This window comes from Aquila chrysaetos, chromosome 14, assembly GCF_900496995.4.
Source record: "Aquila chrysaetos chrysaetos chromosome 14, bAquChr1.4, whole genome shotgun sequence".
NCBI classification, from domain to species: domain Eukaryota; kingdom Metazoa; phylum Chordata; class Aves; order Accipitriformes; family Accipitridae; genus Aquila; species Aquila chrysaetos.
This window is the reverse complement of record NC_044017.1, coordinates 9,722,657-9,794,745: the sequence shown is the minus strand read 5'-3', so window position 1 is coordinate 9,794,745 and position 72,089 is coordinate 9,722,657. Positions and strand designations below refer to the sequence as shown.

General features: G+C 38.9%; 1 long non-coding RNA gene across 1 annotated transcript; it reads left to right on the top strand.

Annotated features, from left to right (window-relative positions):
• Positions 1–36,338: 36,338 nt before the first annotated feature.
• LOC115350651 lies at positions 36,339–50,207 on the top strand. The gene is made up of 4 exons (XR_003926542.2): positions 36,339–36,351; positions 40,423–40,427; positions 47,952–47,961; positions 49,951–50,207. It is a non-coding gene; the product is annotated as an uncharacterized LOC115350651 (long non-coding RNA).
• The last annotated feature ends 21,882 nt before the right edge of the window (positions 50,208–72,089 follow it).

Sequence of the window (72,089 nt, the reverse complement as noted above, 5' to 3'; positions counted from 1 at the left end):
CAACTATTTGCTACTACATCTGAGGTCAGCACTTCATGATCTCCTTATGAGTCGGTATTGTAAGAACTAAACCAATCATCTAAAGAGAAAAAGGTATTACCCATGAGTAAAAAACTAAAATAAAATTTTACGGTAATAACATAAATTTTGTACTGAAGTTTGAAAGTGTATTCAACCACTTAGTTTTGTGGATTTCCTCTTTGCTGCTGTTCTACACATAATTTGCACCATGGTCATAATGACTGCTTTTAACTTCATCTGTCCTTCACAATCTGCAGTGGAGCTATCTATATCTGGGCTTGTAATTTAGATAGCCCTTAAACTCAATGGCAAAAAAAGTGGTACTTGTAAGGAATGATTCACCAGACCTATTTTAGTTGTTTATGTAAATATGAAATCACAGTCATTCTAGAAGTTCCCATTTCTGCCCTTTAACCATAAAGGGAGTTCAGACAGTGAGTTGAAGTGGTGACATCTACATTTTAGACTTCTGAAGTCAGAGGGAATTAACTTCTTTACCTACAAGAATTTGGCTCTGTATTGCTGGGAGGTGAGAATAAACTTCAGTTCTATGTTGGGGAAAAAGACTCCTCTGGTTTGTATTGGGGAATGGCCACGAACGGATGTGTTGCACTCCATTCCACAGGAGAGGTCTGCATATGAGTCCATGGCAGAGGGCAGGAAAGAGAAAATAGCCTGGCTTGGGAAAAAGAATGACAATAAAAAAAAAAGTTGAGTTGTACATATACACTCAGGGAAGGGCCTTAGCGCCAAGCAGAGAAGATGGAAAAGATCCATTCTTCTGCTTCTGAAATTATTTGGACATGAGTATAATCTAGTTGCTGAGATAATTATTTATATCATTTATATCAATTATATTATTCAGAGATGATCAATGACTGTAAGTGAAAATGTGGTGATAGCTCTTTTGCAGAATATTAAGAACATTATTTTTCTTTCACAGATTGATATAAATCAGACTTTGCTTTATGTTTTTTTTTTTTTCTCTTCTAAACAGCTGTTTATCTCCTTTCTCTCATTTAATGGAAATGTTGGTGCTTCTGTATCTATATAAAGGTTTTATCCCATTTATTTTTTCTTCAGTTCATGAGTGTTTTGAGTTGCCTTCTACCTTTCCAGAAATACGTGTGCACACACACATGCACAGAGGTGCACATGCACATGTACTTTCTGCCAATTCAATATAGTGACTCCCATATAATTTTGACCAAGTTTTTTGGAAAATACTTATTTCTGTATTTTTCTGTCTACTTGGAGTGACTACTACAGTGACTGCATGTATTTACATTTATCTAGTTATTTTATTGATCATAAGTATGTAAAGAGCAATAATTTGCTATTTTTGTGCCTGTTAGATTTACAGTAATTATGTCTAATATTGACAATCTATATTTGTTATGGTTTTTTTCCCTAAAACTACCCTTGGCTTTCAAATACATAACAACAAGAAAATTTCAGTGAGACTCATCACTCAGAAGGGCCTCATATTGTATTTTCAAGTTTTCTATTTGCTAGAAGTTTTCATCTCTACTTTTTGAAATGACTAAATTTTCACCCATATTATATGAAATTACTTCTGGAAAATGATAATTTGGTAAGTTAACATGCCTGCTCAATTCACTTCAATGTTCACATTCACATAGTTGCTCAAATACATCTTATATACATTTTCCATAAAAGGGAATTTAATGAGATGTCATTAAGTTTTCAGACTTCATAATAAAATCATCTCTTTACATAATCAGAGTTTTAAAAGTGCAACAATATTGGCAGAAACCAAACCCAATTTTACGAAAATTAAGGTTTAAACTAAAAAAAAAGCAGTCTAAAATAGTTCAGAGGAAGAAATTATTCTCAAGTCATTTCTTGCTCTCAGGGTTATCCATTACAGGCTACCGAAGGCATAAAAATATACTCTGGCTTCTTTGTATTGTTCTGGTAAATATAAAGGCAATTTGGCTAAAGGGTTAAACCAAACACTGGAACAGGCTTCCTAGCGAGGTGGTCCATGCCCCAAGCCTGTCAGTGTTTAAGAGGCATTTGGACAATGCCCTTAATAACATGCTTTAACTTGGTCAGCCCTGAATTGGTCAGGCAGTTGGACTAGATGATCCTTGTAGGTCCTTTCCAACTGAAATATTCTATTCTATTCTATTCTAAAAAGATATCTGCTGTTGCATTAATTGGAATATTTTTGAAACGTTATCATTACTGACACCAGCAATGTTCTCTATGTGCTTTAATTAGAAGAAGATTTGCTTGCCTTGCAATAGCAATGCAAAATAGCCAAAAGAGCAAACTGAATGGTCTTACATCTGTTTTTAATGAAGAACTTAAAACAAAACTGAGATCCAAATAGATTCAAATTTTCAAACTAGGCCTGTCTTTATTTTCTATCAGACATCTCCCTAACTTTGACAATGTAATATGCTGCTACATAGTGAAAAACCTGTTATATTTGACTACCACAGATGTCTCTGTAGGTGTATGTGAAGAGCATCCATCATATTATCTTTGAATAATGAACAGCATTTAAGTTAACCAACTAACACTTTTTGATTTTTTTAAATTATTATTTTTATTAACATCAACACTGGATGATTATAAACTGTTAAATTATTTTAACATTCAGAAACATTCCTCATGGCACCTACCTGACGAAATAAGTATCTTCAACTATTTTCTGCAGATGGGTATATCCGGCCTATAAAACCAAAGTGATAAGGGCCCTAAACTCAACTCACCTTAACTCACCCCTGAATATTTAAATTCAGAGGGACTGCTAGCTGTAACACATCCTTTGTTGCTGCAGGAATCAAAGGAACAGAGGTTCTCTCAGGTGACCAGAACTCACATCACTCAAAACCTTAAAGCTCAAGGCAAGTACTTTGAACATGCTACATAATAAATGGCATTTATTAAGAAAATAGAATATATTTTTGTTCCAGTAACTAGTAAAATATACATACATATTCAAATTATACCAGTGTCGCGTCCCAGAGTTGGAGCGACTCAGGTTCGTGGATTTCCTTTGTCAGAATTAAGGTGAAATGACACCAGGGGAGTTCAAACAACAATCAACATTTATTCAACCTAGATAACCTTGCCCAAGTACAAGTGAACTTATCAATATGAACCTTGCAACATGTCATTAAGCCGCTGTTTGAGAAGAGAAGGGAAGTATAGAAAAATGAAATGGAAAAAGGAACATGAAACTGTGTCAGAAGGAGATCCCTCCCGTTGAGTCACAAGGTTCAGAGCAGACCCCCTTGCTTTCTGGACTCCTTCTCAGAGAGGAGCCCAGGGGCGGCTAGATCCACTCCTAGTCCCAGACTTGGTCAACGGTTTATGTTTAAAAGGATGAGGTGTAGGGACTGTGGAAAAGAGAGAAGAAAAAGAGGGAGGGAGAGAAAGAGAGAAAGAAAGAAAGAAAGAAAGAGAGAAGGAAAGGGTTTCACCAGTCCTGGGTCCAGCGTTGGTCCAGCCAGCGTAGAGATCCAGTTCCGGAGGGCGCACGCTGAGAACTCGTTCTCCCTTCTTTTATAGCGTGTTAGTCGATGGTCTCAACATGCGCAGTCCCATTCCCGGGGTTCTCTGGAATCGGTCGGAGAGCTTTGGGGCGGGGGGGTTCATCGCAGAGTTGCCTCTCTTTTCCTGCTGGCATGACTGCTTAAGATAGAAGCACAGTCCCATCCTCCGTGGGGCCTCCTCCTCCAGGCGCATATGCTGTGCTCCTTCTCCTGGTCACTTAAGATAAGGAATTGCGGCTTTGGAGAAGCGCGGTCCCACCCTCCGGGGGGCCCTCTCCTCCGGCCACATTGTCCTGTTCACAAAACTCCAGCATTTTTACAGAGGCCGTTTTCTCCACCAAAGTTCTTTAACGAATGTTTGAGACATTGACTATAATTTGTCCAACCGTCACAACCAGGTCTGGAAAAAAATCATGGCCTGCTAATCATTCAGTTGTGGTTACTATATAGAACAAATGAAAACACCTTTTTTTCTTTTTTCTCCTGCTAGGAGCCAGCTCCAGCGTGGAACCTTCGTGGGCTGCAGCTTCCTTCAGGGCATATCTACCTGCTCTGGTGTGGGGTCCTCCATGGGCTGCAGTGTGGATATCTACTCCACCATGGTCCTCCATAGGCTGCAGGGGGACAACCTGCATCACCATGGACTTCTCCAAGAGCTGAAGAGAAATCTCTGCTCTGGTGCCTGGACTACCTCCTCCCCCTCCTTCTTCTCTCTATTGGGTTTGTGTGGCAAGGTTTTGGTAGCTGGGGGGCTACAGGGGTGGCTTCTGTGAGAAGATGCTAGAAGCTTCCCCTATGTCCAATAAAGCCAATGCCAGCCAGCCCCAAGATGGACCTGACGCTGGCCAAGGCCGAGCCCATCAGTGACAGTGGTAGCACCTCTGGGATAAGATATTTGAGAAGGGGAAAAAAACTCAACAATGGCAACTTCAGCTGGAAAAAGGATATGTGAGAGAAACAACTCCACAGACCCCCAGGTCAGTGAATAAGGAGGGGCAGGAGGTGCTCCAGGCACTGGAGCAGAGATTCCCCTGCAGCCCGTGGGGAAGACCATGGTGAGGCAGGCTGTCCCCCTGCAGCCCAGGGAGGTCCACAGGGGAGCAGATCTCCACCTGCAGCCCGGGGAGGACCCCACACAGGAGCAGGTGGCTGCCCGAAGGATGCTGTGACCCCGTGGGAAGCCCATGCTGGAGCAGGCTCCTGGCAGAACACGTGGCTCCGTGGAGAGAGGAGCCCAGGCTGGAGCAGGTTTTCTGGCAGGACTTGTGACCCTGCGGGGGACCCACACTAGAACAGTCTGTGCCTGAAGGACTGCAGCCTGTGGGAAGGACTCATGTTGGAGACATTCATGGAGGACTGTCTCCCATGAGAGGGACCCCACGCTGGAGCAGGGGAAGAGTGTGAGGAGTCCTGCCCATGAGGAGGAAAGAGTGGCAGAAACAATGTATGATAAACTAACTGCAACCCCTGTTTCCTGTCCCCCTGTGCTGCTGGGCAGGTTGAAGGAAGAGAAATCGGGATTAAAGTTAAACCTGGGTAGAATGGAGAGGTGGGGATAAGGTGGTTTGAGATTTAGTTTTTATTTCTCATTATTCTACTCTGATTTGATTTGTAATAGATTAAATTCATTTTCTCCAAGTCAAGTCTGTTTTGCCTGAGATGGTGAGTGATCTTTTCCTGTCCTTATCACAACCCACAAGCCTTTTGTTATATTTTCTCTCCCCTGTCCAGCTGGGGACAAGGAGTGATAGAGTGGCTTTGGTGGGCACCTGGTGTCCAGCCAGGGTCAACCCACAACATTCTCTCACCTTGGTGTCTGCAGAGCTGTTTCTCTCACATCTTTCTCAGCCTTCTCTCTCATAGGTACTGCACAGCAGCTTTTTACCCTTTCTTAAATATGTTATCACAGAGGTGCCACCAGCATTGCTGATGGGCTCAGCTTTGGCCAGCGACGGGTCCATTTTGGAGCTGGCTTAACTTGGCTCTGTCAGACATGGGGACAGCTCCTGGTGTTTTGTCACAGAATCCACCCCTGGAGCCCCTTCCCACTACCATAACCTTGCCACATAGACCCAATACAATGTTATTCAGTGTTTAATTTATATTTAACATTTTATGGTCTAGAAATAAAATATACCTGCACTTTTCAGTATTCCACTACATGGTTCCAGACAAATTTCTATATAAAATTTTAGTTTGTTGTGTATGTCTGTGTGTGTGTTATAGATTATCATGATAATATTTCAAACCTAATCTTCTCACAGTCTTTCCCAGAGGCCTTATATAATTGGTCTACTGAAAGTGTGACAGATTAGGTTCCTGCAGAAGTAGATAAAATGGCTTCCTAGGCATATGAGCTATTGTCTAATACCATCCCTTGAATCTCCATCGGAAACTGGAACTATTCTAAAATGATTTTGCTTGCTTCAGGTTAGATTGACATCGAATGCATGTGGTCTGTGTAAGCCAAATACTTCTATAAACATAACAAAAAAGACAAAAGAGGAAATCAGTTTCCATTATTTACCTAAGGGTCCTACAGCAGAGGGTAATCATCCACATAGTGTTACCAATGTAAAACACTGGATGCTAAAGTTAAAAATTAGGAAGTAAGGTATACAAAAGGTTCTTATATGCATAAAGCTAATAAGAAAAGTGACTAAGGTAGAAATGGTCTAATTACACATTACATTTCTCTTCCAGAAGTACTAAGACTAAATCATCTGAATGGTTGAATCATCAATAATATGATAAACTCCTGGATTCCTTGGTAGCAAGATTAAGTTCTTGGCTTAGGTGGTTTAGGTACATTCTGTGCTATAAATTCTCAGATAACTTTCATTCTCGTTGTCAAACTGGTGAAAATCTACTTGAATTCTGAAGTCATCTTGACAATTACAGTGCAAGAGCTGAGAATATTAGTTTCAGTTTAAAAAAAGACTCTTATTTGAGGGAATGCATTGGTGCTCGAGCATTTAAAATACAATTTTCTCCATACTTAGAAAGGAAAAGAAAAATAAATGCTCTAAACCTTTTATTTCCAGCATGCTGTGGCCAGACAGAGCAGCAAAAAGAAATTAAGCTGCTTGTCCAGTTTCAGTGGATGCCTCTTAGGCCATTTGGTTGGAAAGAGAGCCACTTTTACAAAGAAAATAGTGATGTAAGAGTCTAATACTAGAACTGACTTTCAGGATCCTAATTTTACAGAGGCGTTGCAGTCCTGAAACAAAAGTGTAAACTCATTCAGGCAACAGAGTTTCAAACACCTCTCTCCATGATATTTCCTTTTCCCTGTTTTAGTCTCAGAACCTTAATTAAGTTAGCATTTAGCGTGCTGGTTCCTATAAATCACAATTTAACACACAACTCTTCTGTTGTATAAGCATCTACATACTGCTATTGTGAATTCCTCTCCCAGAGCTGAGTCTATTTCTTCATAATTGAAGAAGCCATGACTTTGTAAAAGCTTAAGTATATGCAAAGCTTTCCAAATATGTTTTTACAAAATTTTGCATAGTAAGCTAGACTCACTGCCTTGTTAGCACAGTTATACAATTTACTCTGATTTTAAGCTAAAGTCAGCTTTATTGTTCAGTTTTGCTGCACATATATCTAATTACATGAGATGTCTTACCAGATTTTCTGTTGATTCTTTAATATATGTCTTTGAGAAAATAAAAAGAGAAAAGGAAAAGTGGAAAATTAATTTATCAGTATTTAAATAAAGATTATGATACAATGCCAAATAAGAGATGTTCATTTAAACTGGAGAAGGCTCTGATAGTACATGAACTGTAAAGTATAGACAGCGTTAGCTAAGAAGAAAAGAAGTATTTAATTAGAGAGGAGGCAGCCACCTGGAGGTTTTCAGGGTGCTATGTTAGGACTGCCTTGATGCATATTCTAGTTTGTGATCCTAGTACAAGAAGTAGGAAGATATGAAGGCAATTTTCTAAGTCACAGTGTTAAGACACAATCTTGACACAAAGGAATAATCAAATCCACCAAAAAATGGTTAACCTGAAGTAACAAGAAACTGTTTGAAACCTAAAGGATCTAAGACAAGGTTGTACTTGTAGAATTAGTGAAAAGAATTGAGGGCTCCAAACCAAGGACTCTTGAACTAGGAATGATTGTAAAGAAGAACATAATGTTAAATGATTACTATATGAACATAAACCATCAAAATGCAAAGCTGAAAATAATAAATGACATTTTAGAAAATATTATCTATGTCCAGTTGAATTAGAGACATACTCATCTCACTCTATGAAATACTGCAGAGGCTTCATCTAGAATGTTTTATCCAGTGTTAAAAGATGTTAAGTTCAAACTGAAGGAAGAAGAAAAGACTCCTTTGACCTATCAAGGAAATACAAACCCGTAACATAATAGAAAATTAAACACAAACTTTTAAACTCAGCGTGATAAAGATCGAGTGAACTGTTTTGGGTTAGTTTTTTGGGGGTTTTTTTGGTTTTTTTCTTTATAGAAAGCTGAAAAGGTAAATATTAAGAGAAATTCCAGAAGACTTTTTTCATAAAGAACCCTGACCTTCAGACAGACTTTGATTTGATTATGAAAGGCTGGTAGAGCTATGACATACTTTCTTGTGAATGCAGTTTATGGATTTAACTGGTTAGATGGCCCTTTCCATATAGCTTTTCCTCATTAATACAAAAGACCTCTAGATGACTCATTTTTTCCCCCCTTCTTCTTACATGTAGTTTATATGCAAGCATCTCATTAAGGCTGCTCTAAACTGTCCTATTTTCTTCTTAGTGTTTATACTCTAGTAATAGTTGAGTTTGTTCTCAAATATGTCATTCTGCCTACTTAATTGTTTCAGACAGTCTTTCCTCATTATCTTCTCAGCCTTAAAAATCCAAAAGCAGTGACTGGAAAGTGTTCAAAAAACAGAACACTGTTCTTTCCATTTATCCTGCAGAGATAGTGCAACCATCAGTTATAGCTGAAAGGCAAAGTCTTGTTCAGCGAAAAGACAAATTAGGGTGAAAACAAGTATCATCAGTGAAGTAAACGCCAGTTAAACTTATAAAAGTTTATATAAATCCCTGAGGGTGTTTTAGTTGCCAATGAAATGTAGGAATCCTGTGTTCACTTGTTTGCTTTTTGTTTTTTTTTGTATCTCTCCAGATCACTAGTTATTTTGCTCCTGAAAGCAGTTAAAATGCTTTTGCTCTTTTAATTACAGCTCATGTTGTTTGACAAGTTTACGTCTCACATTTTTTTCATTTACAGAAAAAAAATCACCTTCTGTTTGGACTCAGGCCTCAATTAGATGAAGATGATAGGCACTCAAAAAAAAAAAAAAAGTTGTGGATTTTGGTTTTTGAGGTTTTTTTAATTATTATTATTCTCTATCATTAGTTGCAAGTTACATAAATTAGAATACCCAGGAGTTATAAATAAACATTTTTTTGCATCATATTTTTCACATTCTAAATTATGCTGTTTAATATCAATCTACTCAGTGACTATTTCATTTTACAGGTCATTTGTGAACACCTGAAAAGTTACAATAGCTCTTTCTAAAAACTTGTTGGGACCCCTAAGCAAAAAGTTTTCCATCTGCAGTATTGTATAAGCTAATCAAAAAAAGGTTAGAAGCTGCACTTTTTTGTAGAGGCTACTTTGTTATAGGAGGAATCTCTCACAACCTTCTTAAAGCATTCACTGGTGCTGACTACATGGTGTCCCAGCTTCAACAGAATGGATGGGAATCATCTATACATTCAAGTGCTCCTTCAAACAGTGGACTTACTTTGTTCTTCAGGCCCTCTCCCACTTCCTCCTCCCCCTTTCTTCTCTGTGGATGCTCTAGAGTACTATGAGAAATCAGGTCTCCTTTATGTTTTTTGAATGAAAGTATCTATTGGCATCTATACTGAATTGAACTCAATTCCACTTGACAGTGGTATCAGCCTTATATCCATTAGACTGTATCCTTTAGAGCAATTAACCCCAGAGGTGCCAGGTTAATGACTGAAAAATCCTACAACATTAAATCACTCCCAACATATTCCTGTCATACCCATGAGATGCAACACATATTCTTGGCTTCATCCTATGAAATATCATGCTGGTGCACTGCAAAATACCTGTAGCTCTATTTCAGAGAGACAGCCATCAGCTTTTGAACAGTTTAGCCCTGACCGATGGGCACATAAGACATACATCTTTGTCTCTGAACCAGCAAGTAACATTGGAGATTCAGCCTAGATGACTAAGGGCTAGCTGATTTTAACTTCCTTTTATTGTATATAGCTCTATTTCTATGTCAAACAACTTCACAGGGCAATTCACATCATCTTCAAGTCTTTGCAAAGGCCAAGTATCTCCTGATTCTAAATGTCTCCTAAGGCTTTTGGACTGAGATCACTGCATCATGTATGTGCAAAACTGTCCAGGGGAGATACTGTTATAGCAGCTTCAATACCACAGAATAGGGTACATCCCATATCTCATAAAAAAGGAAGAGGTAGATGGGAATGAAAGAAAATACTGTATTACAGAATAAATCTCATGGATGGCTCTTTTCTTCTGCATAGCTCCAAAGAAATGTCTAGATTTTTATTGATACTTCAGATTTGTGGTAGAGCTTTGCAACTTTTCTGTGGATGATGGAGGAAAATGGAAATTTCCAGAAAAACAAATGACTATGGGAGTAATTAATCTTGCCTACTTCTGTCTTTTGTCTATTCTAATTCTTCTACATTTTTTCTATAATCAAAAGAAAGAAATATGTACTTGCAGAGAATAGTTAGTTCAATCTAAAAAAAATGTTTAAGACAGAAAGGATGAATTAACTGGAAGAGGCAATAAATTTTCATTAAATATAGAGAGAGTTTTGATGACTATCTTAGACTACATGACTGATTTCTGAAATAAAACATCTGAAATTATGTGAAATTAATCCCATTAAAGGTTAGTTGTAATCTAGATCCCTCAGTAATTAAGGGAGAGAGATCTGTCTTCAAATGTTGATTGATTCTATCCAAGATAACTATCTAAGACAAGGAAAATCAATGGCCTCCTGGAGACTTACGTCTTTTGAGTATATATGTACTTATATAACTTGTTTACATTAGGAACATAACTTGTTTACAAGCTTAAGGACAAGAGGACTACTTCTACCTAATCTGCCTTACTTTTTGCAGCTAAACTTAGGTGAGCAGTATCACCCTACAGGCTTCAACAAAAGAAAAAACTAAAACTATTTACAGCACAACCTATACACAGACTGAGAAAGTGACTTTCCATACTATGATTGCCACTTTTTTCAGATGTTATTGTTCAGATATTTTTCTTTCATAGGCAAATTATTTAATTATTTTTTGCCTTTAATTCAGATATTTTGTTTCTGGTTACATGAGCAAAAATGTGTAGATAAGGATTCCAAGGAAATGTTGTCTAAGTAAACACAACAGTATTTATGTATTTCTTTAGAAATGCGTAGCAACCATATTGCTTTTAAACAGGAAAAATAGACTGTGACCAAAGACATTGAAATGAATAACAGTGAAATTCATACATACATTTAATATTCCACTAAATGTTATAAATTTCTTTTAAATAGCCAAAGGGAAATGCAACTATCTTTAAAACTTCTTGCAAAGAAGACTACTGCAACATATTAAAAAGTTCCTTATGTCCTAGCAATAGTTATAATTCACAGTTTAAATTGAACTTACAAATGTAGTACATTCATTACATATTCATTGATTACGTATAAAGGCAAATACAGGCCCTCATTATATTTATAATAGGTTGTATTTTCATTCAGACATGAATTCCTTACTGCTCTGTGTTTTGTGTGGTAATTTATTGCTATGCAGCTAAAACAAAAATGTTTCCAAAGGAACTTTCCACTTTCTCCAACATCCATGTCAGTATATTACACTTATACTTCATGAACTTAGCTAGAATTTCTCTTGCTGTAATTTGATACATAATTATTAACCTCGGTAGAACTGAAGAAAACTACACATTAGCATTTCAAATAAATTTGATCTGTGTTGCGCCATGAAAATACATGTATGTCGTGGTTTAAACCCAGCCAGCAACAAAACACCACAAAGCTGCTCGCTCACTCCTCCCCCTGAGCCCCTGTGGGATGGGGAGGAGAAAATCTACAGAAACGCTCGTGGGTCGAGACAAGGACAGGGAGGGATCACTCACCACTTATGGTCACGGGCAAAAGACAGACACAACTTGGGAAAGAAACAAAATCAATTTAATTTTCTATCGATCAAATCAAAACAAGGATAATGGGAAGTAAAACTCCGGCGTGGGCTCCTCTCTCCCCGGGCTGCAGGTGGGCATCTGCTCCCCCGCTCCCCTCCGTGGGCTGGGGGGGGACAGCCTGCCGCCTGGTCTCCCCACGGGCTGCAGGGGCATCCCCTCCTTCCCCCCTGCCCTCGGGATCCGCGCAGGGGTTCCTCTCACACCCCGATCCCCCGACTCCCGGCAGGTTTCCCCTCTGGAATCTGTTCTCCCAGAGGCGGGTCCGGCTCCCAGCCGGGGAAGCTTCCAGCAGGTTCCAGCAGGAGCCAGCCCTGTGGACCCTACCCTGCTACCAAAACCCCACCACACAAACCCAAAACAATGCATTACATGCAAGGTGGGATAGAAAGAGGTCTTGGGCTTCAGACTTTTCATAGCTGGTGCTGACATTTTGTACAGGTACCATTTGGACCTGATTCTGTGATACTGTTACCAGAAATGTATGGTCTTTCCAACAATTTCATAGATATTTCAGTGTAATCAGTATTAAAAAAAAAAAAACTATCATAATCTTGTTTATAATGTAAAATGTGGGCAAAATCATTGAGGCTAAACTTGAGAATTTTTTTATTTACCTTTTAACAAAAAGTATCTAAGACGGAAGTGTATGAGTGTGATTAATCTTGCAAAGGCCTTAATTTCTCCAACTAGAATTCACAAAAACATTGTTTATACGTTCATGAATAACTGAAACAGTCTATCTTGTCAGAGCTACTATCAGGTACAGGTTTAGAATTCAAAATTATTTATCCCTTGTGAATGCCTGTAAAACATTATCAGCTCACTATATGAAGGCATTTGTTGTTGAGGGATGAGCATAGCCATCGAAGTAGCTCCTTTATGATTAATTTATATTGAAATATGCTCATTTCTTATCTCAAAGGGTTATGATAAGTAAAGGACATGTTTTTCCTATATTTCTTCCCATGAACCTTCTCATGTTTCTGGTAGTTACCATCACAAATTTCAAAAGATGATTAATTTAAAGCCTTACATTTTTTGTCTGCTAAGAAATGGTTTTGTAAAAAATATCTTTAATAACACAGTCAGATTACAGTGACTGGTCTTGGAGAAGTGTATTTCTGTTATGTCTAAACTATAATTAGATCTACCTATTGCCACAAACTTTGCAGTCTTTACCTTGACATTTATGTGGTAGTATTAACATTGGTCTTGATGCTGTATAACCATGTTTCAGAGTTAAATGCTGTGTTTTGAAGCAGCCCTGCTTCTTCAGGCTAGGATTTACTGGTTCATTATCCTTGATGATCTCAGTTATAGCAATAGCACAAAGGAAGGATGATAGAAAGAGGAATCTGGAAGCTAAAACATAAATCACAAAGGGTTTTCTATAAATCAATATACATTTATGTTCCATATGACAAGTGAATAATAGTATAGATTATGTAGTGCAAAGGAAATGTATTTAAAGTATCTTTTTAATAAGCAGACAGGGTTTTTTTTTCATTAACATTATCTTCCTAATTATCTTGTGTTTCTCAAACAAGTAGATGTGGTGAGAAAAACATGGCTAACAATTGAAATACAATAGCTCATATCAACATAACTACAATAGTTCAGTACTCAAAGAAAATGCAATGAGCTATCCGTTTTTGGCATCAGTCTGTTATCTTGTGACTCAACACACAGAAAAAAGTTTCAAATAAATGGATCAGAGATTTGCCATTCATTATATTGTATACCCATTATGCTATTTATAGAGACAAAGGAGTATGGTGCAGAAAAAAAGAAGAGAGACAGAAATTAATATTTGCAAACTAAGACTGCACCAAACTTGGAACTGTTTATAGAGAAGTGAGGTCTCTGCAATCAGCAAACACCAACCTGAATCTTTATTGAGGCACGTGTACAACACAAAAAGGATACTAAAAGAACTTTCAAATTAAAATAATATTTTCAGGCATAAAACTTTTATAAAAGAGTAGTTAAAATAAATGTGAAAAGAAGGAAAAGTGTTTCTTTTTAATCCTGTAATATAAGCAAAATTAAGAAACCAAGAAATCAGTAAATAATCTTGTAACTTAAGCCTAGCTTTTAACTATGAGCAAAAATAGAGCAGTTCCACGTTACCTCTGCCAAACAAATTTGCCAAGCAGTAAGAAGGAGTTATTGTTCTGGTCTAGTTACCAGCAACAGTTACGGATTATAAACTGAGAAAACACAGCAGGGCTCAGGGAGCTCTTGTGCAGATCACTGCTATTGTCCTCTACCCTCCCTGTGTGACAAACAATTGCCCTTTGTGTCACAGGGCAGGGCAGGAGCACCCTGAGACCCCCGAGGGCACTGGCCCTCACTGCAACACCCACCACCCTAAGGCTGAGGGAGACCATTTCCATGGTTTGGGGGACCCCAGGGGCAAGTAAGGATGCATAACACCAGACAAGAGGAGTTGGTGTTAGTCACTTTTCTTGTGTAACAAATATAAGGTATTATTAATGAGATGTTTCTGTATTAATTTGACCTGTTAGTATTATTGTAACTGGATTAATGGTAATTATTTTATTTTGATTAAATTGCTGAGATTTTTAATTATGTTAACAATAAATGTTTGACTCCATATGTATATTATGTTCCCTTATGCCCATGACAAGATTTTAAATGACACATTGTCCTTTTTCTTTGGGGGAGGGGGGGAATTCAAATATATAGCAGGGAATTATTATGCATGAGTGAAGGAAAGTCATGTCAGTAGCTACACATTACCTACAATAAGAGAACTTTTCCCCCTGTGGACACTGGGACTAATGAATAAAGAATTAGAATTGACAATCATCTGGGCTATTCAGATACACTTTTTATTAGAATAAGGGTTGGTTTAAGGGAGGGCACAAGCTTTGTTGACTTCACAGTACATAGACTTTTGTGCTGGGAGCATTACCAGCATCACCTCCTAGTTACCCAAATTCACAGCTGGCGTAGTTTGAATAAAAATGAGTTAATGACAAAGCCTGGCTAGGGACAACTGTCTACTTCCTTAAACATGGATATGTTCCATTTATAAGAGCAGATCAAACTATAAGCTGAATTATTAAGCAATTGTTAGACAATTCTCTGTGGGTGTGTATGCATGGGTGTGTGTGCGTGTATATTCACCAGAGTGTTTCCCTGAAAGTGTTTCCTGAAAAGGATGATAAAAATTATGTACAATGAACAGAAATGAATAATGGTGTAAGTCCACTGGAGATCTAGTCTTGGGTTTTTCATCAAATGACTTGGTGTCATTCAATCCAGGGAAACAAAGCACAGCTCCTAAAGCTCCCTCCCATCCAGTGACTCTTTGAAAGAGTGACATCAAGTCAGGGAGGCAAATCCAAAATTGAAATGTAGTTTGCAATCTATGCTAGTGCTTCTATGGCAGAGACATACAGCCAACTATTATCATACTAAAACTTCAGTCAGAAATTGAAAATGGTGGATTCTAACAGGTAGCTGGAACCAAAATACAACAGCAATAATGATTTTCATTATAAAATATGAGGAAGAAAGTAGTTTTTAAGATCACCTAAGTGTTTATATTATTGGTTCTTGCATAACATTCAGGTAGTTATCAATGTTATGGGTAAATATGTTCTGCCCCACTGGGACCACAAATGAGAATAGATATTACAAACTGTAGTATTCGGGCTACTGCAGTAATGGCCTGAATTAATAAAGGTTTAGCAAGTGTGTATTTTGATTGCATTTGTAAGTGTATGGTAGAGAAAAGAAGTGAAAATATTATGTTCTTAATCTCAAAAAGCAAGAAAAAGGAAAGCTTGTTATTATATTTGTGCTGGTTTTGGCTGGCATAGAGTTAATTTTATTCATAGTGGCTGGTATGGGGCTGTGTTTTAGATTTGTGCTGAAAACAGTGTTGATAATACAAGTATGTTTCCCATACTGCTGAGCAGTGCTTGCGCAGCATCAAGGCCTTCTCCGTTTCCCACTCAGCCCCCACCAATGAGCAGGCTGGGGATGCACAAGGACTTGGGAGGGGACACAGCCGGGACAGCTGACCCCAACTGACCAAGGGATATCCCACACCATATGGTGTCATGCTCAGCATATAAAGCTGGGGGAAGAAGAAGGAAGGGGCGGACGTTCGGAGTGATGGCATTTGTCTTCCCAAGTCACCATTACATGTGATGGAGCCCTGCTTTCCTGGAGATGGCTGAACACCTGCCTGCCAATGGGAAGTGGTGAATGAATTCCTTGGTTTGCTTTGCTTGTGTGCATGGCTTTTGCTTTCCCTATTAAACTGTCTTTATCTCAAGCCACAAGTTTTCTCACTTTTACTCTTCCAATTCTCTTCCCCATCTTGCTGTGGGGGGGAGTGAGCGAGTGGATGTGAGGGGCTTAGTTGCCAGCTGGGGTTAAACCACGACAGAAACTTAAGCAGCTAAAGAAGTTGCTAGTGCTGGGTAGTGGCAGAAACACAAGGTGGGATTCAAGTACAGACTGTAGTCATATAAATATAAATATTTCTAGAGTAGAATCGTAGAATCATAGAATGCTTGATGTTGGAAGGGACCTCTGGAGATCAAATGGTCCAACCCACCCGCTCAAGCAGGACCACCAAAAGCAGGTTGCCCAGGACCATGTCCAGACAGCTTTTGAATATCTCCAAGGTGGAAGACTCCACAAGCTCCCTGGGCAACCTGTGCCAGTGCTCAGTCAACCTCACAGTGAAAAAGTGTTTCTTGATGTTCAGAGAAAACCTCCTGTGTTTCAATATGTGACAATTGCCTCTGGTCCTGTGACTGGACACTGCTGAAAAGAGCCTGGCTGCCTCCGCTTTGTACCCTCTCTTCAGGTATTTATATACATTGATGAGATCCACCCCTAAGCTTTCTCTTTTCTAGGCTGAACAGCCCCCTCTTTCTCAGCCTCTCAACATATGTGAAATGCTCTAATCCTTCCAGGACTTTGTGACCCTTCACTGGACTTTCTCCAGCCTGTCCATGTCTGTTGTACTGGGGAGCCCAGACCTGGACACAGTACTCTAGAGATTGTCTAGTCCAATTCCCCTGCTCAAAGCAGAGGCAACTAGAGCAGGTTGCTCAGGGCCATGCTAAGACAGATAGACATTGTCCAAGCATGGAGGCTCCACAGACTCCCTGGGCAACATATTGCAGTGTTTTACAACCGCTACAGTGGAAAAATTTTTTCCTTTTTAAGTAGAATTTCCTGTGTTTCCATTTGTTCCCTCTTGGCTTTCACTAAGAAGAGTCTGGCTTCATCTTCTTTACTCCCTCCTATCATGTATTAACATATACTTTTTAAAAAATATCTGTGTGCATATATAATAGTACATATTATTTATATATATTTATATATAAATTAAAAATTATAATTTGTATTACTTATTGAAATATAAGAAGTAGGACATGTAAGGGTTTGTGGAATTTAAGAACATCATCTTCATTAAGATTATCTGGTTGGATAACCTTTTAGCTGTAAAGGGGATAATAAGTAAGGAGGGAAGTGGTAAGAAAAAACACACAGAGACACAAGCCGGGTAAACAGGAGTTAACAGAGACAATGGAAAGACCTAGTCTCCATTTGCTAATTGATGGGCCATTAAGAAACTCCAGGAACAGCTTTGGAGAGGGCCACCTGGACTTAGTAACTGATAAGAAGAGGGGGAGAAGAGGAACATGAAGATTTGGGATATTCAATGGAATGGGGGGGGGGGGGGGGGGGGAGACTGTGCAAAATTTATGAAGGAACATTTGGGTGAAGGTGATCAGGGAGAAAAAAAAGTGGGGAAAAGACAGAAAAGGGTATAAAAGGGGCCAGTCATATTTAAAACAGGACCAGTGAACACTTGTCTGGCTGAGCCTTGTGCCTGATCACCATAGTCTGTCCTGTCTTCTTATTAAATCTTTTCTTAACTCTCTGTGTAATCTCACTCTATCCCACGTGTATGTGTTCTGCAAGGACTAAGTGCCAGCTGCTGTAACACCCCTTAACAAAACCCAGTTTTGTTGCCTGCACATACGTGCACAGTGCCACTTGATATTCCCTGAAGTGGCCTACATGACTTCCAGCTGGCTCTACTGAAGGACACATCTTCTGAAGATCCCTTTATCTCCATATAGAGGCTTCAAAGGCCTTAAGAAATCTTATGGTATCCAAATGTCTGCATAGGTCTAACAGAAAGAACAGAAACTACGGGAAAACAACATATCTTCTGGACTGGCACCTGGAAATGAGCTGGGATGCCCTAGCAAACTCAAACAGTATCTACTATCTACCTGTGAACCCCACAAGTCTGTGGGTCTCCTAGGCGTCACTCCAATTCATTCTTCTCACACACCCTTGGAGTCTTTCGCACAGCCCTGAAGTGTCTCTCCCTGTGATGCACATATTTCTGTGAGTGACCAAGCACTGCAAGGGTCAAGTTGGAGCAGCAAATAGGCAGTTCCTGTCTAGCCTCTTTTCATGGTTTAAGCCCAGCTGGCAACAAAGCACCACGAAGCCGCTCGCTCACTCCTCACCGCTGGTGGGATGAGAAGGAGAAAATATAAAGAAACACTCATTGGTTGAGACAAGGACAGGGAGGGATCACTCACCAATTATGGTCACGGGCAAAAGACAGGCTCAACTTGGGGAAAAAACAAAATCATTCTAATTTACTGCCAATTAAATCAAAACAAGGATAATGGGAAGTAAAACCAAATCTTAAAATGCTTTCCCCCCACCTTTCCCTCCTTCCCAGGCTCAACTCCACTCCCAATTTTCTCTGCCTCCTCCTCCCCAGAAGCACAGGGGGATGGGGAATGGGGGTTGCAGTCAGTTCATCCCACCTTGTCTCTGCTGCTCCTTCCTCCTCAGGGGGAGGACTCCTCACTCCTCCCCTGCTCCACCATGGGTCTCTCCCATGGGAGACAGTCCTCCATGAACTTCTCCAGCATGAGTTCCTCCCACGGGCTGCAGTTCTTCACCAACTCCTCCAATGTGAGTCCTTTCTGCAGGCCGCGGTCCTTCAGTCCCAGGCTGCCCCAGCGCAGGCTTCCCCAGGGAGCGGCGGCCATCTTGGGGGGCACCCACCCCCTGCTCCGGCGTGGGCTCCTCTCTCCCCGGGCTGCAGGTGGGCATCTGCTCCCCCGCTCCCCTCCGTGGGCTGGGGGGGGACAGCCTGCCGCCTGGTCTCCCCGCGGGCTGCAGGGGCATCCCCTCCTTCCCCCCTGCCCTCGGGATCCGCACAGGGGTTCCTCTCCCATCCCGATCCCCTGACTCCCGGCAGGTTTCCCCTCTGGAATCTGTTCTCCCAGAGGCGGGTCCGGCTCCCGGCCGGGGAAGCTTCCAGCAGCTTCCAGCAGGAGCCGGCCCTGTGGCCTCCTCGCCCGCTACCAAAACCCTGCCACACAAACCCAAAACACCTTTTCAGAGTCATTCAGCACCTAACAACCGGCTGTCACCATCTCTGGTGCTGACAGTCTGCCTGTCTCACAGATTCTCATGAGTTTGCAATTTTTTGACTGATTGACAGGTCAATTAAACTCAAGGTAGTTCTCTATTCTTGTAGCTAAGGAGCAACCTTATTCTATAGGGTTAGCTAATGTCTATATTCTAACACTGTTGGCAGCCAGGCCCAAACCATGCTAACTGAAACAGCCCTAAATGTCCAGTAGAAACTTAGATACCTAGTTCACATGGAACTTGGATACCCAGTTCCCATGATTTTACATGCATTTGGTTACCCAAGTTTAGGTGTCTGTCAGCAGCAGATGAATTCAACATCCATAGATGGCATTTGCCATGTGGGGAATATGGTCTTTAAAATCAGAGGCCTGACAATACATGCAACCCCTTCTGTGCTCAGTTACAGGATGGGCCCCAAATTAAGGTTACATAATGGAAGGGAACAATACAACACAGCAGTGTCATAGCTCATGGAGGGAGGGTAATCCCATACACAGTACAGTTCATCCACATGATACAGGGAGGCTGCAGCTGAGGGTGGCAGAACAAGTCATATGGCTCTTAATGGGACCAGGAGTACAGAAGAAACATAGAGGAAAGGCAGTATAATCACTTCCTTTTAGGTGGCAGTCAATACAAAGGGAAGGGATGTCTTCAGTAATGAGTTATTGCTAAAATAATCCCAAGAGTTGTTATTGTTAGAATAATTTTAGTCTAATTAAACCAGTTACTTGAATCTTGTTTTTCCTTCCATCTGAGACATGTTTGCTTATGTGTTGTCATATAGAACTATTCCAGTGTACCAACTGCATATGATTTAAAATCCCTGTCTGACTCAATACTGAAATATTGTATAATCTCTGTGCTTGCCCTTTGTATAGAGGCAAAAACTACCTCATATGTTTAAAGAATTACTAAATGCTGATGACACAATGGGAATTAATTTCACATCAGGGCTCTTGGTGAAGACAATAATATCAGATGAAGAAGGATTTTTACGTTGTGAAAATGACCCTTGACACTGCAATATTATCCATGCTGGTTTATTATCAGAAACAAACCAAGCTGTCTCTTGCAACAGAGCTATCAATTACTGCTTTCTTATTCTGGACTTAGCTGTGTTCTGCACTTTATTCTTTGTTTGTTATTGTTGTGTTTGAAGAAAGAATCATATTCTCCAAGCTGATGTAGTATGTGCTCTGCTTCTTTCACAGATGGATAATTTATCAACTCAGTAGACTTTACTTATGAACTATCTATATATACTTATACATTTTAAATGTGCACGTGTGAAGACTTCTTACATAATATATCATCATAAAATAAGAATAGTACATAACCTGCTTAGCTCTTTAACTTAATCTTAAAGCCAGATGCTTCTTTACAATCCATTTTGTGGTAGAGGAAGAGATTTTTTTTTTCCTTAGAGGCATACATTAGTTCTTATGCTTTTCCGTATACATATAACCCATTTCAAATCTACCTCTGAGATAAATTTTATTACTTATTTTCCCCATTTGTTCAATATTATCTTTATACTAAGTTCAGAAGTAGTAACTTCTGTAAAAAGTAGATTTCTGTAGATTTATTTGTATACAAGTTAACTTAATATGCTTGTGCAGAAAATAAAATTGCAGAAACTATTCGATACAAAGCAGGAAACAATGGCAACTAAAACTAAACATTATATTGGCCTAAAATCATAACTCAGAGATTAAGCTTAATCTCACCAAACTCAAGTCCATTCAAAAGTCCTTATAGAGAAATTAGTTATTTTCCTCCATGGCTAGCTGAAACTGGTTTGTATGTAAACCACTGTGGTAACCTAACAGTTTCTGAAGCAACCTTAGATGATGCTGAAGTTACTTAATGAGAGCCAAAAAAGGAGAATATAGTGAGAAAAGTACCTACTTCTTTTAATTCTGGGTTTGTTGCTTCCTTATAGTCCAATTCTTTCTGCAAGTACCTAAAGAAATATCCTAGAAGTGAGGTAGTAGGAGTAATTTCAGTGAGTCTTTGTTCTTTAGCTTTGAAAATTGGCCAGGAGCTTTTTGTCAGTGGATACTGTGGCAGAAACTCCTGGAAGTACAACCACAGGATCACAGCAGGGGCCCCCAGAGTAGAAACACAAATCACAGTTGGACAGTTACTGTTCAGTTAAGGAAAGCAACCATGAGATCTCAGTAGAACCAGTAACAAGGAGAACAGAGAACATGAATCCAACATAAGTAAAATGACCCATGTATGGTAAATATACATAGACGGTAACAAGCTTGTTCCCTACAAGAATGGGAACAAAAGAACAGAGAGGAACTGATTCAAAATTGTCTCCCTGGGTACAAATACCCCACCAAATCAAAACCACTTCTTACCAACAGCAAGTCCTTCCTTCTCTCTGGTACACAAAAAGCCCTGCTATTCATCACATTTTGCTCCTGTATCTAAGCATCATATGTAATGTATTATCTCTTACTATATAACTGGGTTAAATAAGTCAGTCTTCTAAAGAACTCTGTGTGTATGTGTTTTCTGCTTGAGTCTTCCCACATGCGGTACCGAATCATTATAAACTCAAGTTTAGCAATGTCATGTTTTATATGGCCTTTGCACTGCACAACTGCATGTTCTCTGAATGTGGGTATATCTTAGATTAGACAAACACAGGGTATATCTTACATTATCCAAACACAAATGCTGCTTCAGAAAGTCATATACAACTCCTAAATATAGATTTCCCTATGACCTGTAGGATAACTCTTTTATAATTGCACTTTATTGTAGTAGATTTATAGAAGATAAAGGATATAGCTTTAAGTTGATGTTTGATCTTCAAAGAGCAAATAGTTGAATACTCAATGAAAGTAAAAGGCTTAGTCTTCATCAGCTGGTTAAGAATTTTTGAAACTACAAGACAAATTCTACACATGCCTATGCATAACACTAAAACAAATGGAATTAGTAGTCCACAAATATTCATTGGGCACCTGTCTGCATTGAATAAAGCAAGGATTTCAGCTCTTCATATATAATAACGAAAATAAGCTAAGAATGCAGAGGTGAATTCCTCAACATAGTGTGAATTTTTGAATCACTGGTAATATCTCTATTTACACAAGATGAATATATGGGCCAAATGCTTATTTAGCTTCCAGTGTTAAAACAAATCCTATTTTTACAGACCGAATCACATTTCCTTCTCGTTGACTTAAATGAAAGTTACACATATATTGTACAATTATAGAATCATTGAGGTTGGAAAAGACCTTTAAGATCATTGGGTCCAACCTTTAACCTAACACTGCCAAGTCCACCACTAAACCATGTCCCTAAGCACCACATCTACACGTCTTTTAAATACCTCCAGGGACAGTGACTCCACTACTTCCCTGGGCAGCCCCTTTTGGTGAAGAAATTTTTCCTAATATCCAATCTAAACCTCCCCTGGCACAACTTGAGGCCATTTCATCTCATCCTATCACTTGCTACTTGGGAAAACAGACTGACACCCACCTCGCTACAACCTCCTTTTAGGTAGTTGTAGAGAGCGATAAGGTCTCCCTTCAGCCTCCTTTTCTCCAGGCTAAATAACCCCAGTTCCCTCAGCCACTCCTCATAAGACTTGTGCTCCAGGCCCCTCACCAGCTTTTTGCCCTTCTTTGGACACGCTCCAGCACCTCAATGTCTTTCCTGTAGCGAGGGGCCCAAAACCGAACACAGTATTCAAGGTGCAGCCTCACCAGCGCCGAGTACAGGGGGACGATCACTTCCTTAGTCCTGCTGGCCACACTATTTCTAATAGAAGCCAGGATGCTGTTGGCCGCCTTGGCCACTCGGGTACACTACTGGCTCATATTCAGCTGGCTGTCAACCAACACCCCCAGGTCCTTTTCTGCCAGGCAGCCTTCCAACCACACTTCCCCAAGCCTATATCATTGCATGGGGTTGTTGTGACCCAAGTGCAGGACCCAGCACTTGGCCTTGTTGAACCTCGTACAATTAGCCTTGGCGCATTGATCCAGCCTGTCCAGATCCCTCTGTAGAGCCTTCCTACCCTCAACCAGATCAACCCTCCCGCCCAACTTGGTGTCATCTGCAAACTTAGTGACAGTGCACTCCATCCCCTCATCCAGATCATTGATAAGGATATTAAACAGAACTGGCCCCAATACTGAGCCCTGGGGAACACCACTTGTGACTGGTTGCCAATGGGATTTAACTCCATTCACCACCACTCTTTGGGCTTGGCCATCCAGCAGTTTTTTACCCAGTGTAGAGTACACCATTCCACACCACGAGCAGCCAGTTTCTCCAGGAGAATGCTGTGGGAAATGGTGTCAAAGGCTTTATGAAAGTCCAGGTAAACAACATCCACAGCCTTTCCCTCATCCACTAAGTGGGTCACCTTGTCATTGAAGGAGATCGGGTTAGGCAGGACCTGCCTTCCACAAACACTCGCTGCCTGGGCCTGATTACCTGGCTGTCCTGTATGTGCCATGTGATGGCAGACAAGATGATCTGCTCCATTACCTTCCCCGGTACTGAGGTCAGACTGACAGGCCTGTAGTTCCCTGGATCCTTCTTCTGGCCCTTCTTGTAGATGGGCAACATATTTGCTAATCTCTAGTCAACTGGGACCTCCCTAGTTAGTCAGGACTGCTGATAAATGATGGAAAGTGACTTGGTGAGCACTTCTACCAGCTCCTTCAGTACCCTTGGGTGGATCCCAGCCAGCCCCATAGACTTCTGTGTGTCTCAGGCATGTAGCAGGTCACTAACCATTTCCCCTTGGATTATGGGGGCTTCATTCTGCTCCCTGTCCCTGTCTTCCAGCTCAGGGGGCTGGGTACCCTGAGAACAACTGGTGATATTAAAGACTGAAGCAAAGAAGGCATTAAGTACCTCAGCCTTTTCCTCAGCCTTTGTTGTTATGTTTCCCCCTGCATCCAACAGAGGATGGAGATTCTCCTTTGCTCTCCTTTTCTTGCTAATGGATTTATAGAAATGTTTTTTTATTGTCTTTCACAGCAGTAGCCAGATTAAATTCTAGATGGGCTTTGGCCCTTCTAATTTTCTTCCTGCATAGCCTCATGATATCTTTGTAGTCTTCCTGAGTGGCCTGCCCCTTCTTCCAGAGGCCATAAACTCTCTTTTTTTTTTCTGAGTTCCAGCCAAAGCTCTCTGTTCAACCAGGCCTGTCTCCTTCCCCACCAGCTCATCTTTCGGCACATGGGGATGGCGTGCTCCTGAGCCTTTAAGATTTCCTTCTTGAAGAATGCCCAGTCTTCCTGGAATCCTTTGCCCTTCAGGACTGCCCCCCAAGGGACTCTGACAACCAGTCTCGTAAACAGGCCAAAGTCCGCCCTCTGGAAGTCTAAGGTTGCGGTTTTGTTGACCCCCCTCCTTACCTCCTCATGAATCAAAAACTCTGTCATTTCATGATCACTGTTCCCAAGATAGCTCCAACCATCACATCACCCACAAGTCCTTCTCTGTTCACAAACAACAGGTCCAGCAGGGCACCTTCCCTAGTTGGCTCCCTCACCAGCTGTGTCAGGAAGTTTTCTTCCACACACTCCAGGAACCTCCTGGACTGTTTCCTCTCCACTGTATTGTATTTCCAGCAGATGTCTGGTAAGATGAAGTCCCCCGTGAGAACAAGGGCTAGAGATTGTGAGACTTCTCCCAGCTGCTCATAGAATATTTCATCTGCATCTTCATCCTGCTTGGGTGGTCTATAACAGACTCCCACCATGATACCTGCCTTGTTGGCCTTCCCCGTGATTCTTACCCATAAACACTCAATCCTATCATCACCATCATTAAGCTCTAGACAATCAAAAGTCAAAAGTTATAGTTGTAGTTATATCATCAGGTATATGTAATTATTTATCTATGGTTTCTCAATAATATTAATTTAAGCTTAATGGGAAACCTGAAAATTATTCTTGTTGTCAATGCAAAAATTGACACACTTAAAACTCTACATTTTAATTTCATCATTAGAAGTGTGGAAAATAAGAGTGAAACAAATTATGTCTGTGAACATACATGAAAGGATCAAATGTGGATCTAGTCCAAAGCGAGACTTAGTTTATGTTCTTTTTCCTCATCCTCTAAATCTTGCAGAGCACTATAGGATAGCTCTGGTTTTGGCCAAGTTTAAACTAATATCTACTCAATGAAGAGGAGCCTGTCTAAAGATCTACAGCAAAGCAAACTTTCATAGCTGCTCCAGGCATGTTTTTCTGTGTATGTCAAATAGTTTACATAAGAAATATAATACATTCCAGATCGCTTATGAAGAGTGATAACATCAACCAACTACTAAACACTTTCTTTAAAACAACTTGTAAACACCAAATATGATTACCAAAATAAATCAGCAGTTAAATTTTTTTATTAGTGTTTATAAAAGTCCAAATTGCTTCATTTCCTCAGAGAGCAAAACACGGAAGTGGTATAACATTCTAATCCCAAGTGGAATGTGGTATATTTGTGGATAATATATAGAACAGAAAAGAAGCAAGTTCACTGCACACACTTTTTAATCCATAATTTTATCACTGTGTTGGAAATGGTAACAGCTATAAAGGAATGAAACATGGCTGGTATTCATTGAATAAATAAAATCTATATATTTCTGCTAGCTGACCAAGAGGTTTTAATTTCATATTTAAAAGACAACAATAAAGATTCAGGAAGATAGCTGGTTTTTGCAATGTAATATAATATACTTACTTTTACCATACTTAGATTAATACTAACAAAGACTGCTTTTTATACCAGAGGAATAATTAGGAAGCCACAACCTTAGAGATTTTGGTAGGAGTGTTTAGAATGCTTTATAATCTTTATAATGTTGAGGGTTTTTTTCTGAGTCTTCTGTTCCTCTTTCTAGTGCTTTTTTCTTTTTTCCTGACTAGAAATCTAGAAGGACTGAAGCATGATTCAGATTTAAATGTTTTGATCCATTCAGAAGTACACAGAGATTTGTCTCCCTAAAAGGTAAAGCATTTCTATTTCCTCATGCTTTATTTAGGTAATGTTTATTAATAACAGTATATATAACTGTAGTTCATAAGTCTACAGAATTATGAAGTATTTATCTTAATTTAAAGAAAAGAACCAAAACAATTTGCATACAATGTTGAAAAAGGTCACTATAATTTAAAGCTAAGGAATGCCTTAAATAAAAATCAGATTCTGATTACTAACCTCTTTCTTCAGTTTGTTCAGCCTAAGTACCCAAAGGTCCAGTCAAAGTTGTCACCCCCTCGTGATGTTCGCTGTACAAATATAGTCGCTGTCATGGATTATTCCTATCTCAAAAAGCATTTTTCATGGTAAGTATTGACAAATACATGTGAATATATGCCTGTTTCGAAAATATAGAAGTAAAGGCTGACATTAAATATAACTTTTTAGATGTTAACTTGAGAAACTGATGGCATTATCCACAACACACTGCACATTGCCTCTCTTATTAACCAAACAATCTGGGAACTATTGAGAAATCTCTTATAGCAAGGCTCATTAATTGAAATATGTGGCAATAAATGTCCCTGTCGTATTTACTATCATGCTGTTCCATATTACATAAAAGATTACTTCCATATAATCTCTGTGTTACAGGCATACATTTAGTATGCAATATCCATTACGAACTTTTGTTATACTTTGGAGAGTTCTCCAGAGTGCTGAAATTTTATGGAAAAAAATATAATATTGTTTTTTTTCTGGAAGAAATCATTTATTAGTTGCAAAATGTTCAGCAGTAAAATAGTCTGATCTGAAATATAAACTGAGATGTGTACCTAGAGGTGAAAGTATCCAGAGGTGAATGTAAATGCCAGTAGGCCACTTAAAATGCAAGAACGCAAACATTATTTCAGCTATGTGTCATGTGGGGGAACATGCTTCTTGCTGCAACTCATTTGTTGCAGGGTAAAATATCTTAGTTCATGTGGTTTAAACAAAATCAGGGCTGAAATGGTGAACTTACTTACTTAGACAACCTTCATAACCGTAACTCTTTAGCTCTGCAGTATACAGTATCGCCATGGCCAGTAACAGACCATAGACTGTACTGAGTTTGCAAGGCCTCAGGACTGAAGCTTGTCATGGCTGGTCTGTGTTAACTTTTCTTGATGTGCCTGCTGCTTTGTTTTACTTGGTTTAACTGCTACAGAAATTTTTTTTTGATCAGGTGTCTATGGCTAATTTGTTTTCCATATCATTGTATGGTAAAGCCATAGTTTTGTACAGAGAGGAGAAAGTGTGGTGAGAGACTAATTTGTGCCAGAGCTTAGCACTAGTGACTAAAGTAAACTAAGCCTTAGGCAGCATTAATTGTACTTTAGTCTTGTACTTTTATCTATGGAAATGTAACAGGTAGGTAAGGAAGCGTAAGTAAAACTTTAACTACAGGATATTCTGTAACAAAAGATAAGGAAATGTCTCAAGACACAGATGCAAAGGGTGCCTGGAGGCTCCGAGAGCAAATCAGAAGAGAAGACCCCAGATGCTGCAAATAGAACTGGATGAGCAGAAGTGCCATCAGGAAATCAGAAGACCTACAGAGACTATAAAATCCAGTAATAATTAACAGGCAGGGCCCCTCTTTGGAGGCACCCAGCTTGAGCTTTATCTTCTATTGCATGTTAAACATAGTAGAAGAAAGTATTCTGATTCTTTTATTAAAGCGGAACCTAGGGACAAGTCCTGTTGAGGTGTCATCTGAATAATTCCTACCATGGTCTAGGTGGTGGCTGCATAATTCTTACAACAGAAACAAACAGTTATTCTATGCAGAGTGAGATACAACTCTAACACAATGACATAGTGTAGAAAAATACAGCCCTGGTATGCTAGCAGAGGCCTTCAGAAGTGGCAAGAGAGGATGTGGCATAAAGGAGCACAGGCATGCGACGATAAGGCATGGGCCACTGGCTTAGCACTATAGACTCTACAGCTGTAAACAACCACCTGTTGTTATCTAAAGAAATGCAGACGGGAGCTGGACAAAACTGATTTTCATGCGTAACAAAGAGAACCAAGAAATAGTATTGAACAGACATAAAGCACAACAGATACAGTAAATTCAGCTGTAACATGGAGTTGTGGACCAACAAAGAAAGAGTGGATATGTAAAACATGAGCAGACACATATAAATGGCCCCAAGCAGATCCTAGAGGAGGGGAAAAGAAACTATCAATATTAGCATCATATTCCTCCTGCCAAAGGACTGCAGATTCTCACTGGCCATAACATACCCCTGCCACCAGTGCTCTGAAGCCACTAAGCTTAGGACTCAGAGAAACAGTGGAAAGATGAGCATAACAACCTGGACAAGGGGTAAAAACTATAAAGTATGTGTGTAAAACAATTCTAACTGTATTACCATAATTAAGCTTTTTTTTTTTTTCATATCAATCTTTCTTTCTCCTCCTTTCCCTTTCCCCCTCCCCACCCTCATAATAATTTGGTCTGAACTAGCAATGTTTTCTGGATTAGACTGTTACAATTTTCAATTACATTAATAATAAATCCTTGCTTTTATATGTAAGAAATGTTTCCTCTTCATCCATAAAGAGGATACTGAGTATAATATAAATAAATCCAAAAAGTTCTGACACAGAAACACACACCCCCTTCCCCAGCCACGGGGGTTTGCTCCTGCAGTAGACATGGCTGCTCCAGCTTTGTGTGCCTCCTGCTGCTTCTGGTCCTGTGCCAACGCACCCACCATTAAGAATGTGCCCCAGAAGGTGTCCCCACACACCAAGGTGGGGTCCCTGCGTGCTGCCCTTACGCTGCCAGCCCACTATTGAGTGCAGGCTGCTCCTGGCAACCCACAGGGAAGTGGCACTGCCCAGCCTGGGCAGGGGTCAGGTTGTCTTGGCTTTCTCTATGAAAGCAGAATTTTTCCTTGTGATCATACAATTTTCAATAGATTTTTTTCCAGTTCTAAAGGGGAATTTCTAGTCAAAACCAGAGAAAAGGAAACAGTTCTGTACAGAAAAAACAGCACTTCTATCTATTCTAAGATAAGAACTGAAAAAAAATTACTTGAAGTATGTTCTTGAACTCAGACCTTTAAGAAAAATTACCTGTTAGCAACTGCAGTATATTAATCACCAGGCCATTCTCTCACTAAGTAGTAGGCAATAGCAGGCAGGTGGTGTTTAACTTGCTTTAGTCAAAATAAATAAATATAACTTGTGTGAAAAGAAAAGGACTTTTTCTTTATTCCTAGGTACTGTGGCACCAACGATTCAGATCTTGAAATCGTCCTAAGTTACCAGAGACTACAGCTGAACAAAAAGAAGCTGAAAAAATACTTATTCAATTAATTTAGCTCTTTTCTTTTTTGCCATATGGTCTACAACTGTAAATGATGTCTTGAAATATAGGAGACTGGATTGAGGTTAGAAAGGTTAATACTTAAGGACATGAAATAGTTTTTTGAATCTGAAATCTATTTGCAGTTCTTCAAGAACTCATTTGGGAAAATAATGTCTAGTCTGTGACTAGTCACTTGATGTATTTAATGTTAATGGTTTGCTGTTGAGACTATTTAAGTGGTGACCTTTCACATAATATTGTTTTTGCTCTCTGATTACAGCCTTTAATCTTTATAAATGAATAAAAATGAATGAAAGAACCCTTGGGACTTGAAGGGGTTGGACTGGGGAGCAATACCTATGAAAAAGACAGATTGCAGGAGATAATCCTCTAAGAGGAAGTTTAGAAGATTTAGTAATGTTTTGCTGTATTCTCTCTTCTCCAATTACAAATGAAAATATATTATATATGGCTACCTAGATTATTCCCAGATTAAATATAACTATGTTCATTCCTGATAGGAAAAGAATGAATGAGACAAATATTTTTTAATGGTTTTAGACTGTATTTTTTTTGTTTTTCATTTGTGAAGAGCATCCGACTTCCAGGTCACACTGACATTCAGTTTAGATTAAACAAAATATACAAACAAGGATACACATTAAAAAATCATTATAAAAAGTACCATGGTTGAAATCATAATCTCTCTGAACTCAATGGCAAAATCTTAGTATTACCTTACCAGTATTAGGATTTCACCCTTTTATATGTCTCATCGGCAGGAATGCTATGGGCATACAAATGCCTTTTCACTTTTCACTTTGGCTTCCTCACTAAGCAGCAGGTTTCTATAAAATACGAAGTTACAGTCATACACACACACAGAACAGTAAAATCATGTGGGGCAAAGGTCTGTGACTAATGCTTCTGATCAAGCCTTGGAAAACTGGGTTGTAATTCTGACTTTGGCATAGACTTCATATCAAATGTTACTCAACACTCAAAGGCTGTGTTCACAAAAGACCATGGAATTGTAATGTGGTGGTTAACCATTTTTCTTCCTCTGAAAAACACAGCCTCAACTTAGATACCTGACCTTTCCAGGTGCTTAAGCATAGACTCCTCAAAATCAGAAAGGCAGTAGAAAATTATGAGAAAAAAACTTTATCCTAAGACCTCCTTTCCTCCAGGTTTTAGATCTTTGGTTTGGGATGTATGCGTGCTGCTGATTCACAGTTCTGAATATTTGCTTTGAAGTAGACATTCATTTCAATAGGATCTCCCAATGCAAGGTCCCTTTTTCTGAATGTAATTGTCCAGGTTTCAGTTTTCTTTTCTGTTTGTAGATGCAGGGGATGGTTTTTGACACTGCTGCTTCCAGCTTCCCCAGGAAAATCAATGAGTATAGGGATTTAATATTCACATTTGGGAAAACAGTTTCACTTTGAATTAAAACAGAGGTAAAATGAGGAAAGGGAGAAAAATGTGAGAATAACTATAGCATTCATTATAGGAAATGTTTAAACATTGACTGGTGTAGAAGTAAAATCTATGACCTTTAGTTTTGAATTAGTCTGCATGCCTCTGGCTGGCCTACTGAACATTTCAATGTGCAGGGACGTGGGGGGGTTGACCCCTGCCAACAGTCAAACACCCACCCAGCTGGTCTCTCACTTCCCCCTCACCAGAGAAGGATGGGGTAGAATATAAGAGTGAGAAAACTCATGAGTCAAAATAAAGACAGGGAAATCACTTACCAATTACTATCATAGGCAAAACAGACTTAACTTGTGGAATTTAACTTAATTTAAAATATTTAAATACTGATTTGGGTACTGTCAAACAGACAAGGCAAATATTTAAAAGCCTATGGAAAAGACCTTTCCTCCCTCTTTCCCAGGCTCAGCTTCACTCCAGACACCTCCCCTCCCGCCTTCCTGGTCTCCACTCACCTTGTTATCACCTCAGGTTACTCTCAGTCCCTTTGGTGAGGCAACAGGTGTCAGAGGAGGTTAGGATCAGGGTATAGCAGTTTATTTCTGCTGCTCCTTGTTTCTTACTCTCTTCTTCTGCTAATCCTTCCTTCTTACTCATTGTGTTTCCTCCAGCACTGGTCCTCCCTGGGCTACAGTCCCTTCAGGGGTATCACCAGCTCTGCTATGGATCAGCCCTTATTTCTCTTGGCCTTGTTGTTCCTTTGTCTCAGTGTTTACTGCCCTTTCTTAAACGTGTTTCCACAAAGGCGCCGCCATCTTGTCTGAGGGGCTGAGCCGTGCCCTGGGGTGGGCGGGTCGGAGCCGGCTGGAACCGGCTGTGTCCGGCACGGGGCAGCTCCTGGCCTCTCCTCACAGAGGCCACCTCTGCAGCACCCCGCCCTGCTACCAAAACCTTGTCATTTACACCCAATACAAAGGGAAGAGTTTTTCACCCATGAATGCTGAAGTATTTTCCATACTGAGTTGCTGGAGTAAGCCATGGAACCCAGCTATGTCACATTTCAGGTGAAGGTCTGGGGTGTAATAATTTTCTCCCTTTACAGAACTCAACTGGAAAGTTTGCAAGGTACACACATTTTGGCAAAATATTTTACTAGTGCACTCTATAAAGGGGCATTTATTTGTTTTAGAGAGGCTTTGATTTCATATATGTCCTGTAAGAAAGCTTGTAGTTCTGGAAACATGCTGCAGAGGGTCTTTGTATCATTTTGCATGTGTGTCAGATTTGGGTTGTTCCTGCCTTGCCATCTCTCAAACTGAATTGCGCTTTACACTTAAAGATACTGCATTTAAATTTTCTTCCTTTGTAGCCCAGTAAACACCCTGGAATACTATCACTTGCCTGTCTTGCTCTGGTGAGGACATTGGCAGTTGCTGCACTTTGGCACTGTTGGAGGTATTTCATCTTAGAATTGATGGCAGTGGAGATCTGATTCTGACTGGGTACTTTGGGTTACAGAAATACTAAAAATAATTAGTTAGGGATTATAATTTAGTTAAAACTATTATGAAATCCTGGTTGAAAGTATTTTGGAAGCATTTGATTAAGTATTACTAAGTAAACAATTGGAGTACATTTAGAGCTTGAGTATTAATTTTGTTTGCATAGAAAAGGAGTAATTCTTTGCCCAAAGAATTAAAAGAAAGGCAATTTCTGTAAAAGTTTTGTTGTAATTCCTTGTCATTGGAGTTGTGTAGCATGCAAAATCACTGCTGTCTACCTAGATATTCATATAGGAATCATAATGAAATCCATATATAATGCAAACAAAGGTTTTCCAAATAGTGGTGACAAAAGTCTGCACAGGTCTTTTCAAGCAGACAAAGCTGTTGGGAATGCTAATCAATGCACATTCTGAAAAATAACTGGCATCTAAATCTGTATTTTCAATCAAATAGAAATGCTTTCATAACTGTCCCAGCTAAAGATAAGTAATTAGTTTCCACGAAAACAAACACCACTAAAATATTTCTTAATGGAGGTATTGCTGTAGCTAAAATGCCATGACTGTATTGGCTGCTTTAGCTAATCTGACATTGAGTCCAAGGCTTACAAAGTCAACACAACACTTAGGACATTATGCTTACTTAGCCACATTGTTTGAATGACCTGCTTCAGAAGAAGCTAAGTCAGTCAAGATTTATTAGACAATTCCAACAAAACATACAGAAATATCTTTAAGTACTGCTTGCAAGTTGAAATGTCAAGAGCAGAAACAAACACTTCCACAGATGCTATCTTTACCTGAGGAAATTTTTAAATAATTCCTTATAGCATTTTGATATAAATGATGTCCTTGTGTGCTGTCAAACAACATTGATGTTGTCTTTTTTTAACCTATGCTAAACTATCTTTTGGCTTCTATATTGCTGAACTTTTTTTTCTTTGAGTCAGTGACTAGGGTATTTTATACATTAGTTTTCTGTTTATGAGTTATAGTACTTGATACTGAAACACTGTGTCATTAATATACTATAAAGAGACCAAGTTGTCCTTGATTTTCTTGCTGCATAGCTGGTATATAAGAAAATGAGAAAAGCTATTTCTAAGCCCTCTTCCACTTCAAAATAAAAGAAATATTGTTATAGACAAATATTCTTTATATTATTGCTTTTATATTTATTGTTTCTATCTTGTGCATTAAAATATTCTTTAAAGGCTATAAGACAAGTGGATGAAAATAATGGAATTAATATACAAGAGCTAAAGCAGTATACTGAGAATTTTCATCACAGCTCTTGCTTTATATGTGGGCTCCTTGTAAAGCATGAAGAACAAAGAGGATTTTAATCCTTTGTAAGTGGCCTCACACATTATATGTATGACACCAAAATACTATGGCCTTGAATCAAGAATAAAAACTGCCCCAAAGTATTAAGGAAAACTGTCCAAAACTTAATGGGAAGACCTTGGTCAAGTAAAACATTTCAACAGGTGGATCTAGACTGCTGGTGGAAATCTAAATGCAACTACTACTACTACTACAATGACGACAATGTGAGAAATTAAGAAAGCATTATTTAGGTGCTTTAAGACAGGCAATCTGGTCTTCTGGAAAGGTAATACACTGATTTTTCAAAACCTCTGACAAACACATACAGACTGAACATTCATTTTATGCTTGCTGCTTCTGACACAGATGGGATAGACTGGATTTGTTTCACATAGACAGTCCAGCTGCAACTTTTCATATGCAGAAGGCCTAGTAACAAATGCATGGTTCCTGAAGCTTCCAGATGTGCCTATGTTGTCCGGTCTGTCAGCTGAAGTCACACTGTATTAACTGAATGCACCCAGAATACACATCAAATTAATACTGGACAGTTAGATCTAAAAACAGTCTATGAGAATAACTAGGAACTATAGAAACCAAGGAACAAGATTTACAGCAGTTAAAAAGACCAAGGAGGACACCTTCCGTTAGAGTGTTTTAAACCATTTTAAATCAATAAAGAGGGCTAAAATAAACCCACTGTCCCTGCTGTTGAAGACATTTTATTTCATATAAAATACTTTAAAAATCACAAAGAAAAAGAATTACTAGCTAGGTGCCTCCTTTTCCCAAATGATTATTTTTTTTATTAATTGATATGAGTCCAATTAATATTTACTGGAAGTGAAGAAGGTAAAAGAAAAGTGATAACCTGTTCTTGCCAATTAACCTCTTCTCTGCTAGCTAGAATATTAAGGTATACAGTGCAAACAGGAATTCAGGGCCCTTTTTGTGGTGAAAATAACCAGTCTGGGCCTCTTGCATCCTATTTACTGTATACTCTAAATCCTGGACTCCTACTCCAAGGAAAGCACTTAATCTTTCACTTTCTTTTGAAACAATTAGATTTGTGTTCATCACCTGCAGGAACTTTCTCTTTTGCTAGTACAATATACCACATTACAAAAGATATATTTTTTTATGTCACCTCCTCTGTCATTCACACAACACAGGTATGACAACTACAGTGGCTGTTTATGCAGAAAAGTAAGCTGCAGAACAATTTCATTGATATCTTGATTGCATCAGTATGCAATGAAGAAAGCCTCAGCCAGGTTTCCACAGATTAATAGCAAATATTCCATGAAACAGATGTGATCTGATAAATGCTCCACAAAAACATCAGTTCTTGGGACAAAATTTAGGAGGTCAGTATTGAGCAAGTCTAATCATCATGGTAGCTGTGGGTTGTTTATGTCTAACCACAACATTTTATGGCTCAGACTCTGTTGACAGTCTGACACTGTTGACCAATATATTTTAACGCAAGGTTTAAGACTACCCAGACTTAAATAATATGGACTCCAAACCAGTGATGCATCTCTCTCTCTTCTCCATCCCCATCTGTGCTATTGGTATTTAGCTAGACAGAACTTAAGGAAAGAACATAAAGGGATTGAAAAGAACAGTCTTAAAGTTGTTGTAAATAACACCCCAGATTTCAGGGAGAATTTTTATTCCAAAACCATGCCTCTGTCCAAAATGTGGTGCTACTTATTATTGTGCATTATAATCTAGACACAAGAGAGAGTATGAGAATATGGCAGGTGCAATGGACTAAACGGTTTTGACTATAATCCATTTGAATTAAGTCTATGTGGCCAAAATGCAAAGCCCATCTGTTTAATATAGCTTTCCCACAAATAAATCAAAAAAACCCCAAACAAATATACAAAGAAAATTCCATACTCCTGTTTGGAAAAGGGGAAAATTAAGCCCTACGGTAGGCCATCTGTTAGAATTTATGTAAGCTACATGAGACACTCTTGGAGGTCATTGTGAGGCTCACAGAAGAAACAAAGCAGGCAAAGCAACCAAAACCAAAACAAAATCAAAACTTCTGCCATCATGATGTCCTTATCTCCCTTTGATTTCCAGTACTGGTAGAACATTTTTATCCTGCACGCTGCATAAAGGGCAAGCATAGTCTCCAGTCCTCTTTTGATCTTTAGTTTGTAGACTAGATTATATTTTTTATAGTCTTTCAGTCTGCATTAATCCATTCTGATTAATAAAATTTCACAGTTTATTTCAAACCTTCTGGACAATCAAATATGACCAGCAGTCAAGCTACTCTCAGGATAAAGCAAAAGACTTTTAGGTAATAACAGTAGCACTGCAGGGCCAAAATTAAGGTAATCAAGGACTCCAGGCCATAGTAACCCATAGGAGAACTTCCATCCTGTTATGGGCAAGCCAAGTGTCTGACCATTAACTGGGGCATTGTCAGAGTTGCTACTCAGGTAGCAGATATCTTGTGGAATTTTACTGCTTATATTAAAACACTTCCAAGAGAATTAATGACTTAGTAGTGTCTAAGATGGCCTAGCACCACATTCTTAAGGAAGATGCCATTCCATTGTATGACTTCTGACTAGATTTTGTATGTAGTTCTTAGTCTGAAAACCTTTGGTGTCTAAGTCTAGTCTACATGCTTTTATAGATCTCAGCTCTTGTGACTGTTAAGGTTCTTTCAATATCCAAGCCCATTTTTGTCTTGACTTACTGTGAGTAAAGATTTCCAGATTTAGCTTTATTTACGTAAGAATTCTAAAGGTTATTGTCTTGGAGACAATCACATGAATGTCATTAAGTTACAAAAGAGTTTCTGAAGCAGCATATTAAGTAATATAGTCATAAGAATTAACTGGATAATCATAGTCTTCATTTCTTTGTCTAAAAAAAAAAATAAAATGTGGTGGAACCAATATAATCATATCCTTCTCTTTTCCATGACTCCACTAAAAAATGCTATACTTTTCTTATTTAGTTTTTGCTCTTACAGCTAAGACTATTTCATAGGAGGTTATCGCTCAACATCTGCAACTGTAGGTGCAAATGCAAATGCCACCTCTCCTTACTCTTCACACCTTACTTCCCACTTCTCCAATCTGTCTAAATTTCATAGCCAAATTTCCTCCTCCTCTCTCTCCCTTTTATCTCAATCAACTACTTTCTACCCCTAATCCTTCTCCATTTTCAGCAGTAAATTCAGGTTTCCTTTTCCCACTCACCAACATCTCCATCATTCTAGATCTCCTACACTTCACATTTGACCCTAACATATTTCCATTTCTTGCCCTCTTTCTTCTGCTATAAGCAGCCACAAATTTGTATAGTAGTCCTAATCTATTTCTCAATTTCCTACTTTGAACAGCTTTTCATGTTCTGTTTTTCCTCCCTACATACAGTTTTAAGTAGTTGCCTTTTCAAAGCAACCTTTTTTTTTTCCTCTGTTCAGGTGGGTCTTGTTCCTTCAGTACTGTTGTCTCTTATTTAAGTTTATATATTCTCATTGGGGTTTTGTATAGCTGCAAGAATTTAAATTAAGTCACAGTTGATAACAGGTAAAATTCCATGGTCTCCAGTGCACACACATGTCATGTAGTGTCCCTCAGTAGTGCTGCTCGAAATATTGTTCTGGCATAACATAATGTTTGTTTGTAGAACCCAGGTTGCTGATTTTCTCACTGATTTCTATCATGTCTATGTGGCAGTGAAACATATGTAGGAAATAATATTAAGTTTTCTTTGAATGCCAGAACTTTAGTTTGACATGAGTGATGTATTTAGAAAAGAAAGAAAATTTGTGTGGTGGGTTGACCCTGGACAGGGGAGAGAGAATATAATGAAAAACTTGTGGGTTGAGATAAGGACAGGGAGAGATCACTCACCAATTACTATCTCAGGCAAAATAGACTTGACTTGGGGAAATTCGTATAATTTATTACCAATCAAATCAGAGTAGTGTAATGAGAAATAAAACAAAATCTTAAAACAACTTCCCCCACTCCTCCCTTCTTCCCAGACACAACTTCACTCCCAATTTTCTCTACCTGCTCCCCCCACAGTGGCACAGGGGGACGGGGAATGGGGGTTGGGGTCAGTTCATCAAATGTCTCTGCCGCTCCTGCCTCCTCAGGGGGAGGACTCCTCACTCTTCCCCTGCTCCACCGTGGGGTCCCTCCCACAGGAGACAGTCCTCCACGAACTTCTCCAATGTGAGTCCTTCCCATGGGCTGCAGTTCTTCATGAACTGCTCCAGCATGGGTCCCTTCCATGGCATGCAGTCCTTCAGGAGCACACTCCTCCAGTGTGGGTCCCCCACGGGGTCACAAGTCCTGCCAGAAAACCTGCTCCAGCGTGGGCTCCTCTATCCCTGAGGCCACAGGTCCTGCCAGGAGCCTGCTCCAGTGCGGGCTTCCCAAGGAGTCACAGCCTCCTTCGGGAACCCACCTGCTCCAGCATGGGGTCCTCCCTGGGCTGCAGGTGGAGATCTGCTCCACCGTGGACCTCCCTGGGCTGCAGGGGGACAGCCTGCCTCACCATGGTCTTCCCCACAGGCTGCAGGGGAATCTCTGCTCCGGCGCCTGGAGCATCTCCTCCCCTCCTTCTGCACTGACCTGGGGGTTTGCAGGGTTGGTTCACTTACATGTTCTCACTCCTCTCTTTTGGCTGCTCTTGTGCTGCAACTTTTTTTCCCTTCTTAAATGCATTATCCCAGAGGTGCTACCACCTTCACTAATTGTCTCAGCCTTGGCCAGCAGCAGGTGCGTCTTGGGGCCAGCTGGCATTGGCTCTATCAGACATAGGGGAAGCTTCTGGTGTCTTCTCACAGAAGCCACCCCTGTAGCCCCCCCACTACCAAAACATTGCCACACAAACCCAATACAATTTGTCATTATCATTATAGACCATTTTCTTAAAATACAGTATTTATTATAAAGTCCAAGTGCAATTGTTAGTATGCTAATTAAAGAAACCACTCTTTTCTTTTCTGCCTTAGTATCTTTCTTTGCATAATTCATTCCTTTGAAGATGTAATGAACTATATACCTTCTACTTTGTCACGTGGTCTGATTTTGTTTTTCCCCACAGAGTACAAAATTAGAAGCTATTAAATGTCAATCCAATAATTTAGATTTTTCACTGACTTTTTAGGTAAACTCATTTCCCTCACTTTATCCCTTAACATTTTAGAAAGATTTAAGTATAAGTAAATTATTATTGGCTTACAAAAATAAAATATAGAATCTGAGTTTGATAAAAGCCTTTTAAAATTGGAAAGTAGACCATTTAAATCAAGAAAAATCCCACAAACGCTCTGTATTTTCTGATCTAAACATATCCATTCTCTTCACATTTTTAATGTAGTTTCCTTTTTTATCCACCTTTTTGCTTCTATTGGCCATATTGGAATGTGTAGAGTTCCTCCCACTCAATTAGCACCCAAGGCAGATATGATTTGATTGCTAGTGATTTAGATGAGCTATGGGGAAGCTGGCTAGCACAGTAGGATGTGTTTACTGGGAGAGGTTTTTCTGGTCTTCATTTTCACTGGAAGTGAAAAGTTAATGTAGCATCAGCCAGTTATGTTGTTAATAGCTGTACGCTTGACTGCATACAGACTGTCATACTGGGAAGGGCAGAAAAATGTACAAAACACATGGAACATCTCTATTTCTTTAGTAAGCTCTCCCAATCATTATACCTTCTCTTCCACTACGTATGTGTCTTCAAACTTTCTGCTTTAGCAGTGCTCTTTATCCACTGACAAAATAAGAGCTCTGTGACTCAGTAGCACACCAGAACCCCACCTATCCATCCCAAGAAATCATATACTCTGATACTTAAGAATTCAATATATACTTATTCAACTAAGGTGTGGACCTTTTTGTTACTGTGGTCTTCGCGAAGTTTATTGTGAAACGTTTTTAACTCGTACTTGGAATTACATAAGAAACAAGAACTAAATTTGATCATGCTCAGCATTATACTCAGTTGAAATATCTGCAAGAATAGCAACTGACATACTTGTAGTAATGAATCTCATTTGGTAAGTTCAGCAGAAAGGATAAAAATTTTGCATAACTCATAAGGAGATTTGGAGGCTTTCTAGTTGCTGATTCCTTTAGCAATCAGATTTTGAGGTGTAGAAGGAATGTTTGTCTATTTTTTTTTCTTTCTTCCTTAAAACCTGACAAACCCATACAACACAAATAAGTTTTTTATAAGTAATATTATAAGAAGTATCTGCAAAATATACTGCAAATGTCAAACTTGGTTTATAGGACTGGGTGGCATTTTTATATTCACTAAGTCTTAGTTTTACTAGACATGCAATCTTTCTAACATATAAAAGTCTGCAGGGGTCTCTGAGACTATATATCAACACTAAGTAGCTGTAACACTTTATGATACTATAAATGTAAAAGCAGTACTATTACATTTGATGAGAGTTATTCACTTTTGTACGGCAACAACTACACAAGAATTAAATAACATTGAATGAATGAACAGAGTGGATGTACAACAAAATACACTAAACTTGATTTACTGCATGAAAGTGAAAAATGAATACCCAAGGACTTCTTTTCTTCTTCTTTTTGCTTACATTAGGTAGGTCCACGCTACTGAGCTTTAATAAGATCTGCATTTGGCCTCATCTCATGTTGCATGGACCATATCAGGTACCTTGCAGTGAGTGAGAGAATTCAGCATAAGTAAAGGTTATAATAAGATCTTTGCATAAGTTTTTTGAGGGTATTTGTTTGATTTAACATCATCAAGAAGATCTAGGGTTTGTGTGTAGTACTTCTGTGTACTTTGTCCAAGTATACAATATACATGAAATTAATATCCACTCAACTTTTCAATACCCTCAGTCTCCACAGTGAGCTTCATATCCATATTGCATAACAGGTCATGCCACTTTAGACTGAACGAACTCTGTAGGCACTGTATTTGAAATTCCTACATTTCTTCCATAAGATCTCTGTCTAAGATCATTCCAAATTTGACTGCTGCTCTGAAACACCTCTGGAACCTGTATTTTCTTTTTTAAGTGGGGGCCTCCAAGAAAAGCATTCTGACTTAATTTTAACCTGTAACCCATTCCACAACTCCATACCCTGGTATTGTGCATATCCTACTGTTCTAATGCCTCAAACTTTATTCCCTCACCAAATATAAATCTGAATTTCTAACTGCGTCCTTTCTCTTGGTGAAGCTTAAATTAGGCTGTGCCTTTCCTAGAGCAACTCATAATTGTAAACTGAAGAATTCCTCCAAAATGAACTGGAAGACTGCCTTTGGAGACTTGATTATCATATCTTTCCAGTCTTTTCCCAAAGCTGGGTCCATTACCTTGACTACATTTCCCTAAAAAACCGAAGAAGCATAAGTTGAATAAATAATCTGCCAATGGCACTTGCACATGTAGAGACATGGTCAAATCATTATATGCTATCTTGTATTCACAGGTACTTTATTGTCCACCAAGTATCAACTTTTACTTTCAGACAAATTATTCAGGTTGACTGAATACATTAGGTCTATAGGCTTTTCAAATCTTCTAAATAAATATGTCTTTAAAATGTTGTTTCCTTTTTTTATGTACCCCTAATCACATTTGCATAACTGTTTTGTTTTGTTTTGTTTTGTTTTGGTTTGGTTTTTATAGCTCTTTTTAATTCTTGCACATATTTGTGTTACTTTGCTTTAAGATCTCTACAAATTGGCAGAAGAACTATTCTTTTCTGGACAAATATCCTCACATTGTTTTTCACATCTTACATAAAACAATTAACTGTTTTGTTATCCTAATAGCAATTGCTATTTCCTAAAATACTAAACTGCTTGCTTTTCAAGTACTAGGGCAGCATAGGAAAGACCACAACATACCTTGTCTACTTCATGTTGTTTCTTCAGGATGATATTAACTTGACACTACAGGTCTGACAATTTTGTGGCTATGCTGCTAGAGAGTATGAGTTGAGAGCACCAGAGATGTCCACACAAAAGCCAGCTGTGTTGTACAGATTGTCACCAAAGGGGTTCCAAGAAATAAATTCTCTCTATGATCTCTATTTGAACCCACAGTCATACAATTTGTTCCATCCAGAAGTGAATATGGATAACAGGGAGTAACTAACCTTCCTATTAAGTGTTGAAAATATCCAGGAAGTTTTTGGTTTGATTTTCTTCTTATCTTACTAATGTTAGTTTATCATCCTCTTGGTATTCCAGCATAAGGAATTTTCTTCCTGCTATTTCTCTTGTTCAGTTGTAATTCTTGGATACTTTGAATTACTTTGATACACTTCTATTCTGCCCTGATTTTTTTACTGCACTGTCTCTCAGTTATGTGATATATGGCTTTAATAATGTTCAAAAAACATTGTATCAAATTTCTATTATTATAAACATGGACTGATATAATTGCAAATTATTCTTTCTTATTTCTTGTATTCCTAATATCCATTCAAAATTCCAGGCTTAGGATCATCTTCCTTACTCATTATTTTGGTCTCCAAACCAATGGCTCCTCATTTCCTAGCTCACTGAATTAAAGCTTTATGGTTTTAGCATTGAAGTTATTCATCATAGCTTTTTTCTATCCAAGCTATCATTTTTTTCATCTATTGTGTCATACCCCATAAATTTGTTCTGCCAGTAATACTAACTTTAAACTGAACTTTCCACAACATTTTCTTTAACCTTTCTTAAATATAATATCTAATTTTTGTCCCCAATTCTCTCTCTTATGTTGTGTAAATGAATACATTTTCTTCATATGAAGCAAAAATAATCACTTCTACTAAAAGGACTATAAATGTGTAACCAACAAATAGTATATGTTGTCTGCTAACTATAGTTGATCTGATTTACCTAACAGACACAATAAATGCTTTCACTCTCACAACTGAAAATGTAGTACACCTGGAAACTGCAACGTACACAGTATTTTTTATATAGCAACTGGTTTGTGCTACTATCAATTTGGCCAATTATTTATGATATTGCAAATACAAATGATTCATCTATCAAAGTAACTAATGGTAAAGCAGGTGTTTCAGACTTCTTTGGTGTAGAGTAAGAAACAGCTTTACTCAGCAATACCTATTTAGTGGACTAAGCACTGGCACAGGTTGCCCAGAATGGTTGTGGGATCTCCATCCTTGGAGATATTCAAAAGCCGTCTGGACGTGATCCAGGGAAACTGGCTGTAGGTGGCCCTGCTTGAGCAGGAGGGTTGGACCGTATGTCCTCCATAAGTCCCTTCCACCCTCAACCATTCTGTGATTCTATGGATGGGCACGTGTTTCAAGGAAGGAGACGTATAGGCATGTAGATAGAGACTGATTAAAATGTAGAAATAATTGTCACAGTGTCTTGACATAATCAAATATATTTCAGATTCCTCAGGTTTTGATTTCTGAAGCCTTTTGGAGGACTCCTCTGATGCCTGTGGGAAGAATGTGCCTTAATGATTGATAGACTCTGATGGGCCCACCTCTTTTTACTAACTATAGGAGGACAAAAGTAGACAAAGTACCAAAAGTTTAGATGGCTGAATTTATAGAAAACAAATCACACCTAATGTGTTTAAACTAGCTGAGCTTCTTCACTTTACCGTGTCAGAAACTGTGTCATTCTGGACAGCAGGAAAGGTATATGCAAAGCCCAGTTGCCCTCCCCATAGTCTTGATGACTGCAAGAACTGTTCTACTTCCAGTAATGTGGAGGAAGTGCAGGCAGGATAGCATCAGCATTACCTGCTAATGTAAAACCAGTTGACAGTTACGTCCTTGTCCTGTTTGGTGGGGAAGCCAGAGCTTCCAACACTTTCTTCACTTTAGAACAAATTTGCATGCTGTGACAATAATTGACAGTTCTTAAAGGAGCATGAGGTAAATGAGAGTATTAATATTATCTGAATAGGTAATGTATAAAATAATCTAGATTAGATGAACAACTGAAAATTTAAAAGCAAAAAGAATGCACAGTGCACCAGAGCATTTTTTCTTCTCACTGCTTTAATCTGCATGCCATTCATTTCAAATTAATAAAGTATTTGAGGCTTTAGAGTGTTTGTATAATTTTGTTTGGTTTTAATTATGTCACCAATTTCAGATGGAATCTAAAGAAAAGGTAGTTGTTTTAGTGTGATTCAGTGTGATTTCAACTGGGTGGCAGTTTAATAATCAGTAATTTACACTATGTACTAGTGTACAATACGAAATACCACTGTAATAGCAGGCCAAATTTCATTTACTTTTCCTGCATGACCAGTATTATGGATGTCATTGAGGTTATCTTCAGTTATTTGGCACAGTTATTTGTATTTTCTATTTTTTCTCCTGTCCTTTCTTTGTTCACAAAACCTTTTCTCTTGTCTTGAAACATCTTTTATTGCCTAATTTGTTCATCATGTCCACAGTGCATTAAAAACCTAAAAAGGAAACCTAATCCAACTACTGTGCAAGTTTTCCAAACAAAATGAAATATATTGTCTGGCTTAGGCATAGTCAGACTTGGGTACAGACAGCTCCATAATTTTGCAACTAGACAGATGTTATCAGCAGAATTGTTAAAAATAAGAATGTTGACAAAGGAGGACTCTTCAGTACTAAACAAATTTAAAGACTGATAGCTGTCTAATCAGAGAAGTTAGGTATAAAGAATGGCTCTAGATTTGAACCAGAGAGGATGATCTAGGTTATCACATGATGCTGTTTAAAGAAGAGACTACCTGCAATTTCCTGAACTTTGTAAAGAATATTTTTGTTGTCTGGTCAGAAAGCCAAACAAATGAAATCATAGAATCACAGAATTATGTAAGTTGGAAAGGATATCCAGAGGTCATCTTGTCCAATCTCCTGCTCAGAGCAGAGCCAACTCAGAGCTGGCTGCTCAGGTCCATGCTCGGTCAGGTCTGAATATCTCCAAGGATGCTGATTCCAAAATCTCTCTGAGAATCTGTGGTTCAGTTTGAGTGCGAATGTTTGATCACCCTCATGTAATTTTTTTTTAATTTTGAAACTGTATTTCCTGTATTACTTGTGTCTGTCATCTCTTGTCCTTGATTCTGCACCTCCAAAGAGGGACTGACTTCCATCTTTTTTACACCTTGCCATTAGGTAGGGGCAGACAGCAATGAAGTCTCCCCATAGCTTTCTCATTCCCAGGCTGAACAACTCCCCTTCTCTGAGGCTCTCCTCCTTTTGTTATGTGCTCCAGGCCCCTGACCAGCTTGGTGGCCTTCCGCTGAACTCTTTCCAGTATGTCCATGTCCCTTTCATACTAGGAAGCCCAGTACTGGACACATTACCCCAGATGTGGTCTCAGATGTGGTCTCACCAGTTCTGAGTAGAAGGGAAGGATCATCTCCTTCAACCTGTGACAATGCTCCTCTTAATGCTCCCCAGTATACGGTTGATCTTCTTTGCAGCCAGCACACACAGCTGAAGCACTTTCTGAAAAAACAGGCAAAACTCTACACCCCCTCCGCTCCAAACCAGAAGCTAGCACTCTGTCAACCTCTGGCAGTAATGAATATAACTTAAACTATTTTATATCTTTCAATCTTGTTTTCTGACGATCAGGGGGGTCTCATCCAACTACTAATGCTATCCAAACTCTCACTATTGACTTCAGTGGGAGCTAAACAGAGACAATATGTAGGTCTATGTTTGATAACATTCAGCAGAGAAAGGAAAATTCTGGATAAAATTTAATAGTATGAGTTGTGGGCACAAATATCACAGTGAAATGTGGCCACACCCCAGGTAGAAAAGCAAACATGATTTTGAATGGTGAAATATGGGATTAAAATGTACAATGAATAAGTCAAAAAGGAAGCAAAAAATGGACTTCAACAATTTTGAAGATTTAAAATGAATAAATGTATTTGTATATATGTTGCTACTTTCATTTCATATCATTGCTTCATAAAGTCCTAATATGGAAGATCTAACAGAAGTATTTTTTTTTTAAATAAGCTTTTTTTCATGAAATAGAAGTAGATATGTGGATGCAGCAGAGAGATCTAACACTATTTAAGACCACCTTTCTGCTGGACTTATCTTTGAAAGAAAACCTGATAATTAATATGCAGTATATTTCATTTTACAGAACCTCACCATTCTGGAATTTTTATCATTATATAGTTTCCCTGAAATCAGTGATGCAAACACCTAATTACAGTAGAATGACCATGAGAAGATAAATATATATTTCACAGTTTCGCCTTAGATCTATATGTATTTTGATGAATCACAGAGTCCTTGGTTAGACAGCAAAGAAAGATTGTTACTATATGCCAGCCAACTAGTATTTTTCAAAATATAGTGTGAATGCTAATATTTGCAATATTGGTCAAACAGAAGCCAAGGTTTTAAAAGAGGTGATTTATTTTAAAGACCCTATTTAAAATAATTACTTAAATATCTAATTTAGATTCCAATGGGGAAATAATTCATTGTTCTGAGGCAGTTGCCAAACATCCTCAGATCATCACTGCAGAGAGAAAGGTGCTTCTGAAGATCCACAGCTCACCTGAATTGAATAATGCACTTCTCATTTGCCCTCTTTCTGTCTCCCTGCACCACACACAGTTCAAAAGAAAGAGTGGAGAATGGTGTAATCCAGGTTAATGCATATTTTATGTCAAGGAGTCTGGTAACTGTCTCACCTGTCCCTTGGGGAAATGCTGTAATTGCTAGATTCCTGTGCAATTTATTGTGGACAGACACTTCCAATGATGTCACTATTTATTAATGCTGGGAACACCATTTATACTTTCAGAATTTTTTTAGGAGAATCTAAGTTCATCCTAGTGCTGATGGCAACGAAGCTGTAGGCAGCAGGTAGATGATCATCACGGTCTCAGAAAAAGTGTTTCTGAACACTTGCGAGCTTCAGTTTATACATCCACACAATTTGAGGCTTGGAAGTGATGTTAATAGATTAAGGAATCTGTAATGGCTATTCAGCAATAAAGACATAAAAGGGTTCTTGCAGTCAAGTTGATGGTGGAATTTTGTTTCCTACTTCCTAATTATGGTAGGATTTAGGTGGACTGAATCTGTTTTAATGAATTTTACATTTAATAATATTTAAACTTCAGATTTGTTAAGACTTTTATGTCGTTAAATTCTACTGATCTCAGGTTAGGTTAATGCACTGTATCTACCCTTATTTGCATCTCAAATTCTACTCTAGCCTATATATTAACCAGTAGTCTCTATTAGCTCTTGAGCCTCATTGTCCTGTTGTGGTTTTCAGTAATTCTCACTTTCATGTACTCTCACCACTGTAACTTCTTTCACAGTGATTCAAATCTCCTTGTTAAAAAGACAAAAGAGGAGGAAACAGGAAAAAAAAGTGAATTTAATGGAAATTGAGATAGAGTACTGTGATAGACTGATTCAGTCTGATATCACTCCATATTCTGAAGCATGGTGAATATTAGAAAAAAAAGTTAAAAATAAAATGCAGTCTAGGTATTCTTTAACTGAAAATAGATCAAACTATTCAATCCTCACTTTATATATAGCTATATTGCAAGTGTTTATGGCTGTGTTAATGTGTGGGAGTATGTGTGTTTATATATATATATATATGTATTTATGTATATATGTATGCATGAGAGATGCCAAGCTGCATTTCTTTGGTGAACAAAACCTAGTTCTGCTAATGAATAAAGGGAGGAACAGGAAGAATATATTGAGAAGGTGGACAACATGGGATGATTGCTATTGAGGTCTGAAAATCATAACATAAAGGTGTTTCTTTTTCACTAGAAGAGCAGAAGGGAACATATTATAAACCTTTAAAGGCAGGGTGTTCATTTAGCTTCTAAAGGGAATTTTTCAGAATACATAGGAGACAGTATACAGAAGTGCATCAGCATTTTCTTTGTACACTAAAGTAATAGTAATAATGGGGTTAAAAGCTCCACTCAGTGCATCAGGTTTGAAATTTCACAGGGGCGCAGATATCAAGCTGACAGCATAAGTAGGGGAAAAAAAAAGTTAAAAAAGAGAAGTTCACAAAATGTGTTATATATCTAAAAGAGGAAAAATGCAAGGCTGATTTCATAATGCTGTGGCACAGCACAAAGAAGGCCATCTTAGAATTTATTCCCTCCTTCAGTATTGTCTTCTAATGATATTTTATTTATAAAGCTTTCATCTGTGTATGTGTTATTTTTGGTTGGTAAGTCTCTCTCTCTCTCTCTCACACTGCCTCTCTTAGACTTACTTCCTTGCTGTATCTGATTTCACACATAGAAGTAACAGAGTATCTGGGATACAGGGAGAGAAACACTGAGCTCCTTGGACAGTGGGATGCCTACCTTTAAGAAATGTGACATTTGCGGTGTGACTGACAAAGTAATGTGTCACTTGGTGACTCCTTGACACTTGGCACATATAAAATTGATGTTATGTAACACAGATTTGTGTGGTTTATTCTGATGAAATATTTCACACTAAAAGCAACATTTTTTAATCAAGCAATTCACACTCCTCCAAAGATATGTAATAATTTTCAGAAGAAGGCATCTATTTATGATTTGGCTGAACTAAGCTTCTTTTACATCACTCAAGTAAAAACCCAACTCACAGACTTAATTTGTTTTTAAACTACTGGCATGTAGTGTTGGAGAAATACCTCAATTTCAGAAGAAAACTGAAAGCTCACTGAAAATGTATTTACTTACCTCTGGTCCATGTTCTTTAGGATGAGGTCAGGGTTTTAGCCTCACAGGCATCTTTCCCAAGTTCATGTCAATATCATCTTACTTTTCACTCAAAAAATGTCAAAAGCTAGCATAAAGAGAAACAATACATCTACTGCCTTTATGTTAGCTGAAACACAAAACATCTAGAAATAAGAATTTGTTTCAAAAACTTTTTGATGGCAGACTGTAACCATAATATTTATTGACAATTTTTAGTCAAGAAAAAATCCTCTTTCAGGAAAGAAATTAACATATTCTCAGCTTTAATCACATGTTTATGTTCTAACATATCTGAAGTACACTTCTGTGCATTTTTTTTCCCTGTTAATGGATTTATGTTTATTATTAGAACCAATATTTAATCTTGGATTACAACAATGACTTTTCATGCAACCTGTTTTTTGTTTGGTGTTAAAAATATAAAAGTGTACTCATACTAAGGCCATGCTACCAATCTTCACAAGATTACCAAAGTGCAACATAGATGGTAGTAGAACAGAAATTGAGCTGCAAGTTTGGTTAGTTTTATAAGCTATTTAGTTTCTCCATCACGTGGTGTTTCAACATCAAAAGTAGATCAAGTTTTAGGCACCATTTGGGAATTACACTTGAGCTGCTACCTTTTTAGGTTTCTCATTCCATCAGTAAACTTAACTACTTAAAAAAGGAAGTATGTGGAATTCTGAAGATCAGTAAGCAACAGACCATGTGTTCCACTTTTGTTTTATTACTAATGATGCATAGAGATGAGAAGAATGCAACATATGTGAGTAATAGTCAATCTATTCAGAAAGAAAAAGAAAAAAAGAAGACTAATTAATTATTAAATAAACACCTTTGTTGATTCTTTGCATTAGTGCAATTTCCTTAGTGCTGTCCAGTATTCAGATTAAGAAAAACAATTTTAGAACGTGTGCTTTGTTATTGATGAAAAAGTTAATGTAATTGCGATGTTGATTTCCAGGGCTATAAGCATGTTATGCCTCAAGAATCTTGACTAGAAGTCCACTCCTTTTCACTTTTTCAGGTTCTCTGATATCACACTCTATAAATTTATGCTAAGCTAGGGATGATAAAAGCAGTTTCAATTGACATTTGTAAGCCTATTTAAGTACTCCTAAAGTAACACTACTGCTTGCAGGAAGAACTTAAAATATTTTAAAATACTTTTAAACTCATCTGTGGCTCCTAGAAGATTATTCTTTAAGCCATGTACTATCCATTGCAGTTTAAGGTTGTCTGCAAGCTAAAAAATACAGTGGTCTTACGTTAATCATTTGAAAATGTGTCAGTGAAATTATAGAATGGAATAGTTTGGGTTCGAAGGGACAATAAAGATCATGTAGTTCCAACCCCTCTGCCATGGGCAGGGACACCTTCCACTAGACCAAGTTGCTAAAAGCGCCATCCAACCTGGCCTTGAACAATTCCAGGGATGGGGCATCCACAACCTCTCCGGGCAATATGTTCCAGTGTCTCGCCACCCTCACAGTGAAGAACTTCTTCCTTATCTCTAATCTAAATCTACTCTCTTTCACTTTAAATACATTACCCCTTGTCCCCTTGTCCTATCATTACATACCCTTGTAAAAAGTCCTTCTTTGGCTTTCCTGTCGGCCCCCTTTAGGAGGTAGGTACCCCTTTACATACTGGAAGGCTGCTATAAGGTCTCCCTGGAGCCTTCTCTTCTCCAGGCTAAACAACCTCAATTCTCTCAGCCTGTCCTCATAGGGGAGGTGCTTCGGCCCTCTCATCATCTTCATGGCCCTTCTCTGGACTTTCTCCAACAGGTTCATGTCCTTATGTTGGGTGCCCCAAAGCTGAGCACAGTACTGCAGTTGGGGTCTCATGAGAGCAGAATAGAGAGGGGGAATCACCTCCCTCAACTTGCTGGTCACACTTCTTTTGGTGCAGCCTAGGATGCAATTGGCTCTCTGGGCTGCTGTATTGGTTTTGCTGGCAAGGTTTTGGTAGCGGGGGGGGTTACAGGGGTGGCTTCTGTAAGAAGTTGCTGGAAGTTTCCCCTGTGTTCGAGAGAGAGCCAATACCAGCCGGCTCTAAGATGGACCTGCCGCCGGCCAAGGCCAAGCCAATCAGCGATAGCGGTAACGCCTCTGTGATAACATTTTTAAGAAGGAAAAAAAGTTGGGATAGGCAGATTCGGCAGCCGGAGAGAGGAGTGAGAACATGTAAGAGAAACAACTCTGCGGACACCAAGGTCAGTGCAGAAGGAGGGGGAGGAGATGCTCCAGGCGCCGGAGCAGAGATTCCCCTGCGGCCCGTGGTGAAGACCATGGTGAGGCAGGCTGTCCCCCTGCAGTCCATGGAGGTCCACGGTGGAGCAGATATCCACCTGTAGCCCGTGGAGGACCCCACGCCGGAGCAGGTGGGTTTCCCGAAGGAGGCTGTGACCCCGTGGGAACCCTGCGCTGGAGCAGGCTCCTGGCAGGACCTGCGGATCTGTGGAGAGAGGAGCCCATGCTGGAGCAGGTTTTCTGGCAGGACTTGTGACCCCGTGGGGGACCCACGCTGGAGCAGTGTGCTCCTGAAGGACTGCACACCGTGGAAAGGACCCATGCTGGAGCAGTTCGTGAAGAACTGCAGCCCGTGGGAAGGGCCCACGTTGGAGAAGTTCGTGGAGGACTGTCTCCCGTGGGTGGGACCCCACGTTGGAGCAGGGAAGAGTGTGATGAGTCCTCCCCCTGAGGAGGATGAAGCGGCAGAAAACAACGTGTGATGAACTGACCGTAAATCCCATTCCCCGTCCCCCTGTGCCGCTGGGGGGGTTGGTAGAGAAGCCGGGAGTGAAGTTGTGCCCGGGAAGAAGGGAGGGGTGGAGGCAAGGTGTTCTGAGATTTGGTTTTATTTCTCATTACCCTACTCTGGTTGATTTGTAATAAAGTGAGTTAATTTCCCCAAGTTGAGTCTGTTTTGCCCGTGACGGTAAGTGATGAGTGATATCTCTCCTGTCCTTATCTCGACCCACAAGCTCTTTGTTATATTTTCTCTCCCCTGTCCAGCTGAGGAGGGGGAGTGATAGAACGGCTTTGGTGGGCACCTGGCAACCAGCCAGGGTCAACCCATCACAGCTGCAAGTGCACATTGCTGGGTCATATTCAGTTTGGCATCCACTAATACCCCCAAGTCCTTCTCCTCAGGGCTGCTCTCAATCCATTCATCGTTCAGCCTGCATTTGTGCTTAGGATTGGCCCAACCCATGTGCAGGACCTTGCACTTGGCCTTGTTGAACTTCATAATGTTCACACAGGCCCACCTCTCAAGCCTGTCAAGGTCCCTCTGGATGGCATCCCTTCCGTCCAGTGCGTCAACCGCACCACACAGCTTGCTGTCATCAGCAAACTTGCTGAGGGTGCACTCAATCCCACTGCCCATGTTGCCGACAAAGATGTTAAACAGCGCTGGTCCCAATACTGACCCCTGAGGAAGGCCACTCATCAATGGTCTCCACTTGCACATTGAGCCATTGACCGCACCTCTTTGAGTACGACCATCCAGCCAATTCCTTATCCACTGAGTAGTCCATCCATCAAATCCATGTGTCTCCAATTTAGAGATAGGATGTCATGTGGGACAGTGTCAAATGCTTTGCACAAGTCCAGGTAGATGACATCTGTTCCTCTTCCCTTATCCGCCATCGCTGTAACCCCATCATACAAAATTGTCAGGCACAATTTGCCCTTATTGAAGCTATGTTGGCTGTCACCAATCACGTCCTTATTTTCCATGTACCTTAGCATAGTTTCCAGCAGGATCTACTCCATGATCTTGCCAGGCACAGAGGTGAGACAGACTGGCCTGTAGTTCCCCAGGTCTTCCTTGTTCTCCCTTTCTAAATATGGGGGTTATGTGTCCTCTTTTCCATTCAGTGGGAACTTCCCCGGACTACCACGACTTCTCAAATATGACGGATAGTGGCTTAGCACCTTCACCTGCCAGTTCCCTCAGGACTGACAGATGCATCTCGTCAGGTCCCGTGGACTTGTGCACCTTCAGGCTCCTTAGATGGTCCTTAGATGGTCTCAACCTGATCTTCTCCTACAGTGGGCGGTTCTTCATTCTCCCAGTCCCTGCCTTTGCTTTCTGTGACTTGAGTGGTATGGCTGGAGCACTTGCCAGTGAAGACTGAGGCAAAAAAGTTCTTGAGTACCTCAGCCTTCTCCATGTCCCAGGTAACCAGGTCTCCCATTTCCTTCCAGAGAGAGCCCACATTTTCCCTAGTCTTCCTTTTATCACCGATCCACCTGTAAAAGCTTTTGGTTTTGCCCTTGATGTCCCCTGGCCAGATTGAATTCTGTGAGGGCTTTGGCTTTCCTAACCTCATCCCCGGCTGCTTGGACAATTTCTCTGTATTCCTCCCAGGCTATCTGTCCTTGCTTCCACCCTCTGTAGGCTTCCTTTTTGTGTTTGAGTTTGTCCAGGAGCTCCTTGTTCATCTATGCAGGCCTCCTGGTGTTTTTGCCTGACTTCCTCTTTGTTGGGATGCATCCCTCCTGAGCTTGGAGGAGGTGATCCTTGAATATTAACCACCTTTCTTGGGCCCCTCTTCCCTCCAGGGCTCTATCCCATGGTACTCTACCAAGCAGATCCCTGAAGACGCCAAAGTCTGCTCTCTTCAAGTCCAGGGTAGGGAGCTTGCTGTGCGCCTTCCTTGCTACTCTGAGGATCTTGAACTCCACCATTTTGTGGTCACTGCAGCCAAGGCTACCCTTGAGCTTCACATTCCTCACCAGCCCCTCTATGCTGGTGAGACCAAGGTCCAGCATAGAACCTTTCCTCATTGATTCCTCTATCATTTGGAGAAGGAAGTTGTCATCAGCACATTCCAGAAACCTCCTGGATTGCTTATGCCCGGCTGTGTTGTCTCTCCAAGAGATATTGGGGTGGTTGAAGTCTCCCAGGAGGACCAGGTCTTGTGAATGTGAGGCTGCTCTTATTTGTCTGTAGAGGGCCTCATCCACTCGGTCTTCCTGGTCAGGTGGCCGGTAGCAGACCCCCACTACAATGTCACCTGTCCCTGCCCTCCCTTTAATCCTGACTCATAGGCTCTTGGTTGGCTCCTCACCCATCCCCAGGCGGAGCTCCATGCACTCCAGCTGGTCATGGACATGGAAGGAGACACCTCCTCCTCATCTCCCTTGACTGTCCTTCTGAAAGAGCCTGTATCCTTCCATTCCAACAGTCCAGACATAGGAGCCATCCTACCACATCCCCATGGTGTCAATAAGATCATAGCCCTGCAGGCGTGCGCCTGCCTCTAACTCCTCTTGTTTATTCCCCATGCTACGTTGGTTTGCATAAAGGCATTTAAGTTGGGAAGTTGGGCTCCCGATGAAGATGACTTACTGGCTGGAATTCCTCTGTGCTGCTCTGCAGGTGCTCTCCTGCTGACCTGTGATCCCTCTTCAGGCTCTGGGCATCTATTGCTGGCACTGGCATCAAACTGGTAGGAGTGGGATGGATTGAGGTTCGCCTTCCCCAGCAACTTTAGTTTAAAGCCCTCCTCACCAGCTTGGCAACCTACGACCGAAGATGCTCTTCCCCTTCTCTGACAGATGGACCCCACCAGCTCCCAGTAGACCAGGTTTCTCAAAGCGAGTCCCATGGTCTAAGAAGCCAAACCCCTGGCTATGGCACCGGTCCCATAACCATTTGTTGATTCACCAGATTTGACTGTCCCTTTCAAACCCCTTCTCTTTGACTGGGAGGATTGATGAAAAGATTACCTGCGCTCCAAAATCCCTTACCATCACTCCCAGGGCTCTGTAATCCTTCTTGATACTCCTCAGGCTGCTCCTGGCTGTATCACTGGTGTCCACATGAAACAACAGCAGCAGATAATAGTTGGTGGACTGTACGAAACTTGGTAGTCTCTCGGTGACATCTTTGATACAAGCCCCCAGTAAGCAGCACACCTCTCTAGAGACTGCAATATTTAATAATATAAACTATTATTTATGATTGTTATTCAACAGCTCCTTGCACCACATGTAGAACTTAAATATTTAAACATTAAAAAAAAGAAACAAACCCAAAAAAGCACACAAAGAAACATTGTCAAAGGTAAAAAAAGTTTTATTTATATAAATATAAAGATAAATTAAAGGTGGATGAACCACTTTGTGGTTATTATGAATAGTCTTATAAATTATAAACAGGATAAAATCCTTATGGAGTCTGTATACTATTAGAAAAATGTTCTTCATTGCAAAGAAAACTCTATTTATCTTGTTCAAAGTTGTTTTTCTTCTCTTTATTTATGTTTCACCTGGCATAGCTCCAATATATTAGGTGGAACTCAGGCACTTAAATACAGAATGAGGTTCCAGAAAATCTCCATGAAAATAAGCAGCACTTGTTTGACTTTGAAGTCCTCCGGGATCAAGACTTATGCTTCTCTGCCTGTGCAGAACTTCCATGTTTTGAATATTTCAAATCCTTTTTCTCTCCTAAATTATACTGAGCTCCAGTGATCCAACATTCAGTTGATCTCCCAGTATACACACACACCAAGTTAAGAATTATGACTAATCATAGTTATAGGCTCTTGCTTTTAAAACAGCTGCTGGTGACTCCTGCTCTTTTAATGAAATAGCTTCATGGACTGATTACTCACTTATAGAATGAGAGACCTGTAAAAGTCCAAATTTGCATGACAGTATTCCGTAATAATCAGCCTGTGAACTTTTCTGGGATCATGTCACTCTTCATTTCTATTGTAGCTATGAAAGATTCAGGAAGAAATTCAAAATACCTCATGTCAAGAAAGAGTACAGAGAAAAGGACCTGTCTCTGTAATGCAGGAATTAAGCCTACAAGCAACAAAGAGCAGGTCCTGACTTTCAGTCACTGCTTCCAGGACACTTAATAGATATTGATTTATTTTCTATGCCTATAATTAGTATAGTGCAGAACATCACTGGTTTCCTTATACATTTCTATAGATTCCACTGTGCCAACATCTCCAGCTCCACATCTACTAGGTCTGTTAAGTATTTTATAAGGTATTTTCTGTGTCCTCCTAAAGAGAGAGCTATAGTGTTATCCAGCAGAAATGTATTTCTTGACTGTACCAGATACATAGGAGCACATCCAGAAAAGGCCGTTGAATACATCCAGTGCCTCAGTTCATGTGGAAAAGGACTAGCTCACACTCTGCCTGAGACATAATTTTAGCACAGGCATGCAGCTGACATTGTGGGACCATCCAGAAACAGGTACTTAGTAGCCAGAATGCATAATTTCTTAATCATAAACAGGGCTAGTCATGAGACAAAATCTAGGTGTCCAACTCTGCCAAAAGAGAAACATTTCTGGTTTCCAGTATAACTACAGTTTCACACTCCTAGGCCTTGGATTCGCCCTGACAATTTGAAAAGCTGACAGTTATGCTGTTTCCTCTGTAGCTAATGGGAAAAGACAAACATTTTCAGAGAGCAGTTGGACCCATATGAGATTATTGCAGGTAAGGAATATTAAAATCAAATTGAGGTACTTTGTTTAGGTGGCTATTTTGAAAGAGTATTCAGGTTCAGAATTTTGAATACAGATAAACTAAACCATTTTCATGGATAATTACAGATTTCCCCTGTTATTTATACTTTTAACTAAATCCTTGAGTCATATAGTCTCTGAGTTTTAGGTAGTTCCGTCTGGCAGAATAGATAGTGAGAATAATTTTATTTTATTTTTACTTTATTGCTTTAGTTTTCAGGTGTCTGACATTTTACACTTGGATTTTGATTTTCAGAAGTGTACCACTTGCATAACCTATCCTGAAACTCTGTTGTTAGGACCAAATTGCTGATTTGGGTTCCTATTAGGATCTTAAATCAATAATTATTAAGACATTAGATCTGTAATTACAGATAATTTGTTTAGATATTAACATAGCTATTCCCCCTAACTGTGAAGTTTAAAGTCCGGGCTAGATGCACCTGGCTGGACGATCATTCCTAAAACAACTGTATGATTCTGAGGCTCAGAATGCTGATAGCAGCTTTCACAACTAGGATGATTTAATTAAGGCAGATAAGTACAGGTTTGAGTCCAAGATTTTCAAAGATAAGTATTTGGCTGATTACACTGTTGCCTATCCTGAGAGGCTTCAACAAAGTGTATTTGGAGAGGGTTGTTTGCTTTTTTGAAGCAACAAATATTAGAAGGCTGTAAGCATCACTCACCTGATAAAAATCTTGATCCTAGAAAATCAGTTATTCTAGTAATACAGGTTATTTTAGTAGTACTGAGCTCTAAAAGTCCATGGAATCCTTATGCTGGACATTTTTCAAATCCAAGAAAAGACATTTTCTGATCCAAGAAAAGACACGCAAAGATCTTACATACAACTACATTGTTAAATCTGTTAGATCAAGACAGAAGCTGAAAGCATTTAGGTACCTAAGTGACAAGTTTAAACTTTAGAACCTAATTGATTACCTTTATTCAGTCATTATCTCCTTTTTTTAGGCTGAAGAGACGATGCAAAGAGTTGTGGAAATCTGTTGGGCTCAAAAGTCCTCAAAGTTCTATACTCTTACAAAGCATTGCTAATAGAGTTGCTGAAAAAAATATTAATATTTAATTAATAACAAATGAATTATAATACATTTTTCCATGGAAAATCCCATTAGAACTTTATTTAATTAAATAGTATCTGAAGAAACAAAACAAAAAAAACCAACAAAAAACCAACAAAGCCAAATTTTAGAGATGCTAATGGGAAGTTTGATATTAATTCCAAAGAGATTGGATTTTCTGCATAATACTGACTTCCCATTTAATTAAAATTGAATGTTAGGTTGCTGCGTTTTTCACTGAATTTGGCATGCTGACATAGAACTCCTGATAACATAAGCAATGAATGTACTTTATACATGAAATCTGAAACCTCCTTAGTGTGTGCTACTGTATACTGAAATGGGATTGTTTCAAACAATCAGACTGCGGGGAACCTGAACTGTTTGGCTCATCCCATACGTGCTTCAGCATTATTCTGTGCTTTCTGCTCAAATTCTTACTGTAAGCCAAGTGGTTGCTGTGTCAGGTCCAAGCACAAACATTTTATCTTCAGGACACTTCAGCTGCTGACCTATCACAGAGGAGTTGTTCCCTTCTCTTCCCTTACAGGCACACTGATCCCAGAGAAGAGCTGAGAGGGGGAGTTGGTCCATATTAAATAAAGAGCTCAACTGTGCACATGTGCCAAATGGAAATGAAAACAGCAACCTGCTCATGCTCCCTCCACAGCAAGGCCCTTCTCATTGCAACCTCATCTGGTGGGCAGGTCTGGTGGTGGTGGGCAGTGGTGAAGCCAAAGCAGAGGCCTGCAACACCTATCAATCATAAATGTATAAATAGGGATATAATTATTTTTACTTCACCTTGAAACGAAGTGTAGCCATACTAAAATAGTATAGCTAATGACAGCATTTAGGTGCTTTGTAACACCGTGGTGGCAGGACCAAACATAATGTATAAGCATTTTACATGAGTATGTAAGCAATGTGACCACCAAAGAGACAAAGAAAGATGTTTGTAGTTATATGTAACAGACACTCACGTAACAAAAAGCTATCAGACAGATAAGCACAAGGGACTGCAGACAGGCAGGATGTCCTGCCCACTACACAGGAAGGATGACTGGTAAAACCAAAAAGAAGATAGGCAGTGTCAGAAGCAGGTGAGAGCTGTCTTTTCTTGGAGGGGAGGCAATAGAATATTATTTTAAAAAAATTAGAGAAGTGAGGAAAACCAAAGACAGAACATAATCCCACTTAGGCTCTAACTTCTTTTGTCAAAGAGCTCTCAAGCCTGATCATCATGGCCTCTGTGACTAAGAGCCACCACGGACTGAAGCCAGCTACATAAGATTGTATCTGCACAGCTAGTTTAGAATGTGATTGTTAAAGACTAACAGTTTTGTATATCTATTAATGTGATTAATGACACATGAGAATTAACTATTAGCACAAACTATGTTGTTAATGAAGGAATTCAGTAAGATTTTGTTTAGAAGTTTAAAACTGTCCTGATTTGCCATTTTCATAACCATTCCCATCACAGTGCTCTCTGATTCTCTGATACATTGATATACATATATCTATACACACATTTGTCCTGGTTTCAGCTAGGATAGAGTTAATTTTCTTTCTAGTAGCTGGTATAGTGTTATGTTTTGGATTTAGCATGAGAAGAATGTTGATAGCACACTGATGTTTTCAGTTGTTGCTAAGTAGTGTTTAGACTAAGTTAAGGATTTTTCAGCTTCTCATGCCCAGCCAGCGAGAAAGCTGGAGGGGCACAAGAAGTTGGCACAGGACACAGCCAGGGCACCTGACCCAAACTGGCCAAAGGGGTATTCCATACAATGGGATGTCATGCCCAGTATATAAACTGGGGGAAGTGGGGGTGGAGAAGGATTGCTGCTCCAAAACTAACTGGGCATTGGTCAGCCAGTGGTGAGCAATTGCATTGTGCATCACTTGTTTTGTGTATTCTGATTGTTTTACTATTATGATTGTCATTTTAGTATTGCTATTATTATCATTATTAGTTTATTCTTCTCTGTTCTATTAAACTGTTCTTATCTCAACCTGCAAGTTTTACCTTTTTCCTTATGATTCTTTCCTCCAGCCCACTGGCTAGGGGGGAAGTGATTGAGTGGCTGCATGGTGCTCAGTTACTGGCTGGCGTTAAACCACGACAACATTCAATCACAAAAATGGAATCATTACAATATCAATTTGTTAATTATGAAGTATATTTATATTTGCTGTAATCTATATCTGTTCTGAGAAACTCCTGCAATTCAAACATGCCGAATAGCTTACAAGCAGCAAAAATTCCATTTAAGTTCTCTAGTCCCTCCAAAAAAGGGAAAATACATCAAGAAGAAGAAGAAGAAGAGGAGGAAGGAGAAAGAAAGAAAGAAAGAAAGAGGTATAATTGAAGGGGAAAGCATGTGTCATTTTAAGCATGCTTTGATACCTCCTCTTTTTTAAATTCTTCAATCACAGAATCATAGAATAGTTTGGGTTGGAAGGGACCTTTAAAGGTCATCTAGTCCAACCCCCCCTGCAATGAGCAGGGACATCTTCGACTAGATCAGGCTGCTCAGAGCCCTGTCCAAACTGACCTTGAGTGTTTCCAGGGATGGGGCAGGGATGGGGCATTTTTCCTTTGGACTATCTCAGCTCCCGATTGAAATGAATACTGCTTTATTTAAAACTGTTATATTAAAAACTGTTTCATTTAAAGCTGCTGTATTTAAGCCTATCACATTTTATACACTTGAAAGTACTTGTCATTTCCATCTCACTGACTCTAAAAAAGCAAAAAGGTCTTTAATTCCACTGGCAGATATCAAGAAACGGGACTGTATGTGGATCAAACACCTACAGAAAAATGCTAGTTATTAGAGCAGCAACCAATTGATTTCACTGGTGTTTCCTTTCCATCCCCTATAGTTTCTTGGTAGTCAATAGTTTTCTCTTATATTTCCCAAGATTTATTCAATTTCTTGTCAGAGGTTTGTGCTGTACCAACTCTGAATAATGTAGATTCTGAAAATAATATTTGATAAATAATTACCAGTCTTCCCTACTGTGATGACTGATCCCTATAGTATAAGGGATTCATATTCATATTAGGGATTTACACTGATTTCCAAAATCGCAGTCTGGTATTTGTTACTAGTCAGAGAAAATCAAAACTAAAGGTGCTACAACTAGGGTTCCAAGGAAAGGCAGGAATATTTGTGCTTATGTTGGTGTTTTGCCTGAAAAGTGGAAGAGTGAATTTATCAAAAGCTATGTCCTGGCCAAGCACAGAGACATAATTGAGAAGGAGTGTTTAGAGAACATAATCTGTTAGTTTCCTTCTGGTTGCTGTAAAGGTAGAGCAAGGTGCTAGCCATAAATAGGATGCTAACATCTAACAGCCTTTTTACAGAGTCCCATGTGAGTTTGTGAAAGATCTGCCCTGAAGTTTTCCCTGACAATTACCATTCAGCTATAAAAAATAATTTTAGGTGGCAGCCTTCTGACTGCCAAAGGCTATCAGAGGAGCATGAACTGGATCCAGATTTCTGTGCCAGTTCAGAATTACCTCACCACTAGCGCCTAGTTGTAAACCTCTAGTGGAACTGGCCGCTTGCCTGCTTGCAGTCCCAATGAGGAATTTGTGTTCATAAATCCAAATGCTAGCTCTCACAGCTTGCTGGCATTAGCAACTTCACCCTGTTTTCAGTCAGAAATTTCATAGTCATGTTGAGTTCTTCTGAAATTAAAATCCTGTATTTCTGAATTTCTACATACTTACTTGTTGGACAGTTAAGCTTATCTCCTAGATAATGTGTCCAATTGTGAAGGTCCAGCAATTTTTTAAATATTGCCTCCAAATGGATTGGTTTACCAAAAGAGGCCATGGCTGGAGAATGCCTGCAGCATTTTGAAATGAATAGTTATGACGGAATTTGGGAAAATGCTGTTTCATAGATGTGAAATGAGAGGACCATTGAACCAGAGCTTTAAGCTGTCTATGCTAACCTCCACTTAGAATTAATGGGGAGAGATAGACACCCTTAGGTCATGAATCACCTCAGCCTAAGGCAGATGTCTAAAACAACTCCAATGACTTGTATCATCAAATTTTCTATTTCTTTTCACTGACTTTAAATGGATGTGGATACAGTCTTCCACACTGCAGGTACAATGAATCCCACTGGTGCAGCTACAAGTCTTTCCTAGGATTCTGCTGAGTAGCCACCTGATCTTTCCAACAGCAGGTTTTAGCCAGTATCTGGAAGTTGGGTACTGGAGTTTGCTATAAAGCCATCACAATCCCAGTTCATTTATGCAAATCAGCCAATGGGAATTTTAGAGCTTGATGTACTCTAGATTTATAAGCCAGTCAGAACATTTTTTCATCTCTTAATTTACATTTTTTGTGACCATTAGCTTTATTTAATTAGATTCTCTGTGAAAAAAAACATAAACTAATCCTATTGTTGCCTACTAAACAGTGTTATTATTGGGAGATCACTTCACGCTTTATTTAGTGCTGCCAAAACCCACTTTGCTAATAAACTTCTGGTATGACTAGTATCAAAAACTGTTAAAGTATCTGAATATAAATAGCCCTCTGTCTTAATTTTATTTAATCTTCTATTCTGACTGAAATATTACATTTTTAGTATTTTCTGGGTAATTGTCCATACTCAAGGCAAAGACATCAAAATTTTCCTTTTTTGTTGAAAAGTGGGTTTACCTGAACAAAGGCAACTTTGGCAAGGTATTTCATGTAGTCAGTCAATACTTAAAAGACAAAGTATGAAATTTTACAGATGTCTTCTTCTAAATGCAAAATAAATAGCATTTCATAATATTGACTAGTCCCAGGAAAATACATGCAAAAGCATAGTATTATTCTCTATCCCCTTAATTCTTTAAACCAGCTATAGAAGAAACATAAGTTACATGGATGCAAACTGAATTCTGATCCACTGATTTACTGTATGTCTGCAGGGCTCAGAATGATTTTTGAAGCCAAAAAGGTAGTTTAAAACAGTAGTTTATTTTAGTATATTGAGTATTTTAACAGATAACAGGTTACTTGATCCATCTGACACTGCAATAACTACTCACACAGAAAACACAAGTAATAGAAATAGAACAGGAAATGGGACTTCTTAGGGTATTAACATGAGGGGAAAAAAGGTAGGGAAAGTAGTAATTTAAATCAAATATCAGCAGTGCCTGCAGTAGTATTCTTTATAAGAATAGCTACCTCTGTCTCCTTTTTTTCTTTGGCTTCCAGTTACCTACCTGCAACAGCCGTGAGTGATGACTGTACCAAGGCTGCTATTTTCCTTTTTTCCTGGTCCACACTTCCTATGCAATCTGTAGGGATCTATTGAAATGTGGGATGAGGTCTTAGGTCACTTCACAGGGAGAATAAGAAAACATAGATGCACTTAAACAAGTGCCACGTACGATTCTGCATGCATACTGTGAAGTCCTTTGTGTGTCCCTTAGACTCAGGTCTCAGAATAACATTCTCTGCTTAGGAATCTAAGGAGTCATTAGTGCAAAAGAGCTTTTCTTTTGTTTCCTTTATGCTTTTGTCTTGCAGAGTGCACATTTGTTCTTCTCTTCTCCCTTTTTTTGGCTTGCTGAAGTCCCAGGCTATCCAAGAAATGGGCACTTCTTGTTAACCCTGTCAGAAAAGTTAGTGAACTTTGTTAAATCTGTCAGCAAAGCACATCCTCATCCTGACAGAGAACCTCTCTCTCAAGGGACACTCTTCTTCATCAGCTTTAGTCTGTGATGCACCTGTAGGAATGGTATATAAAAATGCCTGTGAAAATACCTCAGTGTGAGGAGATTGAAGTAGACGGACGCCTGTAATCTTGAGAGCAAACAACAGACGACACTTTATTGCTAAAACGCACACGTACTTATAGTCACATATTCTGCAAAGTCACTGTACACGTGCACAAGCATAAAATATGATTGGTTATATCAACACTGTACATGCGCATAAACATAAGATATAATTGGTTATACTAACTCTGTACACGTGCATAAACGTAGGACATAATTGGTTATACCAATTAAAACATGCGAAACTTGTCTAAGTCTAATTGGTCAAGATAAACTGCCGAATTGAGGTTCTTTGTGCCAAGTTCCCTTTATCATGGAATGCGCACCTGTGTTCTTCTAATTGGCATCTTTCTTTTTTTGTCTTGTTTATTCTGTTCAAGGTCTTCTAAAGGCGTCTGGAATGTTCTTGCGACCGATGTTAGCTAAATATGTGTCCACATCAGTGGTGCAAAGTTTGTTTATTCTTCTCACAGAAACTTCAGTCTTGCAATACAATTATAGGAATTTTTTTTTCTGAAGTTGGAATATTTTTTATGTGCATTCCTATCTCTGTAAATGCAATGTATTTGTGCTGCATTTGTCCACTGCTGTCTGATACACTGTTTGAATTACTGTCTCTGCAGCAAGGAAACATATTTCCTTATGCATTTTGTACAAAGACAGACAGAAGAGAAAAGGAGGTTACCAAAGCCTCACAGTTAATACTATTGGGCTTTGAACATTAATATAGAGAAACAAAAACAAAAACAAAAAAAACAACAAAAAAACCCTGTACCTTATTTCATTCTCCAATAAAAACACCCTGAACTATGGCAGGTTCCAAGCTTCTTTTCCATCTGACCACCAAATATTTGTCAATCCATATCTACTGATTTTCTCCCATCATTCCACTTTGGATGGCATCACTGACTACCCTATGTTATCTTTCCACTCTTCTTCCAGAAAGGTAGAAGTATCCATCTTAAGTATTCTGATGTATATACCTAAGTATTCAGTACATACACAATATAAAAACCATGTTGATATTCATTAACCTCTCAAATTAGAGACTGAGTTGGGGCTCAATTACCATCTACTTTTGCTACTTTTTTTTCACCTTTGACATCCTTAACTTAGAGGAGGATGAACAAAAGATGTTAAAGATATCTTCTTAGCAAAAGCACAAATAATCATGCCCTTACATATGTTCTTTTTCTCTAATATTATCATCTTTATCCCTCCACAATGCTTATATATGTACTCTTCCACATTATATATGTATATATATGTACATATATATATGTACATATATATGTACTCTTCCACATTAATAGTAATAACACTCTTAGGATTATCTCTATGTGTAATTAAGTATAAAATCAATTAGCCTGGACAGTTTCATTAAATGTTTGCAAAGTATTATAAAAGTAATTTCTTTACAAAGTTATTTTCTGATTACATTGTGGCCATGAAAGCAAAATGTTTTAACTTAAAATTTTACATAAAATTTTTATTCATATTATCTTAATATTTATTTTCAGTTTCCTCTTAAACCAGGAAAATAATAAACTTTCTCAGTAATAGGGGTAGATACTAGATACAGTCATATAATTCAGCTAATTTTACAACGCATTCATAAATAACTCAGATGTATGTTTTCTCCTTTTCTTGAAAAATTAAAAAAAAAAAACCCTACAAAAAATACCCCAAAACCAAAACTAACCCTTCCTCTCTTCCACAATGACCAGTAAATGAAGATGCATTCAGCTATGTGTAAAAGAGTTTCCTTTCTTTTATCTACTGCCAATGCATTTGCTAGGCTAGCACAGTTTTCCCTTTCACACAATAACAAATGCTTTGCCTGTCCAAGACATTTGAAAGAATATCTTAAACCTCTAGAACAATGAAAACATGTTTTAGACATGCTTCCTGGACACGTTTCACATTATATGAAAAGTAATATCTGCACTGGAGTAAGAGAAAGTAAGAGAAAAAGAAAGGCTACTGAACTCAAGTGAATAAACTTACCCAGTTTTTATAGCATTATTCTAATGGCACCAAAGAAACTAGAAGCCTTCTTAAATGACCTGTCCTTTGTGCAAGGCTTTAACACTAGGATTTATCTGCCCTGAAGTTAGCAATCTGAAAATAACTGTTTAGTCTAGCCTATGGTGTGAAAATTCGGAGGAGATGAAGGAAAAAGAGTGAATGGTCTGTGAATGCTTCCAGCACACTTTCTGCTTTTTTTTTTTTTTTTTTTTTTTTTTTTTTTTTTTTGCTTACATAGAACAAATGTATAATTGTTTTCAGGGCAAGATATGGTCATGGTCTTGGTCAGGCTAAAAGATGAGTGACAGGTATATGATTAAGCAAATGATTTTCCATTACTTTATTTGATCTATAAACATAGACATAGCTTCAAGCAGTGTTTGAATGCATAGTGGGAACATATGCTAATTTCTTTTTAGTATCTTCCCATTCCAATAAGCCCATCTGGATTCCATACTTAAGAATAGCTTTTAAAACAATTGCAAGTTTTAAAACTGAATATAATAACAGTGGAAACCTCATGATTTTGAGAGGTGAAGGAGAAAGGAAGAAACAGCTTGCCTGTTTTCAATGGAAGCTGAAGAAAGTCTGACTTGTTTTCCTGCATAGCTGCTGTGTTACCAGGAGATAACTATCACATTGCCTTCATGCCATTTTTGAAGAAAGGAAAGATGCATGGATAGGAAGGAAGTGAAGAAATCAGAGGAGTAAGGAACAAGGGAAAGACAACAATTAATCTTTACTGGATTTCTCTTTTTTATTTTAAATTAAGATAAAAAGGTTTGAGTCTGAAAATGAGCATGAATTCTATTCCACATCAAAGTCCTCCCCCCTTTTCTTTGTCTCTCTGAGTTAAATGAGAATAAATGCCTGTGATTTTTTTTTTCCTGTTTGAGCAAGTTATGGAAATGTGAAAAATACCATGTCCAGAATATGAGGTACAGAAGGAATAAACAAAATTTTCCAATCTAGTAAGAATAAAAAAAAATATTAAATACAAACTCAATTTTAACGCAATATGTTTCTAGGAGTAATTTTATTTATAAACTGTGATCTTAATATAACACTTTTTTTATGGCCAACACTTGGACTAAAGCAGTCATGAGGAAAGATATATGAGGATGGGGAGGGGCTTTTGTTGGAATTGTGTTGAAAAAAGTGTCAGTAACTGAGGAAAATAGATGCCTTTCAGAACGGAATTCTCCTCCCATCTTCTACTTTAAGGAAAACTGTGTTGTTCGCGTTTTTTTGCGGTTTGTTTTCCTTCTGGCATTTCTATCTAAAAATCAAAACTATATTGCTAGCACATGCATAAAGCAAAAAGAACTTCTCTGCCTACTTTTTTGATATACTAGGGAAAAAAAACCCAAACCTGAAATCTGTAAAGTTTCCAAAATGAACATCCTTAATGGAACTGCAGTCTCTGTATCTGTACAATTACTAACACTGAAAGTCTCAGACACGTGGCCAAAGTATGGGGATAAGAATATGAACGTTCAGGGATGAATTGGTTTTCAATGACTGTAGAGTGAGTTATACATCAGCTCAGAGAACTGTAAAGGCTCAAACCCTAATATAAAATATCGTTTTGGATACAAGCAAACATGGCAAAATCTTAATGGTAAACTGGTTACCCTTCTTCCTTTGTACTAGTGATCCCAGGAAATTCCTGAGCAATCAGAATTCCCACAGTCAGGCACAGGGTTTTTTGTAAGTATTCTAAAGAAAACTGTAAGTTATATATAACTTAAATGTCCTTATTAATGATGCTTAAAATTAATTAAACTTTGTAAATAATATTATCCTCAATATATTTGAAGAAGGAACAAGGAATGGAGGTATCTGTGTTTCCTCTGCCAAGATGCTGTTAATAGATTCTCCTCACAGCCACACCCCAGATGATACCAAGGAGACTAGAGAGAAGAAAAAGGGCTATGTAGACATAAAAGCACATGGCCTATGCCTATCCTGTGAGATCAGAAAATGTCTGGGAAAGTTTTCTTGCCCTGATGCTAAATAGAGCAGTCTATCCCTGTATGTGTTTTTAAACTTGCCTAGCATCCAAAACAGACTACTTATAAAGTTAGTATGAGAAATAATCCCCGTCCAGTGCTAATTCCCTCCCTATCATGTTTGAAAAGTGCTTGGGAGAAGACTGATTGTCCCAATGCAATTCCATGCCAGGGACAGATAAAATACTCCTGTTCCACAAATAAGCAGCATAAACAAGACTATGCTAGTGTCCAGGAATAAGCCCATCACCGTTCAGTTTAGTAGTATAAACACAATGAAAGACAGTGAAATTAATGGAAAAGCTAAAGCTAACATAGCCACTCCGAAAAACCTCAGCATGCTAACAACTGCTGCTGTGTTGAAACAGATAATCCCAGTCTCTTGCAATAGTAGCTGACTGAAGCCAGTCTGTACTTCCAAAAATTAAAAAGGCCCATTTAGTCAAAATCATTCCCAAGGCTTAGGCCCTATTTCAGTGTCTGTGGAAATTGATTGGGCTGGGTTGGAGTGAGTAGGAACAGCATCTTCATTTCTTTTTAAACTTTTTTCTTTCTTTTTCTTTCCAGAAAACCTTCTAAGATCATTAGAGATTATCCTTTATGGTTTTTTACCTTTCCTCAGTTGCCAGGAATAAGTGACTATCTGCTTCCTCCTGATCACCTTCAGTAGTCCGCTTAATGCCCAGAAGCTTCTTTATATTCTCCCTATCCACAACTTGGAGAATGAGCATAGAAATCTGCTAAAAGAAGTAATTCAAAGGCAAAGGTTTGATGTTTAAGGACTTACCATATCATTGGGTAGATATTTAGTAGGAACAGCAAATTATTCATTTGTACCCAGAAAACTAACCCTTAGCTAGATTGTCTTTGACCTCTTGTGGCATTGTTCCCACCTCCTGCGTATATCCTGGCAACAAAGTCCTTCTAAAATTTCTTTGTAGATTGTGGGCTGACCATGCAGTAATTGAAATGGTGATGCCAGGCATATTCTCTGCATGTCCTAATGAGTTTTGCTCTCTTCCTCAGGCCAGCTGGCTGAGCAAGCTTTAGATAATGTACAGGAGCCAAAGCCAAAAAATTCTCAGATTAATAAAGAAATAGCTGCAGCTCAAACCAGATGTATCTTAAGGGTTTACAGCGCTTCAAAAGGCTGTAAAGAGAATTTCCACCTAGTGAATACGAAGAGCAAAACTGATACTAGAGAACTTATATAAATACTGCATAGCTTTCTCTTCTTTCTGAGTAGCATTTCATACAAATAAAATTAAAATACTTTCTCAGTTGGCCTAGCAGAGCTCTGCCTAGGTGTGAAGCAGAGCTGCAGTTTACTCTCAGTTCCTTTATCCAGAGGCAAGAGTTGTGACTGCAGTATGATAACCAATAGACTGAATGAAAAGACTGGATTTGATTACATTTGGTAGTAACAGGGGTGGGAAGGACATAAGAAAGAACTATAGGAATTTTTCCAAAGAGCATTGGATGCTGAAAGTGGACATATCTTATTGTTTTCAAATATAAAGCCTTGTTAAACAAGTAAACAAATTTAATTAGCTTCACATATAAAAATTTCAGTCAAAGGTAATGTTACAAAGTCAGTCCATTTTTAACACCTCTCAGGGACTATCTGACCCACTAAAAGGCTAAAACCAAGAAAGAAGATTCATGTGCTACACTAGAGTGAGATGTATTACTGAAGGATTTATACTGAGAGTATTTTCACATGGAGTCATTAAGAGCTAGCTCTGGCTAGGCACAAATCTAACAGCGTGAAGATATGTCACCTTTCTTTACTGTGGTAAACACAGACATATTTTGCCTAGCCCTTGAAGGTATCTAAGAAACAAAGTGTGTCTTAAAGCACCAGCATAAGTTCATAGAAATAGAATAAAAGTAAAATAGAATAAAAGTAAAAGCTACTGACACTTTAAATGCCTGCTGCCCCCCCCTTCACTGAAATTGATCCCTTTTTACAGCAAGTAAAGCACATAGACATGAAGTTTTATTCTATTAGTAGCAAAACATATGATCATGAAAACAGAGCTTCTCATACTCAAGCGCTCTGTGGGATTGCCTTGTTGGTCTACACACCATTTTTTCCATTCTAACAGGCCAGCCTGTCATTTGGCTTTCTCAGGACAATGATGGGTCTTTGACTCAGCCTAAATGGACTGCTTCAAGGTACCTACCAGGAACCCACAAAGTTGGCGGGTAGTTTGGCCTACATGGACTTCTCCTGACTGCTTAGAAAATGTGTGGAAATGCAGCTGATCTGGAACAGCTACCTCCAAACGCTAGACACAGCACTCCAGTACCACAGTTAACTTTTCTCTTAGTATGGCTGTTACCTCAGTTTCTTTGTTGGAATACAAAACTCAATATGCAGGTAAAATGCATTTTTTTTACAAGTACACAATAATATACAAAACATATAATGATGTTATGAGGAATTGTTATGGACTAATCATAACCCCATCCCCCATTCCCCTTGCCCTGCTCAAGGGGGTGTGTTATCAACACCTTTCTAGGTACCAATACAAAGCACAGCACTATGAGGGCTGCTTATGGGGAAAATTAACTCTGCCTCAGCCAGACCCAATGCAAGTTTTCAGCCAGGCATTGTAGCATTTGCTGTATCTTGGTTTTGGTTGGAAAACTAAGCTACAAAATGGAATAGTAACATTATCAATATTTATGTGTTTCTTTTTCTCTTCATAACAACATTTGAAACTGCTAAAGCTTTACCTGGAAGTTTTCCATTGCACCCATTGTTTCTCCAGGCACCCCTCACAACTAATATTTTGTCTATTTACTTTTTAGCAGTCATTTAGAACTCATCTGCCAACTGAAGACTTTGAGATGACCTGTTTCTTTTCACTTTGATCCATAGGCTGCTGTATTTCAACTGTAGCAGTATCCAGTATTGTCATTCAATAACGTAGTTCAAGAGCAGCGATTAATTTTGACAAATTACAACTTATTTCTGACTACTGAACTGTGTTAAAAGGATAAGCTTAAATCAGATGCACATGATTATAAAGAAAGATACACAAATTTAAAGTAAATTTTAACCCTGTCCATCATTTCTTCTTCAGCAGTACGTTGATGATTCATTCATTCACCTCTATTCTGTATTGCATAAGTGGATGGATTACTTGGAACTGGAATATCTTTGGTTGTTGTAATGCAGTTTGCTTATGCAGTTGAGGAATTACAATCAAGAAAGTAAGAAAAAATGATTGACGTGAATGCGACTCAGTACTCTGTTGAGAACTTGTTTTGACATATCAGTCAATGTAAATCATCAGTGTTACAATGGCATTGATTACAATTTGCTTCTCTTTGATCACATCAGAAATTCCTTGTCAGGCTAACATATAACATGTATTTTCCAGCAGATCTTCACTGTTGTCATAACGTGGCTTACCTTCTCCTACTAAAAACCATACAGACGACCTACTTCTATTTGTGCTGCTTGCTGTAGGTTACTACAACAGAAAGTAATTTTAAGAAAGATTTTGTTTATTTGTCTTTGAAGTTATTTACTAATTTAATTTGAAGTCTGAAATGAAATGAAAACCCAGCATAATCCAACATGCATTGATATGTTTATAGTAATATAAAAGGTCCAATGATGGTGGTTCTGGGCCTGACATGACTTCTTTCTGACTTACGTGCCTATGTCAACATTGTTTAAAGTTGTATTTCAACTAACGTGACTTTATCAGAAGGCCTTCAATTCCAGTTTTTCTGGCAATATTCCTCAGAGAGACTGATTATACTGCCACCTTTGTGTGCCAACTCCACAGGCATAAAGCCAACAAACTCAACTGAATATAAAAGAACACTCTGATCTCAACTTATGCTTGGACTATCTACATGATAATAACCTGGAAGATGACAAATGTAGGCATGGTGTCCCCATGCTCAAGGTCTTGGCCATGAAAGACCTTCTAGGTTGGAGTGGGATGAAACAAATGAGATTCCAGAGTTCTGCATGGGCAAGACTGGACCAACATTTAAGAAAAACCATCATGTAAAAATTATCTTTTTACCTCGCTCCCACTTTTCCAGAAAAGTGTTTATTCTGCATCAGTCTGAAGCTATGGAATGCATTAACCTTCCGGGCTGAAAGAAAAAGACTTTTTCACTGTTGATTATTTCTGGATCTGTTGTATGACCCAGCACAATTAAGTAAGCATGAATAGCTCTATAGCAGGAACTGGAGCCTCGGCCAACTGCTATGGAATGTATTTTATGTGTTCTTTGCCTTATCATGAATTAGCTACAGCAGAAGCTATGATGCATGATCTCTCATAGGCTATGTGTTGATGATTAGGAAATCCATATGGAAATAGGAAAATTGGAATTGTGGATTTGAAAGTCACAAGGCCAACATGGAATTTGATTTTTCATACTCCTGAGGCAATTGATCTTACAAATGGGATATTAGATTTAAAGGAAAATAGGTCTATATTTGAAAAGAAGAAGAATGAAAAGACACAAATGCCTATCTTCTTAAATAATATTTGCAGTCATCTGCTCTCAGTTTTGAGCAATAGGTCCAGAGAAGTTCTACAGTCTATACAGCTCTACTCCAAAAAACTGCCAACAGATCAGAAATACCCCTATGCTTATTTTTTTCTTATGAACAAGCTTTAGACAGCTAATGGCATTTTACCTGGGTTTTTTATATTATCCTTCCTTCATGCTATGTGTGGTTGTAGTTTCCATTAAAAACTCTGGACACACATGACTTAAAGCTAAAGTGTATTCATGCAGGATACATTTAAAAGATCTTGCACTGGTTTTATGCATATGATCTTTTTACAGTCTTGCTTTAGATAAGAAAAAAATATTAGCTAATGACTACACTTACAGAGTTGAAGGGAGAGTTCTAAAAATATTAACCTTGAGTTACATTCTTTCATGAAACCCACTCTTTAGAATCTGAGGATGGGGAATTCAGTGAAATTTGTTATGTTTTATAGCTCAGGCTATTA